The sequence below is a fragment of the Caloenas nicobarica genome, chromosome 5 (assembly GCF_036013445.1).
Source record: "Caloenas nicobarica isolate bCalNic1 chromosome 5, bCalNic1.hap1, whole genome shotgun sequence".
NCBI lineage: Eukaryota > Metazoa > Chordata > Aves > Columbiformes > Columbidae > Caloenas > Caloenas nicobarica.
Window position 1 is genome coordinate 67,964,701 of NC_088249.1, and position 62,787 is coordinate 68,027,487.

At 52.7% G+C, this 62,787-nt stretch overlaps 2 protein-coding genes across 2 annotated transcripts; both read left to right on the forward strand.

The window, feature by feature from the left end:
- Window positions 1-814: 814 nt before the first annotated feature.
- BAHD1 (bromo adjacent homology domain containing 1) lies at window positions 815-35,718 on the forward strand. The gene is made up of 7 exons (XM_065636850.1): window positions 815-883; window positions 21,166-22,818; window positions 26,085-26,446; window positions 28,219-28,378; window positions 29,004-29,080; window positions 31,407-31,498; window positions 32,800-35,718. The coding sequence occupies exons 2-7, from the start codon at window positions 21,183-21,185 to the stop codon at window positions 32,987-32,989; spliced, it is 2,517 nt and encodes an 838-aa protein (XP_065492922.1). The 5' UTR covers window positions 815-883; window positions 21,166-21,182; the 3' UTR covers window positions 32,990-35,718.
- Window positions 35,719-44,788: 9,070 nt separating this feature from the next.
- On the forward strand, window positions 44,789-46,984 carry CHST14 (carbohydrate sulfotransferase 14). The gene has a single exon (XM_065636115.1). The coding sequence runs from the start codon at window positions 44,872-44,874 to the stop codon at window positions 45,958-45,960; it is 1,089 nt and encodes a 362-aa protein (XP_065492187.1). The 5' UTR covers window positions 44,789-44,871; the 3' UTR covers window positions 45,961-46,984.
- Window positions 46,985-62,787: the final 15,803 nt, after the last annotated feature.

The following is a 62,787-nucleotide window of genomic DNA, read 5'->3' on the forward strand; positions in this document are numbered from 1 at the left end:
GCCCGCGCCGCCGAGCCCCCGCGGCTCCCGGCTTCGCCGGAGTGGGGACGCGAAGCCCCGGCTGGGGGCCCGGGCGCACCCCCAGTCCGGCCGGGTCAGCCGAGGGGCCCGGCGGCGCAGGCCGCGCTGTGAGGGGGCGCGGGCTGCGGGGCCCGCCGGTGGCCGCCGCTCCCCGGCCGGGCGGCGCTGACAGGAGAGCGCGGGCCGCGCCTCCCGCCGGCCCGTGGGGAACCCGCCGGGCTCGGGGGTGCCCCGCTGCCCCCGGCTCGGCTGTGCGGCCCCCCGGGGTGTGGGGGCGGCCCCCCCGGCACCGCGGAGCGTTGTCCCGGTGGCTCCCGGCCGCGGGGGGGCCGGCGCCGTGAGGGGCTCCGGGGGGGCCGGGCCGGGGTGCGGGGGGGCCGGGGCGGGGGGGGGGGGAGAAGGGGCGGGGGCGGGCGCGGTGATTGGCCGGTGGCGGCGGGCAGGAGCGCCCGCGATTGGCCGGCGCGGCGGAGCGAGCGGCGGAGCGGCGGCCGGCGATTGGCTGCGGACGAGGAAGCAGGAAGGAGGACGGAGGGGCTCGCGGCTTGCGGGGAGTTCGCGGCGGCGGCGGCGGCGCCTCCTGCTCCTGCTCCTCCCCGCGGCCCCGGCACCCGCCCCCGCCCGCTCCAGGCCTCTGCGCGCCGCCCGCCCGGGCCGCGCCGGATCGCGACGCCCTGCGGCGAAGGCGGGCGGCAGCAGCGGAGGCGCCTCATCCCCATCCCGCAGCCGGGCGGCTGCCGAGGAGGCGGCGCTGACGCAGCAGCGTGGAGCCCGAGACTCGGGTGCCCCGGGGGGGCTCCCGTCGCTGGATCTCGCCCCGGCCGGGGCCTGCGGCTGCCCCGCGGCGCGGGAGCGCGCCCCGGTGAGTCCCCACGCGGCCGTGCCGAGCGCCCGGAGGAGCTGGCGGCGCCGGCCCGTCCCCTCCGCCCCCGGTGACTCCGGCGGGCCGGGAGCAGGTGCCGCCGCCGCCGCCCCGGGGCGGGGGAGGGCGCGGGGTCACCGGGAACTTTCCGCGCCGCCGGGGGTGGGCGGCTGCGGCGGCGGGAGCCCCGGGAGGGCACGGCGGGCGGCCGCGGCTCGGCGCCCCGGGGGAGGCGGCCTCGGCGGCAGGTGGGCCGGGCCGGGCCGGGCCCCTCAGGTGCGGGCGGCCGTTAACGTGCCGAGTCCCGGCGGGGCGAGGCCGAGCCCGAGCCCGAACCCACCGGCCCCCCCCAGCCCCGGCCCGGCGGGTCCTCCCGCGGGGAGAGCCCGGCCGGCCCCGGCGGCTCGGCAGGACAAAGGCGGCGGGGCCGGCTGACAGGGGCGGGGGGCCCGGGCCTCCGGGCCGGGGAACTCGCGGGAGCCGGTGCGGGCTCGTTGCCCGGGGGTCGCCCGGCGGGAGGGTGAGGGCTCGCCTGGGCATCGCCGGGTTTGAGGCGGTTCCCGGGGCAAAGCGGGCAGAGCGTGGGTTGGCGGGGCCGCTCGCCCCGGTCCCGCCGTGCCGGCCCCTCCCGGGGCGCCGAGGCTGTTTTGGGGCGGCAGCCGAGAGCCCAACCGGCTCTGCCCGGCCAGAAGTTTGCTCAAGGCGGTGGGTTGGGGTTTGGGGGGCCCCTCACGCCTGAGTGTGGAAATAACCCCCTCGCCTGGACGGCCGTTAATTAACGCAGCAAGTTGGTTGACTTTCTCCGGTTCGCCGTGCGGTGCCGGCGATGCCGCCGGTTGGGAGCGGCGGGTCCGTGTGCGCGCAGGTGCCATCGAGCTGCTTTGGGGGGATGGCGAGGGAGTTGTAATTTTTGTCATGTTTCAACCCCCCCGGCCTCCTCTCGGCCGCACTTGCGCTGTGTCTCCCGTGGCCCTGGACATCTCTGCTTTCCTGCCGGCAGCGCCGGTGCCTCAGAGCTTGTTTCCTCTTCTCCTTTTGTGTAGCGGTGGCTCCTAATGGAGGCAGCTTCGCTGGCTCCCTCTTTTCCAGCTGCTTCTACAGGGCGCAGGAGCCAGCACATGTGACTGGGCAGATCTCGGCAGGCTGGCAAGTGCTCTCCGGGCTACTGCTCGACAGACAGACAGACAGACAGCTGCCGACGCGGGGATGCTCGCGCCCCAGCTCGGGGACTCGCGGGGACCCCCTCTCTTTCAAAAGAGCAACAGCGAAAACTTGAAAAATACGAGCATTTGGGATGTGTTCTGTTTGCCTTGTCTCCCCCCCCGCCTCCCCTTTATCCACAAGTGCTTATCTGAAAGAGGTTCTGGTTTTGTTTTGTTTTAAAGAATACAGCTGCCCCTCGTGCTCGCTTTCCATCTGAAGTCATCATTGTCAGGAGCAGGCGGACCTCAAAGCGAAAGGCTTTTCTGGGCTTTTGCTAGCCTGGTTAATTGATCTGTCCATCAGTTTGCCACAATTAGCCCTCGCTCCAGCCTGGCGGGCTCTGTGTGATCTCTGGGGCTGCGGTTGCAGGGCTGTGTTCTGGGGTCTCGGGCTTTTATTTTAACGTTTCCAGTCCTTACGGTTGTGACATGAACTGTATGATAGACCGATGCTTTTGAAATCTTAATGTGATTTAAATACCAGCAAGCTGCTGATGGCTTTAACAGAAATATCCTGCTAACATATTCATCCTGAGCCATCCTTCACGTGTGTCATGTCCTGGCTACCTGAATCGTTCTAGAGATTCAGCTGGAACTGTCTAAATATTTGCTTGCGATAGGAAACTGTGCGTTAGTCTGATTTAACAGGACATTTTGGATTAAAACATTGATTTCTGTTTGTTTTCCTGATGAATTCAGTGCAGCATTTTAAATGGAGCAGCAGCACAGGCTTTCCAACCGCTGTTCTTGAGCAGAGCAGAATTGCTCCCCCGGTGAAGTGTAGCATTGCTTAGAGGTGTAAAATCAGCTGGAAAACACCAGACCTATGGGTGAAAATAATTCCCGTAACTTTGTGAGAGTGGATCCTTTCTGGACGCTCTGTTTGCCTGTTGACGGTGACAATTCCACAAAACAATCTAATGCTGCTGAGAAATGTAGCGTTAGGGGAAAAACAGTCCCAACCTTGGTCCTGTGGCAGAAATGTTATTTCAGAACCCGCTGAGGTTTTCTCATGCAGCTGTATCAATCAGTCTAGTGTTGCTACGCTGTCCTTTTTGCCAGTCATCTGCATCACCTTTCTGTCTCCGATCTGACAGCCTTATAATTTATTTGGTTTTTTAACCCCTCTGAGCAGAACAGGTAAGCTAAATTTGTTTGCTGTGATGGTGTTAATTCCTACTGTGTGTCTCGGGGGCTGTGCGGGCCGCGGGACACGTGCGCTGCTGCGGTCTGTGGATATCCGATTTAGATAGCGCCTGCCGATTATTTTGGGGAAATACACCCTTCAGCAAATGCTTTTCTAATGCTCCTGCAGCACCGAAAATAAGCCCTTAGCAGCAAATCTATCCAAAGTAAACAACTGAAAAATAACTAGAAATCGTAGGCAAAGGCATGCTCACTGTTTGGCAGTAAGTTCGGATCACGAGAAAATGAATGAATGATGATACCTGGTGCTGCAAAAATAGGAAGGTGTGCTCAGATGTGCAGATATTGTGTCCAAAAGGAGCTGTGCGGGGCTTTTTTTTGCCCCATCCAATACTGGGTTAACCACGGCAATACTTCCCATGGCAGTAACGACAGAACAACTCCTGTGTTGTGCCCAACCAGCCGAACTAATTAAGTCACAACTATCATATTGTTAATAATACATGAAACAGCAGTTCAGATAACCGGGAAACACAAAAGCCAAAAAATAAACACCCCAAAGATGTCATAAAACTACAAATAGCTTTGAACACAAGCTGTGTGCTCTGTGGCAGGCTGGGGTGGCCGTGGGAGGTGGGGAGTCCTGGGGGCTTTTCTTCCCAGTCCCGGGGGCTTTCTGACCTGGCGGCTTGTGGGTGAGCTGCAAGTAACTGGTTATCTGTGCAGCTGCGCGTTTGTCTGTCCCCAGATATTTCCTCTGAGCTGGGGGGCGTTTGGAGCTCCTGGATGCAAACTGCATTTAAGGGAAAAAAGGGAGATGGCATGTGAGGGCTGTAGGGTTTGGGGCAGGGGGGCTCCAGAAATGCTCATAGCTGGCCACAGTCACCTTCCTGGCTTGGACCAAAGGCATGCTTTTTAATGACAAAAAAATACAAAAGTTCATAGCCAGATTGCTGCCTGAGCAAATGGGTTATCTGTAACAAGACCATTGTGATTTCACCCTCCGAGCTTTTGCTCTTGCAACCCCTGTACTGGCAACTGATATTTTTCAAATGGGGAAAATGCACTTAAATGTAACGCTGCTGGTTTTATTTCTTAAGACAGAAAGAAATGTGATTGTAGGGGACAATGTAATACGCCTTTATCCAGTTACTGTCCAGACTTGGTATTCTAGCATGAAGCTTTATTATTAAAAAAAAAAAAAGGTAAAGTAGAGCCGCAGTGATACTTCATGTTATAGTTCAAAAAAAAAAAATCTCCCACTGGCAGAACAGGACTGTGGAAATCTTCACCTTGCTTTAGCGAAACGGGGGACTGATGTTATCATTAAAAGGTTAAACCAAAGGATGTCATTAGGAAGAATAAGGGTAAATCTGTTTTTAAACAAATTAATTTTGCACCTGTTCGCTGTCCTCTGTCAAATATTTATGGCATTGGAATTGAATTAATCTGTTCTACGTTATTTCTTCTCCTTCAGTGTGGGTGAAAACCCCATATGGAGTAGGAGAGGGTATGGAGAGCCGGTGAGATGTAAAAAGTGTTGTCAGCTGAGTCAAGGGAGCACCTGAACTTGTCTGTTAATTCTCTGAACTATCAATGTTGCAGTGAGAAAATTTCCAAAGATTATTTAGTTAAATTGTAGTGGAAGCCCCTCAAGTAGGGCCAGCAGTGCTGCTCGCTGGCATCACGTACCTGAAAATGAGGATAACACCATGTGTTCAGGGCCCCACTTCCACACGTTTCACACCTGGCACGGCCAGGAGTGCTGATTTTGCCACCTTTTAAAAAAAATCCCACTTATGTTATAGGTGCATCTTCACTAGGGTGCTGGGTTGAATCCTTGCCCAGGGCTGCCCTCAGTCCATCCTTCTGCCGTGCGTCTCCCGGTGCCGTTTGCATTTCCCAGCGCGTTCGGAGACCGGCGGGACGGCACCGCGAGCAGCCGTCTGTGACACGGGCTGCGTCCCCTCGGTGCTGGGGAGCAGCGTGGGGCAGGGAGCTCTGGGGTGCTCCTTGCCCTCCCGAAAGGAGGGGGTTTTCCCGGCCGTCGGGGCTGTGCAGGCTGCGGGAAGTGCCCGCGGAGCAGGTGTGCTGCTGCGCGTTCGGCGCTGGAGCGCCTGGGACGGCAGTGAAATGTGGCGTGTTCAGGAATAAGACGATGTTTCGGTTCAGAGCTGCCGGTTGCTGTATTCCTCGTGTCCCAGTTCTCTTGAACAAAGGTGTGACTAAACAAGAAAATTATGGTTTTTATTTTTTTTTCCCCCCTTTGTAAGCCACATCACAGGAGCGCTTGCTGGCACCCATTGTTCTTCAAGCAGTTTTCTGAAGGGCTTTCTCATGCTCAGCTTTGAAACCATACAGCTTGCCCAGCTCAGCAGGCTTGATTTTTCTTTTTTTTTTTTTTTTGTTAATAAAAGATCTTGGCTTCTAGTAACTGCGTGCGTATCAATATTTCAAATTATTTACGATCCTCTTAGGAATAAAAAGGAGGCATTTTCCTAGCATTGATCTGAATAAAACTGCTTTACTGGCACCTTATTTTTGTGTCTGAATGATCATCCTTTAAATAAAATTGCGGTGCTAGAGAAGCATCGAGATCCGTGGGCATCGCTGAACTGTGCTGCTTCATCCGTACACCAGGCATGGCCTTCTATTGTTCCTGGCCGTGGCCTGTGGGAAGCACTGGAAATAGCGTTAGCCGTACAGCAGCATCCTCTGCCGCCCGCCTTCATTGTCTCGGCGCCTGCAGAGTACCTGGAACGGGCTGGAATTGGCAGCGAAAGAAAAGAAATTTGGAGTTGGAGGCGTGTGAGGGGAAAAAAGATGATTGAGCTGAGTTTTGCGGGCTGGGAGGGGAGAAGGGGCTGCGGGCAGAGCCGGCAGATGCTGCCTGCACCGGGCAGCACCTCTCGCCGAATCCCGCAATTAAAGTCTCCTAACGAGACCCTGAAACGGAGGGGGGTCGGCTCCGCGAGAGCTCAGTGCTGTTCGCTGGATTAGGGCAGTTGGCAGATCGAGCACGTTCTTGCTGGTTTAGGGTCGGCAATACCGTGAAAAGGATTTGGGAGGGGAGAGGGGTATTGAGGCATCTCCCTCTGTGGGGCGAAACGCAGGCAGGGAGGAATAAGCAGCAATAATCACATATTGATAAGCGTGGAAGATTTGGAAGGAGGAGGAAAGTGCAGGCTTGTGAAGGAAACTAGCGGGCAGCAGGATTTTTTTGAAATTAAAAATCAACAACAGAACGGATGCAAGAGGCACGTGTAGTTTTGTTTCTTTGTTTGCCTGGCTCAGTGAGAGTCTGTTCAGGAGAGCCGGGCTGGAGGTGGTTCGGGGTGAGGGACACAGCGGATCTCTCCAGGTGCGCAGGGTAGCAGAGGAGAAGGGTTTGGCAGCTGTAATCACATGGAGACAGAGAAGAGGAGAGATTTTTCTTAAAATCCTGGCTAAACACCAGGTGACAGGATGGGTATGAAAATCCTGATGACTTGGACAGGTAAATCCCAAACTGGGAATTCCTTAGCTTTCACCAAATTGCATGAGCCGTGGAAGAGAACCAGGTTTTGGGGGATTTGTGCCCTAAACCATCACTTGGTGAGCCCAGCTCTCTTGCTCAGCCCTAATTAGCTGGAGGTGGCACGTGCAATTACCGAGCACGTGCCGGACGTGTGACGATCGCTGTCTGCCCGCCCCACAGCCCCCTCGTCCCAGCTCTCCCCTTCTCAGATATTGGATTTGGATTTCATGAAATATCACTGGAAATGCGGTTATTTGGGATTCCTGCTGTCCTTTCTTGCATTGTGGTTGCAAAGAGCTGAATCCTTTCAAATCCTGTTAGAGAGCACAGACAGTGTGATTGGGAAAGCACTATTTATCCTGCCTTCAAAAAAAAAAAAAAAGCCATTTTCATTTCTCGCCATTTCCATTTCTTCCTGTATAGTAGAAGCAGCGTGAGGGAATAATTCCCACTTCAGAATAAATTACCAGCTTTGCTGAAATTGCAGTCCTGGGGCCTCTGGGGCTCTAATGGTGCGATAAAAACCCTGTCCCTCTTGGTGCTGTGGGTCAGCGTCGCTCATGAGGAATAACTTCACCCCAGCACCCAAGTTTTTGATGCAGGTAGCGTAATTACAGAGCGGGTAGTGCATCGCTACCTGCGAAAGGCTCTCTCCCGCACTCCGCGTATGTGTGATTTGCATCAGTTGTCCTGCCTGAAACCACTAACGAGCTTAAGAACTCGTCTGTTTTCTCTGTGCGTAACAAAAATTAAATCCTTCCCTCCAAACAAAAATGTTGTCGCGTGCTTAGCCCGCTGCTTTCACGCAAGCACAATGGGTAATCGCTGACCTTGCCGGAGATGCCACCCCGAAGCTCATTACTGAATAATTAGGTGATCCTTAACCTTTCCACAAAGTTTGGGGGTTTGGGGAGCTCGGGGAAGTGATTTTTATACTGATAACATGACTTAACCCAAGACCCGGCCTTGAATTCCAGGCGCTGGGCTGTTCCAAACTCCATCTGTCCACTAAGTGAATGTCAATCCCATTCCAGCTTGCATATGTTTCCACGGAAACCGTCAGCGGTGATGGTGAGAAATGGACCATGGAGGGGCCGGGAACCAACGCAGCAGCGGCAGTTTTACTTTTCAGTGCTTAAACGTGATTAAAACCTAGTTAGCTGCAATAACCCTGCATAGAGCAGTGTTGAGAGCACCGTACACTCAGCTAGCTCTCTCGAAGGAGGCTGTGTTTTGTGTAAATGAAACATGGTCCATTTAAAAATTAAATAAAGGGGAAAGTGGCTTCAGGTGCTGCCCTGGAGGCTTCATTCCAGCTCTTGGAGCTTTACGCTTTCCCGTATAGATTATGGGGTTTGTATAGTGTGGTCCTAATTTTCTTTCCTTTCTAGCAGGCTGGAAAAATCATGCAGCCATGTGAAAACCTGTCCAGCTCCTCAGCCGGACAAAGCGAGCTGGACATGCTTTCTCCGTGATCCACCCAAAGGAGTGTTTGTCTGTATATTTAGGCCCCCTCCAAAATATGAAGTGATTAGGTAAATTAGAAATCAGTGGCCCGGTCGTGTTAAAAGAGCAACAAAGCATCTTGGTGCTACCAAGAAGAAATGAGTTGTGTTTGTTTTGGTTTGGGTTTTTTTTTCCCCCCATTTAAATTATTTTTTCTTTAATTGAGGGTTTAAATTCTGCACAAGCCGGAGTTGTAAGTCTGCCTTGCTTTCTGAAGAGAAGTGTATTTCTGCCTGTTAATACAGTCATTAAATAAAATGTTTATCTTGGTTATTGAAATGAGTAGTGAGGCTCTCGCTTTGGAGCTCTAAACCGGGATATTATCTGTTATTTTAGTTTAAAGAATGTTGCTAGCACGCTTGGGCTTAAAACGTTTTACTGTGACAAATAGCTGAAGCTGAAATTCTGGTATCTGGGGATACCCCGCGTGGGTATACTGTGTCCTTGCGCATTGTGGCTGCAATGTGAGGCAGAAACTCCTCAGCTCCGAGCTCTTTGCAGCTGTTGTCCACCATCAGATCCTCTTTGGCTCGAAGCTCTGGAGACTGGGGCTGCCAGCAGCAAAGCTGGCTCTGGGAAGGCGGGTGCTGGGGACGGTCCCCGGGGCTGGGACTGCACGGCAGCCGGTTCCTGCGGCCGCAGAGGGAACTCTGCAGCGCGTCCCTCCTTATCGGCTGTTTGCCCTCGGCGCCTGCCCGCGCTGTGGGAAAGCCCAGCTCGCTGCGGCTTGCTGGGCTCTTCCAGCAGCTCCTGGAAACTTTCTACCAGCTCTTGTGCGGTTTGCCCGGTAGCTGCGAGCGTCTCCCGCTGCTGCTTTGGTTCCGCTTCAGCTGGCAGCCCCTGCAGCTGCAGGCATCCCTCTGCCATCGCCTCGCGGGGCACGCTTACCGTGGTCTAGCTTCACGCTTTGTCTGCTTGTACCCCAGCCCAATGGACTTTTTAGCTCTGAACTGCATCTTTACCCCAGTGCTCTTGTGCTGGCCACTTAGGTGTACGAGGGCATTTTTCTCTTCCCCATCCCTCTGCCCTGTGTGTTGAACATCTCAATGTTAAATCAACACTCTCAAGTCCCGTAGCTGAAAATCAAGGGGTAATACTGATTATTTTTGTTCCTCTGCCGCTTGTCGGTTCTACGAGTTGCTCAAAAGTCCTCTCCTCTCCTCTTTCTCTTCCCCATCACGAGTGTGTTCTCCGTGGAGCTGGAGGAAGAGCAGGGTGCCCTGCAAGTAGCAGAGCACTCACTTGTAAAGAGCAGCTTCTGGAGCACTTGTAGGACTCTTATCCTCAGCGCTCAACACACTTCGGTGTTTAGAAGCCACAGCCTGACTTCAAGGGACCTTCCTGAAAATCCAGTTGGAGGCACCCGTGACATTTCCATAAAACTAGGCTGAACTGTTTAAAAGCCTTGTGGTTCCCAAGAAGAAGTTGTAATTATGCTTCTTTGCCAGAGATCTGGTGGTTTATCCTCTGCAGTTCACAGTGACCTGCACTGATGTGCATGGGAGTCTGGATGTTGCTGGTTCCCCTTGAGATGAGGCGATGCCTCTGCTTGCGGAGCAGATGTCTTGTAGCCACAAATTTACATGTGAAATGTCCAGGTATGAATAAAGTCAGAGTAACCGTAGGTGAGATTTGCATTGAAGCTGGAAGCTGCGTGATGAAACCGTCTTGGTCTCAAAGCATGTTGTAGCTGCTGGTGCTCAGGAGCTGGTCCGCACCATGAGGTGCCTGTGCTGTCCCTGAGCTGACCCGCCTCTGGTGGCCTCTTGCAACGCGTGGCACGAGGTCCGGCAGCGTGGTATAGAGTTACTGCACGCTTGTGGGGTTAAACAGCTCTTTTTTTAGTGCCGTCCCCTGAGAAGCGCTGCTAGGCTGAAACCGTGCTAGCTGGCTGTGGGACCTGGGGAGAGATGCAATGCTGAACACGCGGGCGCCTCAAAATCACTGGTGAAAATCACAATCGGGCTTTAAAGCGCCTTTGCTGGCTGCGTGGCCCCCATTTGTGTACCCGTACGGAAAATACAGAGGAGGAACGAGGAGCGGTCGTGGTCAGCCCTGCTGTGGGGCAGGGGGTGACCCGTACCGAAGCATTGCTGACCGACGTTCTTCTAACCTCGACTTCTTCAGGCAGTCTCACACCTTTTCTTGCCCAGCGGAAGGAGAGATGCAGGAAGAGAGTTCTCAGTCTCCCCAAGTGTGATTTAAGGGCTTTCCTTCTCCCCTCATTCCCCAGAGAATACCATGTCACCGTCTTACACATGAGGAACTTTTCTCTCCACCCTGTTTCTTAATGCCGTGACGTAAGCCCATACGCCCTTTCCCCGCTGGTCACCTCCAAGCCCTTCCCCGCTCCCTTGCTGGTCCGTATTGCTCACAGCACAGCAAAGCGCGGCCAGCTGGAACCTGCTCCCCTCTGGACTCGGTCCACGCTGCGCACGGTGTGTCTGACACGCGGAATTCCTGGGCATCTACCCCAGAGTGACGTGTGCTTATTTGTTTTTCACGACAGTGGGATGCCGACTCAATCCGGCTGGTGCTGCTCAGTAAACCTCGGTGGCTTTCTGCAGAGTGTCACCGTGCTGGCTGCTGCCTGGTTTGTGTGACTGGTGATTCCTGTCTATGCAGCGTATAAATTGTGTATTTGCCCCTGTTGATGGACTCTTCTTTTTTTAATGCTTCTCTGCTCCATCTAGATCATACAGGAACCCATAGCTTGTCTTCTGACTCGCTGTCTCTCCAGCTATTACCTGCAGGTGAGCCTGTGGCTTACTAATAAAATGCTGTGTGACTTGCTAATAAAATATTGACTAGTGTCAGGCCTGCCCCGGGGATCCTGCTGTGTGTGTTGTTGTGTTTCATCACCGAATCGTTAGGTTTGGGGAAAGGCCGTGGCCGAGTCTGCCTGACGGTGCTTTTCCTCAGGCCATATATCCCTCGCTGGCTCCCAGGAGCAGCCTGAGCATCACTGAGGAGCAAAACCCCGCTCGCCTTGTGGCAAACCTCTTATCGTGGCATTGCTTTGAAAGCTAAGTGTGTTTAATCGCTCCCTTTCCGAATGGCCAAGTAGTGTCACGCATGTGTAGGTAGATAAATGCCGGTTAATGAGTGGATATAAAGCAAATCACTCCCAGCACAGGTCTGCAAATGCTGTCCAGTCTGTTTAAAGGTGATATTTGTTGCCAGGGCTGATCAAACCTGGGGTGCAAGCAAATGTGTGTATTTAAATACACCTCTACTGATATGGGTAAAGGATGGAGGAGCTGGGCCAGCTTCTAATGGGAGTTAAATGGGCTCTTGTGGAAGCAATGTTCCAGTGATTGGGCTTCTAGTAGTTGAAAGTGGCTGAACTGCCTATGTTTGGCTTGTGGTTTCTGTTATTTTAGCACCACTTAACAGTTCTTGCATGGAGACATAAACCGACATCCCACTGTCTTGCTGGAGAGTTTTCTCTCGGCAGATTTCTGATGGCAACGTCGTGCCGGTTGCTGGAAATGCTCTTCTGGCTCTGCTCGGGAGCTCGGGCAGCACGCGTGTCCAGTCCCTCCGCCTTCCTGCGCTTAGGTGACCCGAGTGAAGTTTGGGCGGGGGCCGGCGTCCCTCTGCCTGTGGCGGCCGTGGGGAACGGCCCCGCGCGGGGCCTGAGTTTCCCCAGCCCGCACCTCTGATAATTCTGGAAAGAGCTGGTGCTGGGCGCTTGAAACCTTGAAGTGCTAATTGCTTAGTAATGAAAAGTCTAATTGCCAAGCAATTAACTTCAAGCACTTAGTGGCTGGTGGAGGTTCAGGCTGGTCTGATGAAGATAGTAATAACTGCAGGTTCCAGACTAAAATCTCATCTGTTTCCTCTGCGAGCGTTGGTGCCGTGGGACCCCCACGCCTTGACTCCCCGAGTCCGTAACTCTTCCACCTTACCGGAGCCTGTGTTCCGTGTGCTGATTCCCTTAATGGACAATCAATTACTGAACTGCTCTTTAAAAAACCAAAGCAACAAAAAACCCCCTTGTCTGAACTCAGCGGAACAGGTGAGTGTGTTAACACCACCTTAGGAATTAAGAAGCTTGTTCTCCTTTGAGAAGTCAGGAGGTGTTGCAGCACCATTCAGTTGGGCTAAATTTTTCTCGACTGACCTAATACATTAAACCAGTTGAGTTGTGAAATTTTAAGAGGAACTTTTCCACTTACCTTGTACTCATTTGTAAGTACTGTGCTCTTGCATTAAAAGAAGGAGGAAAGGTTTTACAGTAAGTTTAGTTGGGCTTGGCAGTTTTACCTCGGTCATAACTGTGCTGCGGGATGGTGCGTGGATATACACCTGGGGTGGTGTTGATTGACACTGTATTTTGTGAAGGAAAAAAGTAATTTGTGTATTTTAAGATCTTCTGCAGAGGTGTTTTCTGGTGGGTTAGCTTCTTGAGGAAACCTCTGTGGACACCTGATAATTTTTAGGTAGTGGATGCGCTATAACTTTTCTCTTCCCTGCTTGAAACTCTAGGTTTCCATACCTGCAGAAGTTCTGCCCAAGTTAATGATAATATATTGAGCTTCAGCCACATCTGAACTTTTATACCCTAAGTTCAAGTGCAGCAAAGTCAGCTTCAGGTTTAAACTCTGCTTAGTGTTTAGTGCAGCGCGGTGGTTTATAAGACATCCAGGGAAGGAGAGTGTTTGGTTACAGGGATTCTAGTGGGAATGCGAGAATTTTGTAAAGTCTCTGACTTGAGTTCTGGGTTGGGATTGAAGCTCTCGAATGGAAAACTGCTCAGCACAGGTTGTCTTGTGCCACCTGTGTCCTCCGCTGGGGAAGTGTACAGAGGATGCTGGTATTTCAAGTGATGGTAGGGAAGTGAGAATAACGAAATATAAAGTCTGTATTCTTTTGAAGTGTGTATTGCACTTTGAATGTAAAGAGAGATCAAAACTGAAGACAGAGGAAAGCTGAAATCCCAGAAAGGTGTTCTGCTTCATGAACAGCTTGTATAGACCAAGCTGAAGTTGAAATAATGTGATACTTCTTTTGAAACTGCATAGAAATAATAGGTATTTCCAAATCAAAGATGATACTGTCTTAAATGCTTAATCTAGAACTGAAAATACATTCAGATTGCAGTTTTAGTCTGAAGAAGTAGTTCTGGTCAATGTATTTCAGCTGGGGATGAGTCAGAACATAGGAATCCTCAAAAATATTACATGAACTTGTGATTTAACATAGCCTTTTTTGCCTGCCTGGGTTTAAGGCTTCTGTAAATTTAAGTGGAGGTTATAAACACACACGTCTGAAATTTTAAAATCTAGTCTCTCTTCTGCAGTCCTCTGGGCCGTGATAAATGATGGTCAGTACCTGGAGCTGCAACGCAAGGGATTCGGGCACTGAAACGGGGCACCGTGTTGTCAGGCCGTTTTGAGGGATGCTCTGAGGTGAGGAAAACAAGATGAAGATTATTTAAAGGAAAAATAAAATGTTCTCAAAGTTGCGTTTTGGGTCAGATTTCAGGATGGTTAATTAAATGTTACATTGAAGGAATGCCTTGCCCTTCCCTGAATTTCCCGCATTGCTTTTTTTTCTCCCCTAAAGCAACTTCGGAGCTTGCCGAGTAGCAACTTGTTGTCTTTGGATCTCAGGGGTGCCGTGCTGACGCTTTCCAGCTGCGAGGGCTGCGGCGGTGAATGCAGAGCTTTGTGGAGGGAGCGGAGCCGCGGAGCCAGGACGGCAGCGGCAGCTCCGCGGGACGAGGAGCCGGCGGGGACGCACCTGCCCGCGTCCCCAGGGCCAGCACCGGCTGCGCGCACGCGTCCTGCGCGAAGTCACCGCGCGTCTTCCATTATTTAAACCCAGCCGCTTGGAGGAAGTTCCTAAAGCGGTTGTGGAAGAGTGCGATTGTAATATAGAGAAGAGCTGTAGTATTTACTGCAGAAAAATCTTGCACCTTGTTCTGCAAAATAAAGTCTTGGAAATAATTTGTTATTCCGTCTTGTCTGCGCCAGGAATGGTGCCAGAGCTATCTGAGCACGGTGACATATGATTGATATTTTACCAGACTCGGCCTTCTGCCTTGAAGGAATTTAGTTTGCATTTTGCACGTATGGAAAATCAGATGAGCAGGGCTTCTTTTTTAATTCTTTTTAAACCACGATTAGCTTGGTTGGCAAAGCTTATGCTCCTTCTAAAAACACAACTGTCAAAGATGTCTTGAAATATTTCTGACTTGTTTTTTTGAACTACTTATAGGCATCTCACAGGGCATTGTTAGCGTAGTTGTCACGGAGGCAGCTTTTTGCAGAGCCTGTTTAAAGTTCTCATAGGCAATTCTTTGTAAACATGTGATATTTAATACATCCAGTATTTATGTGTAGTAGTAGTTGCTGCTGATGTTCTCTGGGATCTTTCAGAAGAATTGCACAAGCTGTGTGCGCTTTAGCCTTCCCGTTTCTCAGGTGGTCCAGCCTGCGCCTCCCGTCCTCTCCAGCGCTCACCCCTCCTCATCTCCGTAGTCCGTCTGTCTTCGTTAAGAGGAAACCTTAATGACTGATTCACTGGGCAGTGATATAGCAAAGGCCAAGTGTCAGAACGTCTCTTAAGCGTGAGTGCTTTCATTTAAAGTTGTCAGCCTTGGCTCAACTTCGGTCTGATTTTCAGCCCCACCTCCTCTTACTCATCTCCGCGCTTGCAGATGCCGGGGTTTTCCTCTGCTGTACCTGAGCTGTCACTGCAGCAGTGTGGCTGGCTCTGCTTATCCACGGTTAGCGTATTTTTTTTCAGATTGGTTTTGAGAGGCGAGAAGCCGATGGTGGGCTCAGCGCTGCGGGAATCATTAGTGTTTGCGCTGGCAAAGAAGCGGTTTCTGCTCGGGGAGGGGGTCGGCTTTCTGGCTGTGTGCTTGTTGGTGTCTTTAATGACACGGTTGCTTATTATTTGTCCCTAGAGCCCTTGAACTGCTTGGTGCACAAACAGTTTAGAGAATAACATCCAAGACTAGTGGCTCCTGCCCCCAGATGTTGGAGTGGCCGTGTGTTCCTGCTGCTTTCCTGTAGGCAGCACGAGTGATGAACGCAGGATTGAAACGCTGGTTGGGAATCGCCGTACGCTCTGGCACCCTTAAGCCATCTGTTCACCCTAAGTTTCGTTCTCATCCTGGTGCATCCCTCTTGTTGAAAGGCAAAATAAACACGTCCCATCTTTGCCTTCAGAAGCTTTGCTTTTACCCTAATGCAAATATGTAAGCAGACTGTGAGTACAAAGCTTGATCTGGTTTTGGTGGCTGCTGTTTGAGTTGCTGAGGTCACACGTTTCTTCCCACATTTATTTTTTACTATAGCATTTCCTGAAAACATTAACAGGGTAATATGGCTTTTCAGCATCAGTAATGGGGAAAGGAAGGTGGATGCCCTTCCAAAAAGCAATGTGCTTTTTCCAGGTGTTGCATTTGTCCCCCAGACAACTCACCTTGTCATCTTTCCACTCTGCGCTAACCTCGTCCATCGTTCTTTCCCATTGATATCAAAAGAGCTGGCTTTTCTCAACTAGATGTGAGCTGGATTAAGCGGTTTACTCCTAACAGAAAAAACTTACTCAGCAAATGAAGTTAGTCGAACGGTTCTGGATCCAATCTCGTCTCCCGAGGCGTGTGCCAGCCTTTGGGAAGATGTCAAAGCCCGAACCCGACCTGCCCGCAGCTGTGGGCATCTCTGCGCAGCGCGGCTGCTGGCGCGGGGCTTGGACATCACCGCTGGCCGGGCGCCGGCAGTGGCCACGGCGGATGCCAAACACCTTCCCTACCCGTGCGCTGTGCCCCTTTGGGCTCTCCAAATTGCTTTGGCCAGGGAATTTTTCTTTTTTCTTCCTTGTGAACGCTGCTCACTGGGGCTGTGGAGAGTGCGAGAACAGCTGGAGAAATTTAATTTTGGCTTCCCTGCAGAGCGCTTCAGAGCACAGCCGCTGGGCAAGATCTGAAAGCAGATAATGGAGGCGAGGACCAGCCCTCCGAGAAACCAGCTGGGGACCCCGTGCCGGGGGTGAGCGGGCCCAGCCCGGGGACGCGCGGGCGCTCAGCCCTGCCAGCAGCCGCTGCGCCCAGCGCCGTTCTTCTCCGCTCGCCAGCACGCAGGTGCAGCGCTCTTGTTTTTAAAGCATCGGGTATAATTGCAGTTGTTGGAGCACTGTAATTGTCCCGGCCGCACATTCTGCAACACTCCCAGCGATGTGGCTGGAGCACAGGCTTTCGCAACGGAGTTCTAATTACGGTGTTGGACCAGGGAGTGGAGCAGAGTCCCAGACAGCTCCCAGAGAGCCTCTCAATCCCTTTTTGCAAACCTTTTGGAAGCTACGGAGGCATGGGCCGCGTCCTCCGGTATGATATTCACGTGGCTTTCGGGAGGTGCTGACGAACGATTAGGGCTGTGCTGATGAGAGAGAGAAACGAGCCTTTTCTGCAGCCTAATGAGCTTGGTATAAAGAGTTTTCTCTGGAGCATGTGGGTGATGGAGCTTTCGATGGGCCTCCGGAGAAAAATCGGGGCTGGACCCCGGGAAGACAAATAGCAGCCTGGAACAATTACCGTTTTTCTAAATGTCGAGATTGAAACGATGCGTCCGCTCCTGGGACTCGCGCAGCATTTGGGTCGTTCAGCCTGGTATACCTGATGCTCCTGTGATTTATCCGGATTTCCGAGAGCTCCTGGGAGGTTTCCTTCCTGCAACGCGTTCCTTACAGCACTGGGAATTATTCGCCTGTAAAAGCAGCAGGGAGAAGGGAGCCAGTCCTCCAGATACTCACAGTTATGGGGCTGTTGTCATAGCGTAAGCTGTGCCTGTTTAAATGGATATAACTTCTTCAAGTAGACAAGGGCTGAAAGTCGACAAAACGATGCCTTGCACAGGCAGGAAGATTCGTGTTGCCGTAACTCTTTGTGTATTACTGAAGTGGCACATGGATTAGGAGCTTTGAAAGCTTTACGTTTCTGTGCTTTTGGCATCATCTCCTTGGAATGAATTCCGCTCCGTAGTGAAGCTTTGGAAGGGAAATGGTGCTTGAACGGATAGTCCCAGACTAGTTTCTTCTAATTTCACTTGCGATCGAGTGCAAGAGATGGAGAGACAGATGCTGCAGCTGCGCGATTACAGAAAATGCAGCTGTTAACACACTTGCTTATTTTCCTACTAATGAGGCATCAACTCTCCTCTGATTTTGCTGTTTGGGTAGTGGCTTTTTTCCAGCGGAAAATTGGACCAGCGCTGTTCTTTACTATTTTTATTTATTCTGATCTGGTTTGGGTTCAACAGCTGTCAAGAGGATTTTTCAGAACTAGTCTGGTTTGAGGAATGAGGCAGCAATTCCAACGAGCTTTAAAGTGCTCGATGGGCTCTGGATGCAGCTGGTTAGACCAAGCTGCTTCCTTGGACGTGTTTCATTTCCGATAGAGTTACACTTCGGTATCTTCTCACTGTTAATCCGGTTCCTCAGCTGCAGGCAGTGGATGGGTGGTTCTGGCTCAAGTATCTTTGCTTTCGGTTCTTCACATTATCTCGTGATTTCTTGGAGACTTCTGGGCACAGCTGGTTTTTCTTCTTTGCTTTGTGAAGCAGTCCGAAGGAGGATGGAGAGCCCTGACACTCTCCCGTCCCGGCCGAAACGAGTACAATACTCGCTGTAAGTAAACCCGGCGCGACTCTGATTTTGAGGCGTGATGCGCTTGGCTGTCAGAGGGTCTGGTGTTGAGCAGCCCTCAAAAGCTCTGCTGCTGTGTGATGCCGGGGAGGAAAAGGGATTGCTGGGTGACAGGGGAGTCAGTCTGAGCTGCTCTGTTTGCTGAGGTGCGGGTGAGCAGGAGCATCCCCGTGCGGAGCAGCCCACGGGTACAGGTGGTGTTGGAGCCACGGGAAGGCTTGGTGGCAGCACAGCGTGCTAAAGGTGCCTTGTGTTCAACAGAGCGGTAAAGCGAGGCTGTGGAGTGCCTGTCGCTCAACGTGTGCTGGTCGGGTGGTTTTCCGTGTGCCCATCGCAATACCTCCCAAAACTGGCGCTGCCATCGCTCCAGCAGCCTCACAGCGAGCCCTCCTCGGCTCCTTCTGCGCCGTGCGTGCCACGTCACGGGGAACCGGGAAACGCACCCTGTTCTCCAGGCTGAGAGCCGCTTGTGGGGAGACGTGAGCGAGCTTCTCCGAAAGAAATGTCGAGGAGCAGGTCTGAAACGCTGCACTTGGACTCTGTGGGATATGGAGCCAACTCTGGCGTCTTTTCTCTTCATTTTTCACAATTTGTAATAAATTCACGTGGCATACGGCTCTGAGATTACAGGATTAATTACGGATGCTAAACCTGGTTGTTCCCACCCCATTAGAGCGTTATGTCAGAAAAAGGACTTGGGAGGTTAATCAATGCTCCAGGTTCTACAAACCTTTCTGCAGGTCGCGGTGGTAGTTTATTGTGGTGGTATCGCAGGGAAGTTCCCTGTCTGGCAAGTGAACCTTTTTAGCCGCACTTTGTAACTGTTCCACTCGGAATTGGTTTATTTCTACCGATAATATACTGATAATATTGAGCCCGCACAGAGCAGGCAGGATTCAGTCATGCATTTGAAAACAAACAGAATTCACCTGGCTTTGGACTTCAGGTTTTCAATGGGATGTGATCTGGAAGGACGACCGTGTCTCAGTCTCCGAAATGAGTAGGTTGGGGAGAAACGGCTGCTCGGTTGGTTTAGTTTGGGTTTTGTTTGTTCGTTTTCTGTTTGTTTGTTTAGCCAAGGAGTCTGTTGTAGAAAATTTTGAGAGTAATACCGACTTCTTCATTTGCTTTAGTTACTTTGGTTGTATTTCTGCGTGTTGTCCTGCGTTTCTGCTGCAAGGCTGGATTTCAGGGCGTTTACAATCATGTGCAGGCGTTGCTGGATGGTACTGGTGTTGTCCTTGCTGGTACTTAAAGGATTTGCTTGACTATTATGCCAGAATGTGTGGATATGGCTTGTTTTGTGTTTCCACAAATTTCCAGATACGTAGTTCTTCATCTGTACATGAGTGCTTTGTAGCGTTAGAGCAGCAGGGGAGAGGAAACTTGGAGACCGGATGCCAAGAAGATCTATGCAGACACAACCTCCTTTTATTAAAAAATAACAATAAAAAACCCCCAGCTGCCTGTAATTGCTTGATTGCTATTGTGCCTAAGGACTTGTCAGGTTGAAGGGCTTATGCGACCGAGACTCTTGAAGTGGGTTGTGCTGAATCGCGGTGCTCTTCCCGCTTTAGAGCGCTTCCCGCTCGCTGTCTTGGCGTCACCTCTGCGTCCTGCTCGAGCGTTTGTCCTGCCGGCGGTGGGAGCTGGGCTGGGGTCTGAGCTGGAGCCAGCTGTAACGCAGCAGGACGTTGCTGCCTGCTCTGCGCCTGTGTCGGGGACCTGGCTTTCTTGCAGTTATAGAAAATGTATTTAGTTTTCTAAATTACAGTCCTCTAGCAAACTCCAGAGCTGTGTGTGGTCAGTTTGGCCTCCCGTGCAAGAATTCCAGTTTTGGGGAAAATTGTCTGTCTGACTCGATAAGCATCACCCTAATCTCCAGAACCTGTTTTTCTTATCAGAAAAGCACGGATATACATAAATGTTTGCTCCTCACAGAGCCCCTCGTTTGGACCCTGTGTGTAACAGGGCGTGAGGGGTCACTTGCCCCAGAACGTGTCGGGAAGAGGCTGACATTTAGAAAAGCAATGTGCACGCCACAGTGGCTTTCGGTTCCTAGGTTTCTTTTAGTTAATGCATATATAAGCAAGTCAATTAAAGCACATTGGGCTTATTTCAAATAGATAATCTAATTATCAGCTTGATTAAACCATATCAAATGAACAGTTCTTGTAATTCAGTAGCTTTGTTCTGATCACTGCAAAGCAGTAGTAGCTTTAATTAAAAGACTCAGAAGTGTCAGAGCAGCGTCGATGGTGTCAGTGGAGGGAGTTCCAGCCAAATACCTCATTGCAGGGACGACCAAACCACTCCGAGGGTGATGTTAACATGGAGACCAACTCTTTGGTGCCAATAAAGCACTGACTGTTGCATTTCTTGGTATTTATGAAAGCAATTGTCCTTTTCTGCTGTTTCCGATGCTCAGATACAGGCTTAATTAAATCTCTTCCAATATCGCTCAATTAGCCTGATTTTTTTTCATGTTTATCGGTTAGTATCACCTGCCCGTGTCCTTTCTCAGCATTAGACCTACAGCTTCTTCAGAGAACGTGTGCTGCTTCAGACTGCAAAATGACTTAATTCCTCAGATACCTGCCGAACCTGCTGATTTGGCTCTTTAATGTCCACAACATTTAAAAAATGCAACTGTAGGGAATGACAACAGCAACGGGTAGCCAGGTTCTAACCTGCATAGAGATTTGCATGTATTTAATTTATTAATGTTGGCGGATCTCTGCTTAATAGACCAAGTTTACTTTTCACATGAGTAGGTGGACTTTTTGTTTTTCTTTGTCTAATTATTTCAGAAAATGACAATGAAACAGCCTGCCTGTATCAACATGCAGGCAGTCGAATACCTGGGATTTATTTCTGCTGTACGCCCTGGACCAGCCTTTAGATCAGCTTTAGTAGATTTGATGAGAATTTGTAACAAACAGCACTGGTGTAACAGGGGCCGTACTCGGGCTGGTAGAACAGCTTTCTGGCCGTACCCTGGTTCTCCAGCTGCTGTGGCGTTTGCCGCCACCGCCTTGCCTTTAATTACTGTTGTGTTCTATGGCTTAATATTAAACCACATCTCATTGCATCCTGTCTCTTAATTGGCTTAACTGGCCATCACCCAAAAAGACTCTGCTCTGTATAGAAACAAGCCTCCCCAAATATTTCCTAATTGGCGGTTGGTGCTTTGTGAGGAGATGGGTCCCTCTCGGCGATATTAATGGACGTTTTCTTCTCTTCGTCCTCAGGACTGGACATTGATCCTATGACGCATGCCCGGAAGAAACAACTTTTCCTTCTGAAGCATCCAGCTGGTTCTGCTGGCCAGGCTTCGGCACCGACGGGCGGCAGGAGGATGGACAGGAGCGAGGCCGAGTGCGGGGAGCAGAGGGACGGAGATGCCACCGAGGCTCCGAACTGTCCGAGCGGGTTTGTGGGGACCAACAAAAGCAAGAATTTGCATGAGGTGCGAAAGACGTACCCGCTGCGGAGGCGTCTGCTCCCCGCGGTGAACAAAAAGACCTGCAAAGTGCTCCTCACCAGGCTGGAGGATGTGGCTGGGTCTCTGTCAAAACAGAGCCAGAGCTGTAACAAAAAGGACCTTCCCAGCTGGATGGAGAACTTGGGACCTGCCTTGTTCTCTGAACAAGTTCAGCCTGTGGGAGCAGGAAAGAGTGATTCATCTGGGGAAAAGTGCACAATAAATTACCCAGGGACAGAGCAAGACCTTGATGCTGCTCCTTCCGAGCCCAGGAAACGCAGGCTGGCCTCGCTGAACGCCGAGGCAGTGAACAACCTGCTTTTTGAACGGGACGATGGCTTATTATCGGGCAGGCGTTTTCGGAGAGACTCTGTGAAAGCCGGTGGAGACTGTCCCGTTAAGGGCTTGCACTGCAAAGCCGGTGACAACTGGCCTGCGTTGGAAAAAACAGCTGTGAAAACAGGTAAAGGCAAAAACCGGCATCAGCCCAGTCAGAAATGCAATAGCTGCGACCATTCACTGGACGAGGTGTTTGACGATGGGACGAAGAGGGAGGACGGTGCCGTCTCCTATCACCCCACCCCAAAGAGACTGGCCAGCCTGAACGCCGTGGCCTTCCTGAAGCTGACCCACGAGAAAGAGCAGCCCCTCAAGCAGAGGAGCAAATCGGACGGAGAGGGCATGTCTGAGAACCACTGTTCAAAATCTACGCTCAAATGGGCCAAAGCCGGCCGGAAGAATTGCGTCAAATCCAAGAAGGAGCTGGCGAGCTTAAAAATGGAGGGTCAGCCCGGCTGGCGAGGACTCGCTCTGGGTGCTTTTGGGAAAGGAGAGCAGCGGGACTCGGCCGGGCTCTATGGGACGGCAGAGCCCGTCCCGTACGAGTCGCTGTCGAGCTCCTACGCTAGCACGGAGGGGTTCTACCACAGACTGCCTTTGCTCATGGGTGGCCAAGCTTCCATGAAGCCGGAGTACGGAAGACCTGGAGAGAAATCCCCGACCCCCAAGCAGGAATTCCATCAGCCTTCCTTCCCCGTGCAGCAGTTCCCTCCCCTGCCCGTGCCTGGGAACCACGCGGATTGTGGATGTCTCTATGAATCCTCGGATCTGACTCCCTTGAACGGGTTTTACGTTTATTATGGCCAAAGTGGATACAGTGGCTACTCTCACTGCTCCGTTTACGCCAAGGACGAGCTTTCGCAATCCGCTGCCTGCGAGGGGCTCTTGGTCTCACCCGGTTCCTTGCCGTCAGGTGCTCATTTCCAGCCGCTCCACTGGTGTAACTCCCCATACTGCTGTGGAGAAGGAACCACCGTTAACAGCTACAGCGTCTGCGGCGTGGTGCACGTGCCGGAGGGCCGGCTGAGCAGCGTGCACGCCGGGCGGAACAGCTACCCCTACAAAATGCCTTTTGCAGCAGGTAAGGTGCAAAGTGCAAGCGAACCTCGTTGGGCGTTCCTAGGAGAAGAGGGCTGGTTCGGCGCGGTGGCTGACGAAGGTATCTCGTTGCCAGGAGGCAAACTCCCTCTGTGCCGGGCTCGTCTCGCTTGGCAGCCGAACTGCATATCAGAAAGAATCCGTGTTTTTCGCCTCCCCTTCCCCCGTTTTTAGCCCTGAGGGTTTTTCCCACTGCAAGGTCTTACTGGTGTGGAAAGCATAGAATCGGTGAAAGGATTTGGGCAGTGAGAAGGTGACTCGTGACTTGTCATGCTGGAGCTAACCGCTTAGCTTTGATCTGCATGAAACGAGTGGGTTTTAGTTCCTCCGTGCCGCGTGCGGCTCCTCGCCGTCCTGCTGTGCCGCACGCTGGCTGACGCGCGCTGGGCCGCCTTGCTCCGCTCCCCAGAGCTCCTCGTGGGGCTGAGCCTACGGGTAGAAGCTGGCATTGCCGTGGTTATCAGCCCCTCACCGCTGCGAGCTGCACGGGGGGTGCAATCTTTTATGAAGTTTATAGATCCGATCTGGCGGGGCTGCGTAGCAATTCAGTTTGAGTCTGCTGTTTGGGCTGATGCTTGAGTTTCACTGCAGTGGTCGGAGTCCCGGGTGCGCTGGGAGTTTGGTGGGTAGTGCTCCCGTCTTTGCTCTTAAACGGTGTCTGAAAACGAGGCGTTGAAACGGGACCAGGTGATGGTGTAAATGATGTAGTTATTTGCCTGGCTCTCTTCTGTCCCCTGTCAGTTGTTCAGACTCTCCCTCCAATGTGCTTTATCTCGGAGCTTTGCCTTTGCTATTCAAAAATATATTTTGAAATATTTAAACTGGTTGTGTGGGGGTTATCAGGCACCAGTACTTGGTACAAAAGCAAACAGGAGGCTGATGCTTCAGCTGTTGTTAGTGTAAATATCGGTCTTCCCGTTAACCACGTGTCCGACTCGAAGGGAGGCAGCACTTACCCGCTTCAAGCAGATGTTCGGGTAGGGGGATAAGTTTTGGTTCAGCACTCCGTTTGAGCGAGGCTTTGGCCTCTCCCACTGTAGGAAGCTGCTGAAACTCGGGAGCGTTTGGTTGAAGTATAATTTCCGTTTTCGCTAAATATCCCCGCTGTCCTGGTGCCGCTTCCTACGGCAGCGACTCGGCAGCGTTCGCCGGTGGCTTCAGCGCTCTTTAAAGCTGAATGCGTGCGAGACAGCCGTGTTCTCGTCTGACAGTTTCCCGTGTGGTGCCCCGAGGTCCCGTCAGTCTGCTCTGCTCTGAGATGGTGTGTGCTGGTGCCTCTGCCTCGGCGCAGCCGCAAGGACGCGAGCGGTGCAAACCGAGCGTTGCTCGGAGTTCAGCTCCCCCTGCGAGCTGGGAAATCCTCGGGGTGCTGGCAGGGGCAGGATTGCTCCCAGGGACACGTATTTGCTAGCCATGTGTCACCCCGCTGCTGAGATCCTTCTCAGTGTAGGTCTGTAAGTGGCAGGATCATTTCTTTTTCTAGCACGTTTTTTGGATGTGGTGCATTCTGGGTTAAAGGCGACTGTAGGTGTAAATGTTTCACTGATCCTGATTTCCTTCCCCTGGGCAACTTGGATTTAAAAGCCTACAGCATCGGAATAATTCAGACTTTGTTTCGTGGATGAAGTGTATAAGGAGGTCTCCTAGAATATTAACGGGGACTTCTGCTTAGGAGTTGATTTTTTTTTTTTAATATATGTGTGCCTCTGAACTCTCATCCTTCTCTAGGGTGGGTTATTTTAGCGAAATAAAGGAGAACTTTGGCTGGAAGCAACAGGCTCCCGTCTGAGCACACCGGTGCGAGAGCATCCAGCTCAATGTGTCGCCTGCCTTGTGGTGTTTGGCGTGTGTGAGACGTTCGTATGGAGCTGTCGGTGTCTGGTACACACAGAGGGACGAGGCTGTCCCCTGGGGCAGCCGGGCGTGCTGAACTCGGGAGGGGGGCTTTGCTTTCCCCATCCTGTGGATGTTTGCAGAGTGAGAGCCGGGCAGCGGGATGAGACGGGACACGCAGCGGAGGTGATCTAGCCCCGCAGAGGCCACCGCGGGAGGGTCGCGGGGTGCCAGCAGGGCCAGCTCTGCACCGCCGCCCTCCCTGCAGCACGGCTCTGTGTGCAGCTTCATCCCGCTTCGCTTGGAGCTCGAAAACTGCTTTTGCAAGCCGGATGCTGCAGAGGTGATTCACTGCTCCCTGGGTCCCGTGCCTGCCAAGGCCGGGCAGGATCCCTGAGCTGTGTCTGCGCATCCTGGCTGCTCAAGGTCAAGGTGGTGATGGTCCATCCCAGCCCTCGCACTTGCAGTTCAGCCACAGCTTTGCTGCATCTCTTAGGGAGGGTCAAGTGGGATCCAGGAGGCAAAAGTTCCTGTTATTGTGAGGGCATCGCGGCAATTATTCTGGTATTTTTTCACTTTTAGATTTTTTTTAGCAGCTCTGCAGCAGCGCAGCCGCACGGATCTGCCCGGACACGCTCGGGGCTGGAGGCAGCTCCGGGAGGTTGCCGGGAGCTGCCCTTGCGCTCACCCCAAACTCACGCTTTTGGGCTGCCTTGCGCACGGGCGTGGGAGCTTGTTTCCTGCTGACGGGAGGGAATTCAAACCCGACCTGCTCTGTCGGACACATTGGCGGGGTTGAGGGCTTGTTTTGTGACTCCTGGAGCTGTTCAGGGATGCTTTTGGAGGCAGCGTCAGCCGATTTCCTAACCTGTTGTGGTTAAGGTGTCTGCTGTGGGGACACGGTTTTGCTGAAGGCAGCAGCGTGCATCATCTTACAGAGTTTTGTTCCGTGTTGTTTCATGTTTCTGCAGTTAATTTGGAGAATCTTCTCGGTTTTCCCTGATTAGTAGAATTCGGCTTTTCGAAAGAAGCTGGCTGCTTCTGCTAGCGTGGTTTAATCCTCCCCATCGTTTTGATAAGCCTTTTATTTCTTTTATACATATTGACAGGCTGGAACTGCTTTGGACACTGGCCAGCCTTATGTGTGTTACTGGCTGGCATTACTTGGGGGATTTCAGACGGGTTTGTTGTAGTGCGGTGTCATCGGCAGCAACACATTGGAGCATCGCAGGCTTAGAAATATCTCTGCTTTTAGACTCCAGTGACAGTGCAGAATGAAATTACAGTGTGAAGAGTCTTTACCGCTGTAATGTAATAAAGGGAATTTCAGGGGAAAGCGGTGGTAGTTTGGGACGGTCTCGACTGTGGAGTTGTATTTCAGATGAGATACGTGTCTCTTTTCTTCCCTTCCGTCAGAAGGCTGCAAGTCCCTGGACCAGCTGAACCTCACGCTCCCCGTGGCAGGACACCCCGCGTCCCCTGCCCACCCGCTCTCAGGATGCCCTGTGCCCAGCGTGCCGCCGGCTGCCGAGCCCGTCCCCCACCTGCAGACCCCCAACTCTGACCCTCAGACCATGGCCCGGGAGTGTCCCCAGAGCTCCAAGCCCCCCAGCGGCTCCAAGTCCGGGCTGCGCAACACCACGGGCTGTCTGCACGCCTCCGACAGCAAGGCGGCCGGCGGCCATTCCCACCCCAAGCAGCAGCGCATCAGCAGGAGGAGAGCGACCAACGGCTGGATCCCCGTGGGCACAGCCTGCGAGAAGGCCGTCTATGTTGTGGTAGGTGTCTGCAGAACTGGGTTTGGGGTGCGTGTGGCTGTAGCCATTGATGCATCTTCAGGGGACTGAGGTCATGGAGGCTTGAGAGCGTTTTGGGTCTTGCTTCAAGGTGGAGATGGTCACTAGGTGCCCTCTGGAACTTCTTGGACACGTCGTGGATCGGAGCGGCAGGTAGTGCCTTTTGGCTGGGCTTGGAGGCTGAGCTGCTGGTGGCCGGGTTTTTCTCGTGCGCTCTGGTATTATGTTGCAGAGGCTGTTTGGAAAGGAAGGAAAACCTGCTGCTCCCGTGCTAGCGTCAGCTGAAATGCCGTGCTGATGAATCCTCCTGGCTCCGGTATTTGCAAAGGTGGCACCTGCTCCACGTGTGAGCCCATCCTCTGGAGAGATCGTCCTCTGGCTTCTTCCTCCTGGGTTAGGGAAGCCTGTTGGACAAAATGAGGGGCGTTTGAGCCTCGTTATAAGGAGTGGCTGTCTCTAAAGGTAGCTCTCCTAAGGTGGTTCATCTTGCTGGCCAGCAGGGATCTCCCAGAGAGCACAGAGGACTGAAACAGCATCCTGGAGTTCTGCTAGCACCCGATATCCTCCTCCTTGTAACTTAGACGGTAGCACGGCCAGTTTTCCTTCAAGGATTTCTTGTCTGTACTTTCCCATTTGTTGCGTTTGGGGGCAGAGACTGGTTTCTGCGAATGGGAGATTTCCTGCCAGAAAATTCAATTACTTACAGCAAAGCCCACTTCGGTTGAGGGAGAAGGCAATAGCCTTCCTGTTATTAAAACATAAGAGCTGCGGACTTGAAATTTGGAGCCAGGTGCTGCCTGGAAGGTGGGACGAGGCGTCGAGCCGCGTGTAGTGTGAGCAGCGGGGGGACTGAGCTGGGCCAGCACGTGGGGCGGGGGACGGCCCGGGGCTGCTGAGCGCATCGTCTCCTCGAGTCCTGGCGCGGAACGTTCTGGCAGGACATAAACCCATCCTGCTCAGGCATGAGAAAACCCCCCAGTTCACAGTCCAAAAAGCGATAATTTTGTAATGTTAGAGGATACAGAGGAAACATTAGCGGTCTCGTTAAGGAAATTTTTACACCACAGCCTCCTTGCCACTGCCTGACCTGTTCATGTGAAATATTTCATGTTTTATTTGTTTTCTTACAATGTTTGTATCAGAGAAGCACGTAACGTTCAAAATACGCCTAGTTTTCTGTGCCTTTGAATATGAAGATGATGTACACCCACAGGCAGGCAAATAAAACGGTGATTTTTCCGAACACAGGCATGTTGTGTTCAGAATTGAAGGAGCGTTTGGTTTTGATTCAATTTTTAAAAAGGATATTAATTTCAGAAATACGTGGGTTTGTGATAGCTGCTGTCCAGCGGGTGAGCTGCTCCTGATCGCCAGCACTGCGCAGGTGAAATAGTTGTATTCCGCTTTATTCGAAGGTGACGGCCACGTGTGACCTGTGAGCACTTGGATGCTGTTCCTCAGTGAACTTTGTTTACCTATGAACACCCTACCCAGAGAAAAATGAATTCATTTGACCTGATCTTTGCTGTTATAAACCAGCCTGGTGGCAATAGGAGTGCCGCAAGTGGTCTTACGCTGTTTGGCTTCCCTCGGAGATCTCTTGCAGTGGAAGCACGTAGCTCTGAAAAGGCTTAGGCAGGTTTTAAATGCGCAGCAAGACCAAAGGAGCCTCGAATTGGGGCAGCAAGCAATAAACTCGCTCTTTGCCTGTACGCTCAGGTTGCTTTATTTTTGTCTGTGTTCTGTTGCCCTAGAACGAGCCAGAGCCGGCTGTTCGCAAGAGCTATCAGGCTGTGGAGAGGGATGGGGAAATTATCCGGGTACGAGACACCGTCCTCTTGAAGTCAGGACCCCGGAAGAAATCAATGCCATATGTTGCCAAGATATCGGCGCTGTGGGAAGACCCCAAAACAGGTACTGTGCCAAAAGAGAATGTTTTGATCTGTGCTTAAACAGGTGGGGGTGAGCTGGAAGCGAGGAAGTGCTGGGTCTCAGGGGAGCTGCGGGTTTGTTAGGGTGTTCTGCTGCTGACAGAGCGAGGAAGGGGAAAAAACCAAACAACAAAACCAAGTTATGTGTAAGAGGAGCAATCAGCTTGTGGTGACGCCCATCTTGACCATGTCATCCTGCAACAGCAGTTCTGGCACTAACCTGGGCATTAATGCTGCAAGTACCAAGCTTGGATGAGCATCTTTTTCAGCTTGTGGTCTGAACGGATATTTTTTTCAGATGGAAATGTTTGATTTGGGTTTTTTTTTGTTGTTGTTGGTTTTTGTGCCTAACTGACCTCTTTGTGATAGTGTAACACAAGTAGAAGGGGGGGAGGGTGTAATAGAATAGCAACATGACCGACTTCATACAGCTTCTTGCTGTAACAAAAGGACACCTAGTTCAGCATGAAATATTGATCATGGCACAGCTGCCTCGGCGTGAGCGCTGTGGGAATGAAAGGGATGAGGTGGCCGGAGGAAGCTGGATATTGGGGGGAAACACTACAAGAAAACAGAGGCTTGACATATTTTAACAAATCTTCTTGCAGGCGAGCTGATGATGAGCCTCCTGTGGTATTACAGACCGGAGCACACTCAGGGCGGCCGCAACCCCAGTATGCACCAGGTAAAACCATCGCGTGCGGAACTCGGGCCGAGGGTGTCCTGGTGCGTCGGTATTTTGGCAGGAAGGGCGGATTAACCTGAGCATCTCCCCGCGTTCCTGGGTGGCCTCAGACTCTGGGGGCTGAGCATCTGTTCTGAGTATAACGGAGCTGTCTCTTGGCTGTGATGCAGCTGTTGCCAGATGTGCTGAGTGGTGGTGTCCTCTAGATGGGCTTTTCCCCAATTTACTGTCATGTGGAGAAACTCTGGGCTGTAACAGAAGCTGCTGCATTCTTTACGTGGCCACTTCTGTTAAGTTTTGATGCTTATCCCTTTAATCTGAAAAAATCCTGCGCATCAAGTGAAAAGGTGTTTTGGCTGCTGCCTCAGGAGTGAGGAGGAGTGAGTTTATACTGAATCGAGATCAGATGCTTTTCCAAAAAGGGCATTCTAATTCACCCAGAAACGCAGAGCTCAGTGCAAAACCTGCTGCAGTTCTGCAGGACGTTGGAGTATCTCTGTCATGTGCTGCCGTCTCATCCTAATTCCCTTTATTTGCTGCTTAAACTCCAGAAATTTGTTTTGTGCAGAAACGTGGGTCCATCGTTCTCCCCCTGGATAGATCTATGATCAGAATTAAAGCTTGACTGTGTTGTGCCAGTATAATAGAGTTCGCTTCTTAAAAGGAAAAATGCGTGAATCATTATGATTTTGTGCCTTGCTCTGCTTTGCATGAGCATGTGTTGGGTGACAGAATAAGCTGTTTTTAAACTGGGAATGGAGAATTTACTGCTGTTTTCAACCCACCAAAAGACTTGATGCTTTTTTCCTTTTTTTTTTTTTTCCTCACATTTTTAAATAAAAGGGGAGGGAAGGGGTGAGAGCAGGACTGGGGAATGATGGAGAATTGTACCTGCCCGACTTGCAGGGCACAGGTGAGTTTCCAACCTGACATGTGGTACTTTTATCGTTTTCCAGTCCGTAAATGAAGCGTGACTGTATCCAGCTGCATTTTACTGTAGAGAGCGTACCAGTAATCTGGCCAGGAGGCATTAAGCCAGTTTTTTGCACACCTGCTTAATTACACAAGACTTCAAACGAGAGAGTGTTATTTGGGCTGAGTAGCTGGGAAGGGCTTGCCAGAGATGACTCAGATAGTTTTGATTTAAGGAGTCGACCAAAACCTCAACATGCAGGAGCAAGGTGTGGCGTTTTCGGTTTCTCTGATGCAGCATGTCCCCAAACGGTGACCCTTTTCTGAGCCTTTCCTTCCAGCCCGCTCCCTCGGGGCTGTGAGCAGAGACAAACCCGCAGGTATTGCTTCCAGCATTGTGCAGCACATCCATATTCCCAGAGATCCTCTTTGCTGATCTAACCACACCTGCAATTCTTCCAAATGGCTCTGGGTTGCCCCATATCTAACCTATCCTGCCTGCTGCAGAGCCAAGTTTCATAAATTACCTGGGGAAAAAACCGCTGTTGCTACTTCCCTTTCTAATTGAGTTGGGATGAGGAGAGGGTTGGAAAAGAAGGGCTTCCTCTAGTGTTGATGTAGAGATGGATTAGAAAGACTGGTCGTGTGTCACAGCGTAGTAGTGAAGGCAGCAAAGTGCTTTTCAACCTCCGTGTCAGCTCCCAGCTGTACAAATGAATTTTCCAGCCCAGGAAAGGGGACACGAATGCAGAACATCCCCGCAGGGCTGGGAGCGCTCCGGCCTCCTGCCCGCAGGAGCTTTGCTCCGGGCTTTTCTGGCTGGCTCTGCAGGCTCCTTCCACGGGCAGTCTGTGCACCGTCGGCTTTCGGATCCGCTGGAGCACAGGTGCCTCTCGCAGGGGCTTTTCTCTTTGTGAGCCCCTGCAGACCTCCCTGACGGACTCAGCCTTCCTCCCTCTCACCTCTCTCCTTGTCATCCCTAAGCATCGCAACAGACCTTTCAAAATGCTGCTTTTATTTTTCCCAGCGCAGCTTTGCGAAGCTCGTCTCCTGGGGCGCTTCTGAGCGGTGCCACAAGCTGGCTGTCGCCCGCAGGAGGAAGGAGGAGGCCGGGTGCTGTAGCTGCTAGAGTGCTTTTGAAACATCCGCTGTACATGTGGGATTCGGACACTTGGTCTCACACAGTGTGCCGGGCAGCGCTAAATGATGGGAGATCTACCCGGTGCACACTGTAAATAGGTCACAAAACACCTGGGAGGCGTCTGGATTATGTGAAATATTACCTGTAAAGAGTATCTGCAATGAGCATGCTTTGATAGACGCCCTTGAAGGTGCTGGGTGAGGGTGTGGAGCTGGTCCCACCTCCCCGGGGCTCCTGGCCAGCTGGGTGACCTCCTCCTTCCTTCTCTTGCAGAATGAGATCTTTGCATCTCGGCATCAGGACGAAAACAGTGTTGCCTGCATCGAGGAGAAATGCTACGTGCTGACCTTTGCAGAGTACTGCAGGTAGGTGGTGCTCTTGACCTGCTGCTCGGCCCCAGACCTCGGTCTGTCGCCAGCTCTTGGCACTCTTGCCATTCCAACCACCACCCGGCAGAGCTCTCCCAGCCCTCCAGACTTTGCTCACCACGTAGAAGTTTGGTCCGGCAGCCTGTGAGTGCTTCTTCTGTTTGAGATTCATTACGGGTCTGTTTTGTGTAATCTAGAGGCTGTAAGAGGCTCACAGGTGTTTGCACTTGTGTGACCTTGGTACTACAGCTTGTGCACTTCAGTGCAGGAAAACCCATCACTTGGATCTCAAACCGAAGGAAAGCAGGAGATGATCCTATACATCCATCCCCTATGGGACATGGGGTGCCAGAGCTCCCCACACAGCCCACTTGTCCCTCCTGTCAGTGTCGCTATGAGACACAAGTGTCTGTGCCCGTGGATCTGGATGCTTTGGCAGCAGCATCACTGGGAGCAGCGACTCAGGCTCTTACTGTTCAGCTCTTGCTGATCCAATCGAAACTTTGTCACTAAGAACTTCTGAGCACCCCTGTTCAAGGCTGCTGTCCTTTGGATGGATGTGCAGGGCAAAATGAAATCGGGAGTTGAATGGATACAGAAATTCATAATGCAAAATAGTTGTGCTCAGTGCATGTTGTTGACTGTGCAGTCTTAGTGCAGCGGGGATGTTTAGGCCCTCGTGCACTCTTGGTCGTCCTGCTCCTGGCCCAGTGCTCTGCTGTTCGAATTTCTAAAGACAAATTGTTTTACAAACTCTTCATAAGCTGAATCTTGTTTGTTCTTTTTGAAAACTAAAAAACAAACAAATGAACAAAACGGCAAACCAAAAAACAACCCCTGAGCTTTGGCTCCGAACAGCTCATGTCCCTTCTAACAGCCCAGCCCTCTGGAGTAGCTGCTGGCAGGAATGTTTTCCTGTGCTGCTGTGGATAAGGTCACCTTTGAGAGAGGTTCGCTGAAGGCATGCTGAGTTCTTCATTTGCTTAAACGACAGCCTGACGCATAAGCCTTTTCTGGGGCTAATTAACAAAAATGAGGCCAAAGTACTAAAAGTAAGGTGGATTAATTGCAGACACCTTTTGTACTGTATGGCATCCACCAGTATACAAATAGAAACCACTGTGCTGCTTCCTGCAGCTCAGGCTGGGATCAAAAGCGATCGCTACTTCACGTCCTCCTCTTGAGCAAAGCTTAATTCTGCTCTGCACTCCTCCCCTTCCCCTGCCACCCCGCACCCGTGGCTTCTGATGCAGAAATGAACCGAGCCCACGCTAACTGCTCATGTCATTGCCTTGCAGATTTTGTGCCTTGGCAAAGCGTCGAGTCGAAGGGATCCCAGGCAGGAAAACCATCATGGTCCCTCCCTCGGAAGAGTACTCCACCCCACTGCACCGCAAGGTGCCCGAGGACACGGACCCCGAGCTGGTTTTCCTCTGTCGTCACGTCTACGACTTCAGACACGGGCGCATCCTGAAGAACCCGCAGTAGCGGCGTTGTGCGGCGAGGGCGAGCGGCACCGGCGAGCCGGCGGCAGGCGGACGGTCCGGGACGTCTCTGCGCTCTCGACGAGCTCCCTGGTGCCGCTCGCAGACGAGAGTGCCCAGCGCTCTTTCCTCGGACTGAAAAGCGTGTGCGGGAGCAGATCCCTGCGGAGGAAGGCAGCGGTTGAAAGCACAGCACTTCATGAAAAGCATAAATGAAAATATATACGTATAAAATAAATATATGTATATAGATATAGGTACTTGCATATGTAAATCTATATCTATATATGTATCTAGAGATGCAAATATTAGGAGGGGTTCACAAGGGGATAAAAGCCAGTAAACCGAATCCAGAGCCATCACTGGTGGGAGAGGTGGAAAGGTGCAGGGGGATGCTGGGGCGCGCTGTGCCGGCTCGCTGGTTTTCGTGCCCCGGGGTGAGGTGTGCGGCCCCAGACCGTGCCCTGGGCAGAGCGCGGGAGGCTCCCGTGTCCCGCGGGACGGACTGGGAGGACTCCTGGCGGGCGAGAGCTTCTGCAGAACACAACCGTTCCTTTGGAAACCACCTGGGTGCAGGGCGGCCTTGGGTTGTGCTCGAGCAGGTTTTGCTCCACTGGGGGAAGAAGCGGCCCTGATTTTCCCCTCATCTTTCTCTTCCCTTCCCCTTGCTGTTGTGCCCTTCGCCACCTGCAGCGGGGCTGGGGCACGGGCTCCGGCGCGGAGCAGGGAGGGACCGGCAGGACCGCGGGCTCTGCGTCGCGGTGCCGTGGTGCGAGAGCTGTGTGTGTCACAGCGCGGCCGCGCCGGCAGCCGTGTCGCGCTGCAGCTGGAAACGCACAGAGCGGGCTCCCTCGCTCAGAACTGTTTGCTCGTCCAAGGATCGCTCTTCCCCAGCAGCTTGGGGGGCCCTCGCGATAGAAGTGAGTTTACTCTTTCTTCCCGGTTTGTTTTCCTGTGATGTCGTTTACAGCCCCTGTTTAACCCCATACGTCTTCAGTGTGAAGAAGCTAGAGGCTGGAGGGTGAAATGGCAAACCCTTGAGTGTTTTTGGCTTTTGAAAATTTAACCTGCCCTCCCCTGATGTGACTGACCTGGCCCTGGCCGTGCTGCCTCGCAGCCTGGCCTCTCCTGTCCCATCCCGGCCCCGAGCAAGCTCACCAAAGTGGCTTTCTCCTCCTGAAAGGAACCGAGCATTGGGAAAGGTTCGCATCGGCAAATGCGACCCGAGCCCCACAGATATTGTTGCCTCTTGCCTTACGTGTATAGATCCTAGATAGACGTTCGTTTATCTTAACGCCAACTGTTTGAGTTAACTCTAAAGCAAACCAAAGGACAGCGTAACAGTCCGTGGAGTCGCTCACGCCAAGCTGGGAGTCCGTTTCTAGATTGCACTAACGTAGAGAAGGAGAATCGGCACCGTCTCGGCCCCGTTCCTGCTGGCTGGAGCCGCTCAGTGAAACTAGGGATCTGCGTTTTTCCGGTCTTTTGGGGCTTCTGACCCCGTGCTAACTGGTGGCAGCGTTTCTCCTGCTGCTCTGGCAGTGGGAGCTGCACGCGTGCGACGCCGGCGCGGTGGGGCGGGAGGGCTCGGTGGTCGCTCTGCCGGCCGCACGGCAGAAAACCACGCGGCATCAAGCCCGCTCCCTGGAAACAGTTTGTTAATGCAGGAGTTCTCCAGAGATTTGCTCTACATACCAAAGAGGGGAACGCGTCTAGAAGATGACTTGAGATTCCGAGAGCTGGGCGCAGGGCACGCGTGTCCCTGGTGTCAGTGGGTGATTCCTGCCCAGCGGTGCAGAGGATGCCGGAAAAGCCCCGTTTATTCTTGCCCGGGTAGCCCGGGGGAAAACCCGCAGCTCCGGGAGGCTCAGTCCTCGGTACGCAAGCAAGAATCTGCGGGTGAAGCATCTTGTCTCATTTATACCTCAAGATACTGTTAGTGTCAAAGTAACTGCTCAGATTTCTCCTTAACGATGAGCTTGGGCACTGGTGGTCTCTTGGAACAAGGCGGTCGCTGCCGATGCGGTGGCGCCGTGTCAGGGTGGCAGTCGGGAGCGCTTTTGGGGCGAAAGTGCCGCGGGGCGCACGGAGGTGGCAGAGGGGCGGCCTGTGACGCTGCCGGGGGGACACAAGCGGCTCCTCTCCTGGGCAGGGAGCGGGGAGGACGCTGGGGGAGCAGAGCAGCTGCACCCGGGGCCGTGGAAGGGGCTGGGGAGCCCTAAATGCCCACGTGGCCTGCGCAGGGACCCCTCTGACCCCCAGCCCGGGGCGGGTGACCTGCCCGCGGCCGCCAGACCTGCCACAAGTGCCACCAGACGCAGGACGCTCCGAGAGCCGCAAACCCAGAGCGTCCCCAGTCAGGGAGGGTTCCGGAGCCAAAACCAGCCTTGGAAACCACAGTGACTCACCCAAACTCCTCCTGCCGATCCCGCTCCCACCTTTGTCCTGGCTCCTCTCCAGGCAGAAGAGAAATTGTCCTTCCCTGGGTCCCCAGCGGGCTCCGCTCCATGTCGGGAGGGGACAGATCCCCAAGCTTCTCGCGTTAGAATCCGCTTCAGGCCAAGAACATTGTTCGAGATTCCCGTGGTTGCTGATGCTGTTGTGCAAACAGCATGTAAATGAATCGAAATGTCTTATCCACAATGAAAAATATTTCATGCTTTTTTAATCTATTAGATATGGAAATATTTTTTGAAACTGAAAATGCAGCCGGTAGAATTTAAATTGAAACGTAATACATGTAAAATATATTTTAGTTGATAATTTTGTAAAATGCACTTTTTTTGTGTCTCTTCTCTGGTTTCCCAGATCTGTATTTCAGTGTTTACAGATGGAATGAGAACATTCCCTATACCCTCCTTCTGTGAGAAAGATATATTAGAAGTAATTCTTAAAAAATAAATTTGAAAAATCGTATTGATTTAGAAAACAAACCCGCGCTGCGCTGTTCTTCTCTTCCTTGCCTGGACGTTCTGCTCGGGCGCGTTGGAATTCACCCCAAAGCCGCGGTGGCCTCGGTAAGGCCTTGGGGACCTGGGGGAGTTCCTGGTTGGACTTCTGCGTGGGATTGGGGTTTTTTCGCTCGATCCCTGCCTGTCGCTTTCTGTGCCCATTGCGGTTAATGAGGAGCCTTGTTAAGCACAGCTCCGGAGCTGCGGGCGGGTTGGGCCCAAAGCTGGAGGAGTGGATAAAAATGGGAGAATTCAGGCTGAGGACGGAAACCATCTGGATAATGAAGTGTATTAAACTGAACTATCGTCCCAAAGGGAGTGAGGAGCTCGTCGTGTGACGTTTGAACGTGCAAGCTGGTGTAGGGTCGGTGGGCATGATATCCCTGACCCCAGAGCCGTGGATTTTTGCTGAGGAACCAATTCGAAAATTTCCCGTTGTATTTAATGCAACCCAGCTGCCCCAAGGCATCAGCGATGTGGGTACCAGGAACGGAGCAGAAACCTGCGCCCCACGCGTGCCCCATGGCCCTGGCCAGCTCCAGCGCTACACCAGGCCGGGCCAGCCTGCTTTAGGGGTTTAATTAGGAAAAAAAACCAGAAAAAGCTTTTCTGCCGCAGCTCTTCCCGCGTGGCGAGCCGTCGTCAAAAGGATAATCTGTGGCGGACTGAGAAGTTGGGATTAATGTCAAAGAAAATTGGATTTACTGCTGAAATCTGCTCCCCGCAGGAGCCGCGCTGAGCTGGATCCAGCTCTCCCTATCCGACGCTTGACGGACTCCAGCTCTTGGGCCGCGTCCGATGCTGCGGGGACTTTCTGCTGCCGCGCCGGGGGTCCCGCTGGCCTGGGAGGGGACACCGTGTGTTGGCAGAGGTGACACAGGCGCGCTGTCACCCGCATCCCACCGCTTGGGCCAGCTGAGGACCTCGTGGTGGCTCCGCGGCTGGTTTTAGTGACCCAGCGGTGATGACGGTAGCTGGTGGAGCTCCTCGTTTCCATACGCGATGCCCGGAGGTGACGGCGTCGCCAGCCTTGCAGGAGTTGCCGGCGAAGGTGGCACTCGGGGTGCTGGGAAGGGGCAGGGGGGCTGCAGGGACCTGCAGGGGCTTTGGGACGAGGTTTGGGCACGGGGTCGAGCGCACGGGATGGGTGGGAGATGGTCGACAGCTCCTCCTGATCTTTGGGAATTCAATCCTTTGGGAAGCAGGGGCTGGTTTGTCCCTGTTATCGCTGCCGTTTCCCGCAGCCTCGGGGATGCTGGCGTGGCTGTTCTTTCTGTGGCTCGATGCTCCGTTTTGGGGCGGCTCTTCTGGCTGGGAAGGTCCAGCCGGGCTCCTGGCACGTGCTGCTGAGCGTTTCCCACCGCGCTGCTCTCCCCGCATCTCCCAGCCGAGCAAACCCACGGCGGCATTCAGGACGTGCTCCCCTTGCCGAAATGTCTTCCCACCCGGAGCAAAAGCCGCAAGCTCCTGTTTGCATTTAACTGCTGCTTTAATGCTGCTAATTATAATTGACTGTAATTATGCCAAAATTCATCCCAGCCGAGAGAGGGGAGTGATTTGGGCTGTCGTGTTAATGTGACGGAGCGCTCGGTCGCTCGCCAGCTTGGTCGCGTTAAAGCGGCCGCTGATGAATGGGCTGTGCCGGAGGAGCAGCGCGTGTGTCTGCGGGAGGTTTGTCACATCGGGGGCGGATCGGCCCCTGGCAGAGCTGGTGCCACCCGGGGAAGGGACACACGTCCCCATAGCCACCTGCTGTCCCAGGGACCTGCCGCCTGGGTGATTCCCCAGTTTTACTCTGCCCTTCTCGCCCCATCGATGCAGGGAAAAGGCTTGGCCTGTCGAGCTGGGGGGTCTGGGACAGGATAACGGAGCAAGCGCTCCCTGGTCCCCACGTGGTGACGCTGGCTCTGCCACCGCACGGTGGGTGTCCCAGCTTCAGCTGCGTCCCTGCAGCAAAATGAGGCACCGGCTCCGCTTAGCACAGGCTCTGTCTGACGGGGAAGCACCCCCAGCCTCTCAAAGCCCCTTTTTGTATTGCTCCCGCACTGGCTGTTTCATTGGAAGCTGAATAAAAACGAGGTTAAGCTTTTCACATGCACCTCGAGCTGCCGCTTCCGCTGGTCGCTGCATCCCTGTGTCTGCGCTGCGGGACCGGGGCTGGAACCCGCCCCTGCCGCGGGTCACCCTGCACGGCCCCGTTTTTCCAGAAATACCCGGATATGTGTTCCCAGAGGCGACAAAAGCCGTCAGCAGAAAGGTAATTCCCATCTGGCCTGGGGAAAGGGCTGCACTGGAGCTGCTGTGGGGGGGACACACTGTGCAAACCCCAGAAATGGAGCCGAATCCGCCCTTTCTACGTGAATTCTCCCCTTGATGCTGTGAGGGTGGTTATCCACAGGGCTGGAGGGAAATTCTTCAAACGCCGGCCTGAAACGTGGGTCAAGAGCTCTGCAGGGCTCTAAACCAGCCCGGGCACAGCTCAAGGGCCAAGGCGAGCACGAAAACATTGAGGATGGTTGTTGAGAAAAAGGGAAGCAATGAGCCCCAAATCACGGGAACGCGGGAGAAATGACACTGGTGTTCCCTGCCTCGCTGGGAAACGTGTGCATCCCCGTCCGTCCGTTCCACACGGGACAGGACGCACACGGCTTTGTGAAGGAGCCCCCGGCGCGATGCGAAGTCACAGTGCTGTGCTTGGTACCTGCCTCGGAGAGGTAATTAATAACAGGAGGTAATTAATAACGGGAAATGCCGTAAGGGCGGTGTGTGCAATGGGACGGTGTGGCGGCGCACACGAGGTGAGTACCGTGTGGAAGCCAGGGGTGCGTTTGTGCCACTTGTTGCTGTAGAGATGCGATGGCTTCTCCGTCGGAGCCTCCAGTGAGAGCACTTAATCTGTTTTTAAGAGAGAAGGATATTTAATAAAGGAAACAATTTAAATGGGATTTACAAGATACGCTGAATGGAAGCACCATTTATTCTGTGGCTTCATATTTAATTTTAATATCTCTATAAACCTCTCTGGAGTCTTCTGCAGAAACAAGATGCAGTTGGAGCAGGTTCGACCACCCAATAATTCTTAAAAGCAAATCAATTTAACAACACTGAAAAAAGCCTGCATGTCGATGAACATTTTTTTCCGCTCTCCGTGGCGGCAGGAGTGCTGGAATATGTGTATTAGAAAACAGACAAACTGCTCTAATGGAGAGGTGTTTTCGAAAGGATATCGAGCAAAAGCTCAGCAAAGCAGGGCCGGGAGTGCCCGCTTCCAGCGGCAGCTGCTGCCTCTGTCCCTGCAAACTTCGTCCTCTGTTGTGCAAGATTTCAGAGGTTTACGATGAAGCGAGAAAGCAAACGAGTTGATGCTCTGCACCTGAGCTGTGCCCCCCCAGTCTCTGCAACCCCGCAAAGGGCTTCCCTGTCCCCACACCGCCGGGGTCCGGGCACAGGGCTGAGCACGTTTGCACCAAAACCCTTCCCGGACCAAGCGGGGAGGGACCTTTTCACGCTCTTGGTTTGGTTTTGCATTCTGATTCGCATTTACTCTGCAGGGGAAGCGTGCGCACACAGTACCCGTCAGCAAGCCAAGAACACCCGGGTGAAGGAGCTGTTATCTGCGTTCCAGCCGACTCCCCTGTAAAATTACTTTGGTTTTTTGGACATCAGGTACGTGTCACAAACCCCAGCACAGGTGATGCTGCGCGTTTCTGCGGAGCCTTCGCTCTGAGCTGGCAGAGCAAAGCGGAACAGAAACTGACCCCCGTGCGAACACCCATCAAACACTGGCCGGTTTGTTAGAAGGAGTTTTCTTCATTGGCACGAGTTTTCTCTGCACCTCTAAATAATACGGTTTATAACATAAGAAGTCGATCAATAATCCAGCTGGTTTTGGTGGCCGTGCTGGCGGCTGTTGGAGCAGGGACGGTGCCGGGGCTCTGCCGGGATGGGCCGGCCGCCCCTGGCAGCGTTTGGCACTCGAAAAATGAGAATTTACGGCAACTCAGCAGGATTTCCCGCTGGGAAGCGGTTTGTGACTCTTCCCAGATTCACGCGCTGGGACCGTCACGGTTTCAGAAGCATCAGGTGCTCTGGGAAGAGCCGGTAGGAAACTTTCCTCCCTCCCCAGAAGGGAAATTCTCCCTTTTCCTTAGTGCCGCGGCTGGGCCACAAGAGCAAATCCTCTGTCCCCTTGGACGCGCCGATTTTTACGTCTTTTTTTAATGTGTAGAGATTGAGCAGCACAAACCCAGCTGCGGAGACCCCTCTGTGAGAAGCGCCAAACAACTTTTTGGCAGCCCCTGAACCCTGATTCGGGAAGCAGAGCTCAGTGTCCCCTGGCCTTTACTTCAGGCCTTTTTGGTCCTGTTTTTCCTCATATGTACCTGTGTGACCCCCCAGGCAGGGGAACCAGCGTCCTCTGCCATCCATGGGCCTCAGGATATTGATTTCTCAAGGTGGGGGACTCTAAATTGCTCAGAGCAAGGGTGACGTGGCAATTAAACGTTTTTCCTCTGTCTGGGGTATGTTCCTCCATTACCAAGCACAGCTCCTTCCGTATTGCAGCCGAAGTGCAGTGAATGAGTCAGGCTGAATTAATGCCACGTTGTATAATTACAGCCTATAAAAAGGGAATTATATGGCATATTAGTGCCATTTATTTTACCGCATTAGCGGTTTTCGTGCAGGCAGACGAGCACGGTCAGGTTTTGTTCTCGCCTCCCCATGAGATGAAAGCTGGGGCGCCCCGTGGGAATCGATTTCCCAGGGGGTGTCCCTGTCTCGGGAACACGGGAGATGCTTTGACGCCCGGGGACAGCAGCCCCGCAGTCACGTGCGGGTCTGTAACAGACATTTCTGCCTCTTAGTTGAGGCTTAGGAGGAATGCTCGTAATGCATTATGTCTAAGCATCTATCATGCTTGGCTCAGTGAGAACAACATGTTTTCAGGAGATGGTTGACATTTCTGAAATTATTTTCCTACAGGAAACGACGTCTCGCCCAGCACACTTACACGGAGTTGCTAATCCAGTCCAGTTAACTATTTAGGATTCGGTGAAGCATCAACCCTGCAGCAATTCCCGTTTCCGTGGATGGGTCCTGGCGCTGCAGCATCCCTGCCATGTGTGAGAGGTACCGCTCACACAGATCCCTGCGGCTGCCCTGAACGTTCTGCGCTATTTAAGCGTGCGAGGGGATGACGAGGCTGGTGGTGATCCCCAAAAAGGACCCACGGGACTCACAACTTCATCACAGCCCCAGCAAGAGCCGTTCGGGAGCCTCAGGCTTGTTGTAAAGAGCAGCAGCTGCACCTCGAATGAGTTCAGAGACTTGGAGACTCTCTTGCAACACAGGTTTTATACTGCGTTGGATTTCACGTGTGCTCGGATTGAAAACCCGTGGTAAAACCACAGCTGGCTGCCCGCACAGATGTTTGATGTGTGTGAATCTGGTAGCCCTGATCTGAAAGGGATTAGAGACTGGTCAGCGGGTTTGTGGGGGATAAAGGGGTAGAAAAAGGGAGCCGTGGTTGTTGCGGACTCTTAGAATGGAATATGTTCACCACGTTAGCCTGCTCTCCTTGGGAAGAGCTGGAGCAGCTGCCTGTGCAGCACCAGGGGGGCTCTGCCCGATGGACACGGTTTCCCAAACTCCGGCGCCCGCAGCATTTCTGACCCGTCTCTGACCCCCCGCCCAGCTGCAGCGTGTCTGAGCGTGCAACGCCGGCTCCTGTACAGTGTGTGCATCCCCGGGGGGATGTACAGCCCTGCAGCCTCTGCCGCGGGCCCGCGGGCCGTGCAGTCCCGGGGGGACGAACAAGCTCCTCTCCTCCCGCCTCAGCATCCTCTGCCGGGCAAAGCCGAGGCGGGACGAGCTGGTACGGCGGCTGCTGGCCCCACGGGTGCTGTAGCCGTTTTCCTTGCACGGAGGAACTGAAACTCCCGAAATGGCTCAGTTGAAAAGCAATTTCATAGTTATGCACAGTGGAGTGGGGAAAATCGGCACTAAGCTCAGCATAAGGTCTTTGCAAGTTCAGCCAGCTGCATATCAGTTACTTTGCGGTTGTAAGATAAGCAGATCCTTCGGCACCACATTTTCCTTGAAAATAGCGATTTTTGTTATGAGGGCGATAGACTGAGCCTATCATAACAATCTCTGAATTATTTAGCATACTCACCCAGCACGTTTAACTTGTTCAAAAAGACTTTTTTAATGAGATATAAGAAACTCTGCCTTACATAGCGAGCTGATTGTGAAACGGCTCCTGTGCTTACCCCTCGCTTAAGAGGCTGTTACAGTAACTCCTGGATAATCTCTGGACGCGCAGCCACGACATCAGGTCTCTTCTTCCTTTGCTCGCTTTCCTGTTTGATCTGGAGCCGCCTGGGCCCCTCCGAGGGGCTCGTTTGCCGCTGCCAGCAGTCGCGGTCCTGTCACTCCACGCTGCTTGTTTGGAAAGTTGGCGTCAGCCCAAACTGTTGTTCTTCACGGAAACCTCCTTTCTTTCACCAAGTTTTTCAAGTGGCCTTGTGCATTCTTCTGGTTTTGCAGTTTCTCAGACCAAAATAAATACCTGATCTTACCCGAAGGGCCGGCAGAGCCTTGGCAGGGCATGCGGCGGTGCTTGTGGTGGCCATCGGTGTCCAGCCTCGCTCCCAGCTGCAAGGACAGGGCTGTCCCTCCGTCTTTCCAGCCCCACTTTCCCTGTGAATCCACCATTTCTGACGGCCAGGGCTGAATTCTGCAGCCTGCGTTAAGCCCCAGTATACGCTGTGTAAATGATGCTGGGAGACCAGATCAAGGTAACGCGTATAATATTATAATGCATATAATAGTGACGCATTTTAATGTCGTTTTTCTGCTTGTGTGAATTAGCGGTGAGGAAAATGCCTGGAGGGTTGTTCGGCACCAGCTGGTGGTTATCTGGGGATGGAGGTTTGCTGCTGCTCTGGTGCTCTTAAGGCAAATGCTGGGGTTTGAAAGTGTCTTTAGACGTGCTGCAAGCTACAAAAATCCCCCTTGTATACCTGTGAAAAGTAATTGTGGGGAGGAGGCTGCTCCAGCCCAGGCAGATGGAGATGTGGCAAAGCGTCTCCACGGACAGGGCTTGTCCTGGGAGCTGTGGACACCCTCGGGTGCAATTTGTTGTCACTTGGGCTTGCGAATGGTGGGGGTGTCTCTTCTGCACCATTTGTAGGGACCTCAGGATTCCTATGGGTAAAATGCGCAGCTTAAGTGCAGGCGATGATATGATATATTCTCCTCTCCATGCCACGGGTTATATGCGTTGGTGCAGCCACAGTTTATGCTGGTGTTGAGATCAAGAGCAAATCCTTGGACCTGCCCTCTGAAATCAGAGCAGAAATCTGGTAACGCTGCAGAGTGTGCAGATTTACAGCGGTGCTGCGGGTGGCAGGGTACAATATACCATCTCTTCCTAGAGCTAATGCTATATTTACATCAAAATAAACCTGTAAAATGTAAAATAATCTAGCTCCAGGCTCTCACACTTCACTACAAATGCTTTGTCTGCCTTGGCTGACAAAACGCTCTTGGCTTTTGATCAAAGAAAACTAAGTGGAAGCTGTTTTTTCTCTTGATGTTAAGAAAGCTTTTGACAGAGAGAGTCCTTGCAAGACTATTTAAGACGCACAGGCCCTGTGGTATGTTCTGAGAACGCGTTGAAGGAAAATATGCAGAACAATGCCAGTATGAAATTATTTGTGCTGCAGAAAGGGCTGGATGTACAAACGGCATCCTTAGGGCTGGCTGAGTGCTCAGGCTCTCGGGCTGCCCGGACGGCAAGCAGCTGGTTACAGCTTTGTGCCACTTTGGGCAAAGCCTGGGGGTTAAGCGGATCCTTAGGTGGTGTTAGGAGAGCGTCAGATTGGGGGAAATATCTACAAAGTTTTAGTAAATCGTGTCCTTTGGCTGTCAGGCGGTGGCACAGGCTCTGTGGAGGGTTCACCAGGTAATTCCATCTCCTTCTCCTCTATGCAGTGCGATAATTAAGTGTGGCACAACTGCTAATTAAGGCCAGTTTGGCCCCATATTACAAAACCCGCTACAGCCACCTAATTAAAGGCTGTGCCACTGCACAGAGCCACCGAAGGGCAAAAGCCGAGCTGGGAAGCACCGGGCTACAAACTGTGCTGCTGTGACTCCGAGTAAGCGCCGGAGGGTTCAATTTTAACTTACATTTTTAAAGTATTTTGGGGAAAGGGAAGAGCGGTGTGTTACCCGGCCTCGTTACGGGCGGGATGCCGGGCGGGTACCGACCCCCGGTACCGCAGCGCTGGACGGGGCGGGGCGGCCCCACCCCGGCAGGGACCCGGCAGCGGCTCCGCCGGCCCCATCCCGGCACGGACCCGGCGGCTCCACCGGCCCATCCCGGCAGCGGCTCCGCCGGCCCATCCCGGCCGGGACCCGGCGGCGGCTCCACCGGCCCCATCCCTGCAGGGACCCGGCGGCGGCTCCACCGGCCCATCCCGGCAGCGGCTCCGCCGGCCCATCCCGGCCGGGACCCGGCAGCGGCTCCGCCGGCCCATCCCGGCCGGGACCCGGCAGCGGCTCCGCCGGCCCATCCCGGCCGGGACCCGGCAGCGGCTCCGCCGGCCCATCCCGGCCGGGACCCGGCAGCGGCTCCGCCGGCCCCATCCCGGCAGCGGCTCCACCGGCCCCATCCCGGCGGCGGCTCCACCGGCCCATCCCGGCACGGACCCGGCAGCAGCTCCACCGGCCCCATCCCGGCGGCGGCTCCGCCGGCCCATCCCGGCCGGGACCCGGCTGCGGGGCGGTGCCGCCGCCGCTCCCGTCACTACCGGCGGCCGCTCCGCCTCCCTTCCGCCTCCGTGGCCGCCGCCCGGCGCCGGGAGCCGCCGCGCTGCCCCGTGCAGCCCGGGCATGCGGCGCGGCGGCTGAGCCGGCCCCCCCGGCCATGTTTCCCCGGGCGCCGCTCCCCGCCGAGCCGCGGCGGGACGAGCCGCGCCGAGCGGCCGCCGGTGGCCGCAGGCGGGCCCGGGCGCGGGGCGGCGGCGCGGCGCTGCTGCCCTCCATGCTGATGTTCGCCGTGATCCTGGCGTCCAGCGGGCTGCTGCTCATGATCGAGAAGGGCATCCTGGCCGAGGTGAAGCCGCTGCAGCCCGCGGCGGGGGAGCCGGCGCGGCGGGGCGGGGGCGCGGAGCCCCGCGCGGAGCTGGAGGCCGAGGTGCTGCGGGACGTCCGCAACCGGACGCTGCGGGGGGTGTGCGGGCAGCCGGCCATGCCCCGCAGCGTCTGGGAGCTGCCGGCCGGGCAGCGGCGCACGGTGCTGCGGCACCTCCTGGTGAGCGACAAGCACCGCTTCTTGTACTGCTACGTGCCCAAGGTGGCCTGCTCCAACTGGAAGCGCATCCTCAAGGTGCTGGACGGGGCGCTGGAGAGCGTGGACGTCAAGCTGAAGATGGACCACAAGAGCGACCTGGTGTTCCTGGGGGACATGAAGCCGGAGGAGATCAGCTACCGCCTGAAGAACTACTACAAGTTCATCTTCGTGCGGAACCCCATGGAGAGGCTGCTGTCGGCCTACAGGAATAAATTTGGGGAGATCAAGGAGTACCAGCAGAGGTACGGGGTGGAGATCGTCAGGCGCTACCGCAAGAACGGGGGGAATTCGGCCGGCGACGACGTGACCTTCTCCGAGTTCCTGCGCTACCTGCTGGACGAGGAGGTGGAGAGGATGAACGAGCACTGGATGCCCATCTACAACCTGTGCCAGCCCTGCGCCGTCCGCTACGACTTCATCGGCTCCTACGAGCGCCTCGACGCCGACGCCAACTACGTCCTGGAGCGGGTGCGCTCGCCGTCCTTCGTCCGCTTCCCCGCGCGCCAGCCCTGGTACAACCCCGTGACGGCCGAGACGCTGCACTACTACCTGTGCAACGCCCAGCGCCGGCTCGTCAAGGAGCTGCTGCTCAAATACATCCTGGATTTCTCCCTCTTCGCCTACCCCCTCCCCAACATCACCAGCGAGTTCTGCAGGCAGTGAGCTGCTGGTGGCCGGGGCGGGCGCGGGTTCCGCGAGGATTTGCTAACGCAGCCGTCGCTGCGAAGCACACGGTGCTGCAGCGCCTGTGGAACACGCTCGTCTATGCATTATCTCAGAATTTTATACTCTTCGAACTCTCTTTATATAAAAATATTATACATTGCCTTTGCTACTAGAATACTTTTTATAGTTCTGATTTTAATGTGTACATATGCCGCTGACTTCAGCACAAGAGCTTTTTATATCTATTTTGCTTTCGATGCTTTTTTATGGCACGGTATGGAAGACATCTGTAAGGAAATTGAGAAATGGGTATCTTTTAAATATTTTTCCTGCTTTTTTTGTGTGTTTTGCACTACATAGTATGCGGCTGAATTGCAATTATGATTTAATATAGAGGCTGATGTGCTCAAAATTAGTGCTGTTAAAACCGGTCCTAGATTAGACAGGGTAGCTTTTCAGGTGTGAGTAGAGAAAAGGCTTTCGTAAACTAGACCCTATTTATCCTCTATTTTCTCATCTGTAGGTGGTAGTTAAATGAGGCTGGTCTCTTTTCTGTGACAATATTGGTACCTCTGGGTTGTTATTATTATATTATTATGAATTATTATTATTTACCATTGAAATAACACTAGCGATAATACTTTTGTGTGATTTTAAGATTTGAAAGTACCAGCTATTTACCCAGCATTACGTCTCAGATGCAATATCAAGCCATAACAATTTGCTCTTTTCTCTCTCTCTGAATTAAAGCAATACAGAGTTCTGATGAGGTGGAGAACTGTCCTGGCTCTTAGGACAGAAAGCTCACAGCCTGGGTGGGTGACCCCGCAAACCTCCGCGGAAAAACACGTTTTCCAGCCATGTTGGGAACAACGGCGATGTGAGGATTACTCCTTCTTTTATAGATGTACACACTGTTTTTATAGGTGCTTGTATTTAATTATGACTATTAAACGGCAAAAGTTGGGGAGATAATGTATAATGTCGTTCCTGGGAGGCTGTGCCCTCTTTTCTAATAAAGTTTTTATAGGAATTAGTCTGTTGCTTAGTGCTTTTCCTTTGCTCTTAGCGTTTATTTGTGTTCTCGGAAAGGCCTTCCGCCCCTCGCGTGCAGTCATGGCATAAATCTGTGGCAAACAGGCAGTTCCTGCCCTGGATAATCTGTGGTTTAGGTGGGAGCAGCGGTAACAAGTGGAGAAAGAAACGTATTCCAGATGATTACGCAACACGGGCAATAGGATTCGGCAGCAAGATAGGTGCCGAATTCCTGCGGAACTGGTACAGAGCAGCTCCTGGCTGTGTCCTCGCCTCTGCAGCCACCGGCCCTGCGCAAAAACGGGTTAAAGCCTGGCTTGGCTCTCCTTGTGCCCCGTCCGAAGCCTGCAGAATCGCTGGCTGTCCCCGGCGATTTGGAACGTTTGGTGCCCGGTGCTGGAAGGGCTGGAGATCCGGCTTGTTCCCCAGCCAGAGGCACCAGCTGCCGGCTGGGAAGCTGATTTTGTTCTGTAAAACAGATGCCGATGGTGGGGTGGTCTGAGTTTTAATTAATCCTGACCTTCAGGTCTCTCTAACTAGGACTAAGCTGGTTCGACTTTACTGCCTTTGCTGTGAAGCTGGGGGAACGGTTCCTGCTTGTTTAGTGACTGGGTTTTTAATTAAATGTTTATTTCTCAGTAGTTTTAAAGGTTTGTGCTGCTTGTTTGTTTATCTGCTGCAGCTTCTGTTCTCTCTATTAAATCTTTTGTCTCTCATCCCTTTAACCCAGTTTATTGCACATAGAAGGATTTTGTTTTTCTTTGGCTGTCTCTTACTCCTTTACTGGATAGCGTTGATCACCTTTTTCTCTTTAAGTACAAGCAAAGAGCCTCCCACCTCCTTGGACCCTCCCGTAAGGAGGGTTTAATGCAGGAAAAGCCTGCAAAACCTTTTCGCTTGGGCAGCAGTTTGTCCCATACTTGGCAAAAATGTGCAAGTGTGGCAAAGTCCCTGAAAGCTGAAGCGAGGGGCGTTTTGTCTTGTACCTCTAAACCTTATTTCTCTTACTCGGTCGAGGTCACAGGCTGCCTTTCGTTTTCTTTGCTGCGAGTCAGCAAATAGGAAAAATCAATCAGGTTTCCATTAGCGGTACTTCATTTTACCCATGGCCAAAAAGACAATTTCCTGAGGAGGCTTTTGGCCAAGGAGGAAGGGAAGAAAGCCGCGTCCCTCGGCAGCTGTGTCGGTTCTTCCTCTCGTCGGGTGTTTCTCTGGAGTGCAATAGATCAGGAGCGAAGCCCGGGGCTGACGGGGTCCAGCCCTCCCTGCGCGATGGGGGTCGGGGCAGCCCAAGCGAAACCGGGAAGAAAACAGAGTTATAAACTGTTCCGTTTAAGCAAACCGTTTAACGTTTCTGCTCTCTGATCTGTTCCAGCTCGGCAGCTCCGTTTTCCGCCTTTCCGTCGCAGCCACCCAGCAGAATAAAAAGGTGATCTTTTATCTTCTTAATTATTACATTTTATGACTTGAATGCTCCAAACTCCCCCAAATAAACAGCTTGAGGTTTTGTCACTGCATTTCTCCCATTTGTTCTTTCTAGTTTTGTGTCGATAAATCCCTACAGAAGCACGCCAGGGTACAGGGAGTTGAATTCCACCTCGTTAGATGGAGAGCTCCTGATTCCCTCGAAATTACTACAATGTTATTTTATTTTAATTTGCCATTAGTCCCTTCTTAGTCTTCTTACCTCAAAACAAAGAAAAAGAAGCATTTTATGTATTTGTGAGTTTTGTAATATATGTGTGTGGGAGTTTATTCCTTGCCCCCGGTGACTCCTGGACCTGCCGATCCCTTCCCACCAAAGCTGAGAGGATCATTTATTTTCCTTCCATCCTTCCATTGCTCCCAGCTCTGTGGTTTTAATGTGGTGCTGCAGGAAGGAATCGAGCGCTTTGTGAGCGCTGGCGATGAACTGGGACCTGACGGCTTCTCCGTCCCGTCAATCAGCGCCCGTGACGCCCAGAGCCGCTAATTGGCTGCTAATTGCAAGGAAACCTCCAAGGTGTAATACAGATGCTTTAATCACTCGTTTAGGAAGGCAAGGCGTGACGAATCTGGCAGCGAAAAGTCTCTGGTAAGGTCGAGTTCCCCGATTTCGTGCTGGCGAACACCCGGTGAGGTGGTTGATCTGCAGGTGAGAGTGGCGCTCGTGCACGGTCCATCCCGGGCTGCTGCCAACAGGCAGGAAGGCGCTGCTGCAGTTTATTGTGTGGTGTCACAGGTTATGAGCAATACATCTATTTAACAATGTGTGGGTTTGTGCTGGAGAGAGGACAGGGGCATAAAATCCTTTTTGTCAGGGATATAATGACCCGGCATCAGGAGATGACTGTCCATCACTGCGCGGTGCCTCGTCCTCCATGTCCCTCCTGTTCCCCGACATCTCATTTTGCTGAAAGGAAAAAGGTCCCAACAGCAAGCGAGAAGCACTTTCCACAGCCAGTTACCAGCTTCCTAAATTGTTTTTCAGGATGAAATCGCAAAGAATTTCTTATTTATACAAGCATGCATTTATGCCGTGCTAATTTCTGTGATGTCTCTCTGCTTCTAGAAGTTTTTTTATGATCAAGATGGTTTATCTACATACAAACAAAAAAATAAGAGTATTCTTGCCCTGCACAAAGAACTAAAAATAGGCAATTGCAACCTGTCATAATTGTTTTTTTCAGTTTCCTGGGTGGTTTCTTGTAGTTCATCTGTTGTACTTGTGATCAGTTTACTTGCTCGTGGAAAAGTCTGGTTAAGGTGATCCTCCCATGACGTGAAATGAAATAATTGCAGCCAGCGTGTTTAGTACTCTCAGCGTTGTGCTTTGTCTGTAACGGTGGAAGAGAGAAGAACCATTCTGGTTTTGGTGTTCGGAGCTGCCAGTTTGGTATTCCCCTTTGGACAGGTCACGATCCTTTGCTGTTTCAAAGATCTCATTTCACGTGTCAGCTTGTTTACCAATTCCAATGTTATTTTGCCTGAAAAGCCTCATTTCAGCACATCTGAAACGCAGGGCGTTGGGGTTTTGCAATGCTGGGAATGGGTGTTGGAGCTCAGTGGTTTCACAGACGCACGAGAAATGGATTTAACCGGGATGATCTGGGAGATCCCGGCAGCTCCCGACCACAGAACCAGCTCTGGCGATGAGCAGCACCCGCTGAGCTGAAATTTGGCACCTGCCACCGGTGTCTGAATTCCTACCCCAGGGTCAGTGCAGCCAGCCGCTCGCAGAAAGAAAAGCCTTTTATTTCGATCCCGTTCCCTCTGGTCTCCACGCCGAGCTCCAGCACGTGTGTCAGATTTTTCCTCTTTCCTGTGGGCTTTTTCCGATTGCTTCTGCAGAAATAACCAACTTCCCTGGCAGGCCCCGCTGCTGCCGTAAATGCATTAACGCTGGCAGCGGCTCTGCTGGCTGCTCGCCACGACCCCAGCTCTGACGGGAATCAAGCTTCCCAAATCACGGCAGCACCATGCTCGGCTGCTCTAATGTACGTACAAGGCGTAAACCCGGCTTTGCTGCTGCTGTAATGTACGTACAAGGCATAAACCCAGCTTTGCTCCTGCTCTAATGTACGTACAAGCCATAAACCCAGCTTTGCGGATGCTTTAGTGCACGTACAAGGCATAAACCCAGCTTTGTGGATGCTTTAGTGCACGTACAAGGCATAAACCCAGCTTTGCTGCTGCTCCTCTTTGTTTGCAGCCTTGCTCGTGATGGAGCAGAATCACCGCAGAGCGTCTCCTGCCTTCAGCTGCGTTTCTTCTGCACACAGAGGCGTGAGCATCCTTGGGGTGGTTCTTCCATCATGGGCAGGACTTTGGAAGAGCCAAAAGAAAATGTCTCTAATGGATCTGTTGTGTCTAACGAGGCTGAGACCTTTTGGTGCAGTCGGTGCTGCAGACGGACCTGCTCGGGGTTAGCAATAGCGTCTGATGATTGAGGCTCTGAGAGCCCCTGATAATCAGAGGTTCCCCAGGGTTTTGACGACTCACACCTACGGTTCTTGGATCAAAACCGAGCCCAAACCCCATGGCCGAGGACTGGGAGGTAAACGGAGAGAGTTTGTGAAATCTTGTGAAAGCCTTGAGCTAAGGCACTGTAAAAACGCAATGAGCCGTTGTGTGAATCCCACGAGTGCGTCTACACTTTCTACTGTTTGCTTTTGGCAGGTGGATGTAAAACGTTTGACTGCAGGTCTGCTTTTTTGTGCAAGGCTTAGGTCGTGTCTGCGTGCGACAGCAAGATGAAAATCTGGAGAGAACCACAGTGGTTTTTGTGTGCGTGCTTCAGGCTTGACTCCAACAGCGCTGCTTCCTCTCGGTGAAAATGCAGCCAAAAAGGCTGGGCCCGTGTCCGGGGGCGCCCACCCCCCAAATCAGCTCAACACCCCGCGTTATTTTTTTGCTTAGTTCACACAGAGCAAGCCCCTGTCCTCTGGCAACGCAAGACCAAAGCTAAAGGCAAAAATGCTGAGTTAAAATGTGCTGGACCGGCATTCTGCTGTTAGCTCGAATATCAGGTGTCTTTCCTGTTTTGCTGAAATCGGGGTGCTTTGGCAAAAAAGAAAGCAAACGGGAGACGGATTTGGAAAATGGGCTGGAGCTGCCCCAAGTGCCCCGCGGAGCCTGTGAAACCTGCAAAACCAAACCAAAACAAACCAAAAACATTCATTGAGTGAAAACATCCCAGAGGCTTTTAGAGCCCTTTTGTGGGTAGTGATATCAGCAAAGATTTGCCGAGACGATGGGGCTCCGGCATCGCTGTCAGACACACAAAGGTCCCCGAAAAGGACACCAAAGCCATTGTCGGTGGCATTATGAAAAGTTGCAGGGAAGGGTGGATATTCAAAGCTTTCCCTTTGCAAGTCTGCATTTCCCAGGTCTTTTTTTTTTTTCTTTACAGGATTACAATTTAAAAGATAGTTCATCTAATTGCCTGGGCAGGCAGCGCGGTGGGTGGCATGGAGCTGAGCATCGTGCCGGAGCTGGGGACACCGCGCGATGCTTGGAGCAAAACTGGTTTTCTTGGCTTTTCATGAAATTTTATGAAAGCGTCGCGGCCGCGCTGGACCGCTTTGGTAGGTGGTATTTGCTGATGGGAGCTTGGGCGATGAAAGAAATGAGAAAGAACAGGACACTTGGGGGCTCCTAAAAGCACCGGGGGTGTGTTCCCCTCACCCCATCCAACACACAGGGATTGGCAGCTTGGAAAGGTGCCCACGGCAACCAGCAAATTCATATTTATTGCTGTATCTCTGGTGGGGAGCATCAAGGGAGGTGGAAAATCCGGCAAATAGGGATGCTAAAACCAGCAGCAACACGGGCGCGTGGTGCCAACCCTGCTGAAGCTGCGGCTGTTTAATAGACTTTCAAGACACCTGAGTAATAGTGAGGAGCGAAGGACAAGGAGCGTGGCTGGGTCTGGGCTCTGCTTTTCTGACAGCAAAGCAGCAGAGTTGAGGCAATTCGGGCTCATTTGCAAGACTGCAGCTAAGCCAAGGGAAGGGCCAGGCCAGGGGGAAGCAGCAAAAGCTGGAAATGTAAAACTTGTGGGTAAAACATCTGGTTTATTGCCAAAACCACCTCCTGGCGGGGCAGAAGGGCAGATTTGTGTTGCTCTTCCCTGCTGCGTGTGCACAAAGAGCGGCCGAGCTGCCGGTCCCGTTCAGCAGAGCCCGTGGAGCTGGGGCCGGTTTGGCAGCAGATTTGGACGGGACGATGCTGCCCCGGAGCAGCTCTGCAGGAATCCACTTGGAAACTGCAGACAATCCCTTGAAATAATTTAAAAAAAAAAAAAAAAACACAAATGGGAAAGTCTTGCAATAGCAAGAATGAGCCTTGCATCTTATTTTAATGGACCTTTGAATCGTTGCAAGCAGCTTTCGGAGCAGTTTTGCCCCCCCCGCTCCCTCCAGCAACCGCCTTTGCGGAGATGCAGCGCGGTCCTGTCCTGTGGTTTTGCATCTCTCCCGCCCCCACAACTGCCAGAGTTGCTGCTTTTTCTGGGTCGGTGCGTGCTTTCCGGGGGCTCTTGCATGTTTTACTGGAGTTGCTTTGTGTTCTCCCAGGCTGCTGTGTGTTTTACTGGCATTACTTTGTGTTTTACCAGGCTGCTGCATGTTTTACTGGCATCGCTACATATTTTGCTGGGTCTGCTGCATAGTTTATCAGAGCTATTGCACGTTTTGCAAAAGCCACAGCGTGGTTTAGAAGGTTGCTGCATATTTTATTGTGAGCAGTGCACATTTTGCTGGGGCTGCTGCATCTTTTCCAGTGCTATCATATGTCTTGCCAGAGCCCCTGTGCATTTTCCGCATGTCGCTGGGCTTGCTTCACGTTTTACCAGTTCACCGCACACTTTACCAGGTTCGCTGCATGCTTTAGCAGGACCACCTCAGATTTTTGTAGGATCTCCACACATTTTACCAAATCACTGCTTTTTTTTTTTTTTACCTTCCCGCTGCAAGTTTTGCCGAGTTGCCGTATATTTTCCCAAACCGGTGCGTTTTTCACCGAGCCGCTTCCCACGGATGCTGCACACACCATCCCCGCAACCTCTCTGCTCTCCCAGGGCTCGCGTCCCTCTGTCTGAAAATATGTTTAAAGCAAACACGTCGCCCTCCCGTCGGCTCCAAATTGCCCGATATGAGGCTGTGTTACGGTATTATTTTTTCCAAGGGCGAGCGGAGCGCGGTGGGCTCGGCGGGGGCTCTGCCAGCTGCTCCCCCCCATACAAACACGGCCCCGGAGGCTCCAGCAAAACATCCCATCCCGCAGGGATTGCTGGTGGGGAGCAATCTGGCACACAACGTGTTTAGAGGAGACTAATGTCTCGGAGCTGCTGAACCATTTAATTGCCAATAAGTACAGCCTACGTGTAAATAATTATGGGGATGCAGAAAGTGTGTTATCTTCAGTGAAAGGAAGGAGCTGGCAGGCTGAAAACTCCCTGTGGCAAGTGTGTAAATGAAGATTTCTTGTTAATACAGGAGGAATGAGCATCAATAAACCTGCCTGGATGTCTCCTGGTGTTGCTTTGGGCTCAAGGTGGCCCCGGAGGGTGACGGTCCCTGCCTAGGTAAGAAGCACCAGGCTGTGCCCTTGGCTGAGTTTGAGGGTAAATCTTAAAAATTCATCCTTTTGCCAGGTCAACCTTTGTCCAGGGTCTTGCTGCAACCCAGCATGACTGTTGCAACGCCCATTTTTGCCGTGTTTTTGGAGGATAAAGAGCTGCAGGGATCTTAATCCAAAATTTTGGACCTTGATCAGCATCACGGACAGGCTGGCAGCAAACGGACTTTCCCTTCAGGGCCCTGATAAAATCTGCAGCGACCCTGCGTCCCCCCGCCAAAGCACCCATGTCCCCAGCTCCCGGATCTCCCGTGCTGCTGTCACCCTTCTCTTTCAAACCCTCCTTTTTCAGGACATTTAAGGAAACGTTACCAGCGCTGGGCTTGCTGGTGAGCTGACCCCCCGCCCGGCCTGTCCCTGCTGCTCTTGCATCCATCCCACTCATCTTTTAATTTCAGTCTGGTCTGCCTGGGGCTAGTCGCAAGCAAACGAGTTTCATTTTGGCAAGTTTTGGGGCCAGATGCTTTTTTTTTTCCCCCTTGCCTGTGTATCAGAGTCCACATGCCCAGATTTCCATCGTTTTTATTAAGCGCACCCCTCCATCCCATTGATTTCTGAATTTCAGACACACCAGAGGTTAGGAGGGGCATCTGGGGTGGTGTGACGGGGACGTTGCCGTGTTTGCAGCAGCAAAGCTCCCACCCGCCTGAAAACATCCCCCGAGCGGCACCGGCGCTTTGTACACACAAAGTCTTTGTACTTTCTGGAACATCGGGTTTTCTTTAGAGGTTTTCCTTTGAAGCAGCTTTATGTTTTGTGAATTTAGTACCAGTTGAGTATGTGGTGATGCAGAGCTGCTTCTGCGTCAGCCTCTTCATCCTTATCTCTTCCGTTAGGCTTTGACCTCGTTTATCAGGCGGGTCCAGTTTCCCTTTATCCTGGCACTGGGGCTCCCAGGGAAACACTGGCACATGGAGGGGTCCCCGTCCACCGCCTACCACCCAGCCCGGTGCATTTGTGTCTGGTAGATAAGCGTTGTGTTGTACGACTGCCGAAAAATACCCCCAAACCACACAGGCTCGTTTATGCTGCGACTTTGCATGCAAGGAGTGGGGCTTAAAATCGGTTTGCAGGGGAATGGGAACCATCCCTCCCAGGTCGGGGATGGATTTTGCCAAATTTTAGGGGGTTACAAGAGGCGGGTACAGCTGAGCAGGCTCTCCACGGTCTTTCCGTGGCCCAGAGAAGAAGTGGGCACGTCCAGAGGCCAACATCTGGGCGGGTTTAGACACCCCGAGCCGAGGCTGTTTCCAACCAGACGTGTGAAAGCTCAGAGCCCAGCACCAGATTTTGGCGAGGGGTCTATCTGTGTGTAAGCACAAGGTCTGTGGTGCGGCTCTTGCCGCGGAACCGCGGCGCTGGAGCCCTCCCCACGCTCTGTCACCAGGGTGTCACCAGCTGAGCCCCCGCTGCCACCCCCAGAGGAGCCACCGTGGCCCAGCAATTTGGCTTTTCCCGGGGGTTGATGGGTTCCTATAGCAACAGGGAGCCGCTCGCCGCAGCCTTCGCCTTCCTGACAATAAAAGAGCGCTCACGCTCGTTTTCTGAAATCAGTGCCACTCACCCCGCACACTGCGGTGCCGCTCGTGTGTCGTCAACACGATTAGACTAATCAGCAGCCCCCGCGCTGGCTGAAGCGATGACCCCCTGGGTCTTCCTCATCACCCTAAAAAGGGGGATATTAAGATGCAGTAAAAGTGATGCTCTGGTTGTGGGGTTTTTTATGGGGGACTCTCCCATCCCTGCTCCGTCCTTGGCTCCTGGGAGCCCTGGCGGTGGTACCGAGCTGGGAGGGCTTTGTGGGGAGAGCTCTGGGGACTGGCACGAGGTCATCCCATCTCCCATCACCAGCTTGGGGCAAAATGTAGAATTAAGTATGGCAAATGCCAGGTTTTTCTCTGAGAGAGGATGTGGCGAATGTTCAGCATAATTAAGGAGCCTCTTGCCATCTGCTAGGGGAGCTGAATGAAGGGTAAACGAACTGAATGAAAAGTAAACTGGAGTTTAAGAAATCTTCATTAATTTGCTGCAGCAAGAGCTTGCTATGCTTAAAGAAATTAAAATGTGAGCTCTCCAAATCATCTTGCAGCAAGCTAAGGTGGACGAGATACCTTGGGAATATGTAACGAGAGGGAAACGGGTACATTCATAAATCAGCTGCAGCTGGTAATAATTCAGTAATTCAGCACTGCTAAAGGATGCGGCGGTTCGTGGAGAGGTAACGTCCGCCTGGAAATCCCCAGTTTGCCCGAGCCAGCGAGATCTGGGGCATTTCCCCGCTGCCCTTTCTGTGGTGCAGAGAGTGAGTGGGATTCAGCTGGTCTGAGCTGAGCGATAAAGCCACTGAAAATGTCTGATATTTGGGTAAGGACCATGCGCCTGCCGGAAATTGGCACCTACCGAGTCACCAGCAGTGATTTTGGTTTCAACCCTCAGAGGGTTTATCGTTGTAGGCTTGTAGCTTTGAATTAAACAGAATTATTTGTTTGAGTTAAGCAAAATAATTGTCCTAGCTCTCTGGCAATCAGGCTTTGGAGTGTTTGCAGAGGCGGGGAGGAGCATGGGCTGGAGAAAGTCCATTTTGCGAGGCAGCAGAAGGGTTCAAGGAATAAAACCAGGTTATTCTATATGTTACTTCATAAGTTATAAGAGCAAGGTGAGTATTTGGATGCTGTGATGCTGGGTAGGTGTTTTGCCTGCACGTGGTAGGTTGATTTTCAAAGGCGATGCTCCACAAGCCCCAGGCGAGCCCTGCCAAGGGCTGAGCCGTGACGGTGCCCACGGTGGCTCCAAATTCACCCGGCAAAATGAGGAGGAAAGAGAAGGCGGTGGGTAAAACAGCTCATCCTTAGAAGGCTGCTCTGTGTCGTGGTTTTGTTCTCCTCAAGGTGTAAGAGACATGGAATGTAGTTTACACAAGCTGCATTTTTAGTGTTGGGAGAGCAAATCTCTCCATGTAGCATCAGCTCCATCCTTCTGCCATCCAACGTGCTGCTGCCAGAAAAAGCAATAGTTCATCTTTGTCAGCTCTTTAACCCTGGTTCTTTAAAAAAACCCAGAACATCTCTGGTGTGGGGTCGGCCACTACTCGTTCCTCCGAGAGAGGTGGGGTAAGAGAATGGGGCTGAAGGGACCTGGAGGTGATGAGTGTCTTGCAATAGCAGCAAGAAAAGCAATTGCAGTTTTAATGAGGCTGGGGAAAAGGCTTTGCTTGGAGCCAACTCTTCGTCTGGGAAGAGATTTTCTTTGTATCGCTCCTGAAATTACAGTTTATGCGAACGCGGCTCTGAATGTTTCATGAAGCAGCAAGAAGGAGGATTTCTGGATGAGGCGGTGGGAAGCTGACCTCAGGCGCTGCATAAACAACGTTAGTGGTCGGTAGCAAAACATCCATTTAAGTGGAATGTCTGAGCTCTCTGAGGAGAGCAGGGTCCCCCCGGAGAGCAGCTCGCTGCGGCTGCGGGAGACGCGCCCGAGGACTTCGGAGGATGCCAAGAGCTAAATGTTCAGGATTTACCTACTCAGGAAAGCCAAACTGCTTTTGGTGGATTCGATGTGCTGTCTGTGTGTATACTGCTTATGAAGAAGATTATTGGTTAGTTGGGGTTTTTTTTTTCACTGGGAAATGCTTCTTGTGATAGGGCTTTGCTGGAGCTGGTAGGACCTTTTTTTACAAGGAGGTTTCCCCGTACCACCAGTCCTCTTTCATACCTACAAAATGTCTTCACAGCAGTTAACCCTCCTAATCTCGTCTGAATAGAGGGACAGCTTCAAAAGGGATCCGCTACTTGAAAAAGACGTGGGAAAGGATGGGTTTGAACAAGAAGGTGGGTAAAAGCGGCTCAGACTGGGACCCCCCCAAAAAAGCCCAGCGGCAGTGACGCTGGGTCAGGGCTCGGGAGGAGTGGGAGCGTTCCTGCTCGCAGTGCTGAGCGTCCTGATGATGCTCAAACCCTGGTGACGGCACCGTGACCGCGGCACCACTGGGGACACCCATCGGCTGTACCCGCCGCCACGACCTCCTGCCCCGGCTCCTCCGCAAACCCCCAGCCAGAGGGGGAATCAATAACAAACCGAGGAGCCCGCCGGAACTGTTTCTTCTGCTCAGTCCTCAGAGTGCAACAGAAAACCCTTAGCGATAAATGGAAATAGCGGAGCCCGACGAGCGGCGCGATACGTTCTTGGTTCTCAGCCACCGAACCACAGGCGCTGCTGCAGCCGGGCTCTCAGGTCGTTACCTTCCATCAAAAATAGACCTGCCAATGCTTTCCGTTAGTCCTCTGGACAAAAGAAGGTAAGAGGTGGTGGTGTTAAAGAGAAAACATTTCCCTGCTACTCTGTTCTGTTATCTGTTCAATTCCCATATGGTCTGGGGAAAAAAAAAAAATCCTATAAATTCCGACATTGAGGTTGCCCAGGTAAGAAATTTCTTGCCTGTGTCAGATTGGTTTCAGATTCCTGAACTTGGGCAAACCAGAAGGAGAAAAAACCTCATGTTTTCCCCTTTCTCTGGTGGATGCTTTGGCCAAACTGCTCTTCCTTCAGTGGCCCCCAGCGGCAGAGCCCCGTGTGCTCCCCGAGCTCAGCCCCCCGGCTGCGTCTCTGCAGGAACACAAACGAGGTAACAGCTGCTTCTCCGAAGTACAAATAGTTAAAGTTCATCTGATTCCCCACCAAGGCAATTTCCCTCTGACTGCTTCCCGCAGCAGCCTCCCCGTGCCTCCCAGTGCCTCCCCGTGCCTCCCCATGCCTCCCCGTGCCTCCCTGTGCCTCCCAGTGCCTCCCAGTGCTGCCCCGTGCCTCCCAGTGCCTCCCAGTGCCTCCCAGTGCCGCCCCGTGCCTCCCAGTGCCTCCCAGTGCCTCCCAGTGCCTCCCCGTGCCTCCCCATGCCTCCCCGTGCCTCCCTGTGCCTCCCAGTGCCTCCCAGTGCCTCCCCGTGCCTCCCCGTGCCTCCCCGTGCCTCCCAGTGCCTCCCAGCGCCACCATCTCTCCCTCCAGGCTCTCATTGCCCAGAAATAGGCATCTTCTAATATTTTACGCTCCTATTTTTGCACCCCAAGGCCGTGCAGGATGGTCTCTCCAGTACAGGAAGATGCACCGTGGCCTTTAGGCTGTCCTGGAGCCGGGCTTTGTGCAGAGCCCGTCCTTTGGTTTGGAGCTGAGCAGTGGTTTAGTTAAATGTACCCTCTCTTAGGTATATCTATCTATTATTTTGGAGGCGGTTTGACTTTCTTTTCCTGAACTCTTGGAAATCTGAGATCCCTTCGGCCGAGGTCTCTTTTCTCCGCAGCTGAGCCGTTATCACAATATTAACCCAGTGAGGGATAAAACATTTACTCCACGGAGCTGCAGCATGAAGCCTTTTTGCCTGTTGAATGGTGCAAACCACATGGAAACACGGAAGGTGATAACTGTATTTCTTCCTACAAACTTCAACATGAGATGAATAAATCCCATCCCTTGCTAGTTCTTGATGGGGGTGGGAGGAAGCGGTTGAGAACTGCCCTGGGTGATGCTGGATTTGGTGCACCTGGTTTCTGAGCATCTCTCGGAGGTTCCTCAGGGTTAGGAAAGCAGAAATAGCTGCGTGCTGAGATTTGCACGTGATGGAAGCTGGTCATCCCTGAATTAATCCACATGCTTATGTGGAAGGTGTTGCCTGTCCTGGGTTTTCCTGAGTACCTTCAGCAGCTTTTAGATCTATACGAAATCCCAATTGCTCCCAAAGATTTGCTGGATTGTGAGGTACCCGTGGGAGATGCTATGATGGTTTAGTTTATCGGGATTTCAGGAGCAGCGCTGGCCCTTTCACGGCTCACCCTGCCAATGCGAGATGTTGGCTGGCTGCCGAAAAGATGACACCGATAATATTGACGGGGAAAAGCGAGGTTTGAGATAAGGAACGAAGACATGTTAGCATCTATTTGCTAAGCGTGTTGCTTGGTCTGCAACGTGTTTCTTGTCATCCTGCGCTGACCCAGGGAGTGAGGAGCCGGATTTGCTGTGACAGCTCTGATATCTAACAGCCATTTCAAGAATATCGACATCGGTGGTTCCCGAAGGAGACGCTGTGACCCCAGGGGGCACCAAGGCAGCTGCAGATGATGGGAAAATCACTGATCCGGTGCCCGTTGAGCACGTTCATCCCTCTGCATCCCCGTTCTGTAGCCATCCCTGCATAACAACATCTCCCCCGAGGCTTCGCGAGTCCCTTTGCCGAGAGCCCGTGCCTGGAGGGGCCAGAGCAGAGGACCAGCCCAGGGCAGCGGGGACGCCAGCCCCACCGCGTGTGCCACGGGCTGGGGCAGCTGGCGCAGGAGCTCTCCAGGCGGACTGTGCGATGCTGAGCCGGGGAGGGCGGCAGGAGCGGCGGAGCCTGACCCAGCAGCCCCCGCCACAAACCGTGACTCATCTCTCCCCGGGGTAAATTACTTCTTATCCTGTAGACACAGGAGCGCCCCGGTCTGCCAAGTCCCACTGGGCCTGGCGGGGAGCAAATTGCTGGCAGAGGAGCTCCGCAGCGTGAGATGGTTCCAAGCCAATTTGGCCGACGATGTCAGCTGGGCAGAAATGGGGCCAGCTGGCTGCTTTTGGGGTGATCTCCTGGAAACTCCAGCTTTTGTGCTGCCAGAGCCTCTTGCTTGAGACCCTCGCAGCCCTTCGAAACTGGGGGCTGGAAAGACAAGCAAAGTGTTGTGGTTTACATATGACTCTTCCCTCTTTCCCTGCGCTAGGGGGGGAGAAATGACACCAAGAAGCCGGTGCCCGTGGCCGAGGAGTGAGTGTCCAGGCTGGCACTGATGCTGGAGCTGAGGCTGTGCCAGGACACCCCCATCACTCACAAACACGCATCACTCGGCTTTTTTGGCGTCCAGGGGAGCATCACAGCCCTGCTCCGTCTCTTCGGACACAGCCGGCCACGTGGAGAGCACGCGAGACGGTTATTCTGCAGCGCTCGCCCCTCATGGTTAGTAAGAAAGTCAAACTGGGGCTCAGAGCTGGGAAGAGCCTTAAATACAAGACAGCGGCTCAGCAAACAGAGAGTGGAGCTGAACACGGAGGTGGGAGGGAGCGGGAGCGGGATGCGCTGCCGTGCTCAGGAGTCAAGTTTGTGAATAAAGAACAGACCCCTTGGGAAGGTGGCTGGGGAGAAGAGCTGCCCTTCTGCCGAGAGAAATCATCGCTGGAGGACTGAGCTTGGTTTTAGCCAAAAGAAGGGAAACAAGCCTATTTTACTCATGCATGTGTGGCAAACCTGCCTCTTCAGCTGGAAGCAAGACCTGAGAAGAAAGAGACAGGCGCAGTTCGTACGGCCCGTGAAATCTCTGCTCACAGGGAAATGTGGCGGTGATTTTGCAAGACCTGTCCAGGAAATCAGCGAAGGGATCCCTGGCTAGAGCCATGACATCATTCTTGATAAACAGGGTAACAAAATAAATCAACATGTCCTAAGAATTTTCCAGCCAAGTTCCTCCACGAAAAAAGATTTGTCTGCTGGTCCCAGTTCAGCAGAGGAAGTTCTTTTACCGGCTGTTTTGTCAACGGCAATCGCCTCCAGCACCGATGACATCAAGACAGAACCAGCATAGCAAGGGGGAGAGCTAAAACCGGTGGAAAATTACCAGGCTAATTTTGTTTGCTGTGCCTGATTGGAAGACAAAGGAGGAAATTTCCAAGAGGCGATTCAGTACACATGAAAAAAAAAAATCAGTGGTCCTTCATGTACATTTATAGCTAATGCTACATCTCGATTTATTCCGAAAGGCCGGACAAAGGATTTCATCATTTTTGACTGTGGGAGAAACCTGAATGATAATCAAATAATGGTAATAATACCTGGCACGTATGTGAGCTCTTTCAAATTATAATCTCTCGAGTGTTTTCTAAAGAATAGCACCATAATAAATAATATTGTCTTGCTCTTAGAGCTATAGACATTTAAACCGGCTGAGGCTAAATAGCCTGGGCCCTGACTGCTGTTCAACCCCTCTGTGGGTTTGTATTTCTGTATTTTCCCGTTTGGAGGTCTCTGGCAGGAAGAACCCCCTTGGCAATACCGTTCCACTTCAGCAAGCTTTCCAGCTTTCTCAACAAGCAAGCGTCGGCACCCTGGGTAGCTGGCGTGAGGATGGAGCCACCAGGTCGCTGGGCTGCAGGGTGGCCGTGGGCGGCAAAAAACGGACCAGCTCAGAACGGGCAGGCCAAAGTCATGTGCCTGGATGATTAAAATCACTAATTACCATCAATTCAAGGAGGATCACGTGAGCAAAAGCGAGCTGCCAATCCACCCGCATGCAGTATTACCGGTTTCCAAGGCAATGGCAATAGATCTTGGATGCTGCCGGGCCACGTTCTGGCAGGTGGGACAGTGACAAGCCCCGGCCACCACGTCTCGATAGAGGAGCACGAGGTCTTTAAATACCAACTTCTAATGTGTTGGGAAAGAGCTCCCTAACTGCGAGGGTTTCACCCCAAGGAGTACCTGCCGGAGGTCCCGGGCCACCAGCACTGAAATGTCTTGGGTGTCAGAGAGAACAAGCTTATCAATCAAAAACATTGTCCTCAGCTGAGAAGTGGATTATCTCGTACCTCCTCTTGACAGTTAAAAAGAGATTAATCTCAGCATCTGAAATTAACTGAGACACGTGCAATCAAAAATTGATCGGACAC

Excerpts from the sequence above, each read along its gene's own strand:
- BAHD1 (XM_065636850.1), top strand. The coding sequence starts at position 21,183 with ATGACGCATGCCCGGAAGAAACAACTTTTCCTTCTGAAGCATCCAGCT. Across the intron at positions 22,819-26,084 it reads CAAAATGCCTTTTGCAGCAG|AAGGCTGCAAGTCCCTGGAC; the intron begins GTAAGGTGCAAA and ends CCCTTCCGTCAG. Across the intron at positions 29,081-31,406 it reads GCAACCCCAGTATGCACCAG|AATGAGATCTTTGCATCTCG; the intron begins GTAAAACCATCG and ends CTTCTCTTGCAG.
- CHST14 (XM_065636115.1), top strand. The coding sequence starts at position 44,872 with ATGTTTCCCCGGGCGCCGCTCCCCGCCGAGCCGCGGCGGGACGAGCCG.